This window comes from Puntigrus tetrazona, chromosome 4 (assembly GCF_018831695.1).
Source record: "Puntigrus tetrazona isolate hp1 chromosome 4, ASM1883169v1, whole genome shotgun sequence".
In the NCBI taxonomy this organism is placed as follows: domain Eukaryota; kingdom Metazoa; phylum Chordata; class Actinopteri; order Cypriniformes; family Cyprinidae; genus Puntigrus; species Puntigrus tetrazona.
Window position 1 is genome coordinate 19,619,836 of NC_056702.1, and position 72,089 is coordinate 19,691,924.

Consider the following 72,089-nt stretch of genomic DNA (forward strand, 5'->3'; position numbering starts at 1 on the left):
CCACTCCAGCCAATCCAGCCAATCCAGCCCTCCTCCAGCCAATCCAGCCACTCCAGCCACTCCAGCCCTCCAATGATAGCGTTACGCATGGGCCGGATTCTTGATTTGGGAATCAATCTGCAATCCGGTGAATCATTATTACCTATATTTCTCTGCTTTAAATCCAAATTCAGACTGTAAATCTGGTACTGTAACTTCTTCCTATCTGTTTTCAGGTAGAAGCACCTATCTTTATTGGGAAGTCTTCTAGGACAGGAAGTTGCATGGCAGGTGTGGCAGGTAACCTACCTGTTGGTGACAAAACATGTGTTGGCTGAATTTTATTGGCTTGTATCATCATTTTGCTTCAGATGTGAGATGTGTGTCCACTGTCGAGATCCTTTGGTGTGTTTGGAGAAATTGCTTAATTTTTGCCATTCACAGGTTGCCGTGAAGTACATCCATAGCGTCAGACTGACCATTATCTTCATCTTGTAGTTATGCAAATCCTAAGGATTGAGTGACTGTATAGCAAATACCTGTAGCTAACATAAAGCAGAAATGAAATAGACAACAGAGATTTAAGTGCAAATCTAAGCAGAATGATGTTCATCACGTCAAGTAGTGAACCACTGCTCTCTTGCTCTCTCTCTGGACTGGTCATTCCAAACCCGTGCTTGCAAGTGGCAATGTTGCTCAGGTTGGAAAACCTCCATTATGCTAACGTCATCAAATTATCTTGAATGGACTGAGAAAAGGCGAGCCGTGCTCATTCGCGGAGTTCCCTAAACCTTGCCTTTTATGGACCAGGTACATTGAGTGCTGCGGGCCCATCAATGAGCAGGGCATGCTGGGTTGTCGGTCCAGTTGTCAAGCTTTGAAACGCTCGTCGAGCCGGAAGAGGTCTTCGCGGCGACATCCACACGGGGAACATCCTGGTGACTCCTGCTGAGCTCAAACTGGTTGACTTTGGCTGCGCTCAACTGATCCACCGCGGGGCAATCTCAGCAGTCAATATCAAGGTATGTTTTGTGTTACATTGATCGGTGTTGCCTTTTGATAGCATAATGATTTGATGCTAGCGTTTCTCTTGCAGGGCTGGCTGTACACCCACCGAGGTCATGAAGGATTCCACGTTCCACGCCCGGCCCGTATGTCTGGGCGTGGGCATGATTCTCTTCGAATCCTGCATGGATATCTGCCCTTTAAGCAAAGACAAATACTGCGTAACTACACTCCCCGTGAAACAGACTTTTATCCCTCAGGTAAACTGAACAGAGACCTCTTTACTCTTGGTGCTTGGCAAGTAACATGTGTAGGAGCCGATTATTAATTTGGTACATTTAGAAAGTATGACTAACCTGCACTCTCCTCTGAAAACTTTGCAGAATGCCGTGGCCTGATTTACCAGTGTTTGACCCGCAATCCAGCTGACAGGCCGATGCTACAGCATCTGGGAGCACAGGTGGTTTTACCAGCTGGGCAAGAAAGCGGATCGCAATATGCGTCAGCCGGACAGCGAAGAGAGCATAACACGTGCGTAGGTCTTAAGTTGTCTTTATCTTTAACTTTATCGCAAGAAGTTCATTTGTTAAGCACAGGCGCGCTGTATAAAGGGGTATGGAGATTCATGCGATCAAAAGTATGTGACCCTGGACTTAAGTCTTGTAAATTAAGCTGGCGTATATTTATAGCACTAGCCAAAATCGTCTCAATAATTTTGCCGTCATTTGAATGTTAAGTAAAGATCATCATGAATATTTAGTATATTTCCTGTTGTAAATATATTTAAAACATAGTTTTAGATAATACAGCATTACTAAGAACTGATTGGAAAACTTTCTCAATATTGAGATTTTTACATTTCAGATTTTCAAATGTTTTGTCCTAATACAACATTCAACTTTATGACTGGCTTTGGTCCATGTCACGCCTTAGGAATGAAAGATAATAAAATTCACAAAGATGTTCCTCACAAGCTCAATACGACCCTCTTTCACAATCTCCATCTCCTATTATTGAGCCTAATATTTATAGTTTATATTTTGAAAAATTCTTTAAAAGTGATGAAGGGTTTGGAGGTAGTGAAGGTGCACTAAGTTTCACTCCGAGTATAAGCTCACACCACGATTCTAAGGCAAATCCACCCAGAATTGTGGTGATACAATGTCAATAAGTAAGGATTCCACAATTTTAATGAAAAATTAGGTAGAGAGTGAGAGGACATGGAGGAACAGGTGTTTTTCTCTTACCCTTCGAGGGCGTGACATAGTAAAACGGTATTGTTTCATTATTTATCAATCATTGTTTGTCGTCAATTTCAAATAATTCATGCCTTGGACAATCAGATGTTCAGCTTTTGACTTCTTCAGTTTTCTGAGTCAATCGAAAAGATTAATCTGAATATTTCATTCATACTAAGTCTTTCAAAGTTTAAAACCTAAAATGCATTATTTGTAGTGGTTTGAACTTTATTATCTTATGTCTACTTTTTAGAAGTTTGGACAGAGAGTCTTTACCTCAGTCCAGTGGAGGAAGGTCAGAGACGATTCTAGGAGCCTGATGATGGAGAGACCACAGAGGAAAATATTTATATGATATCAAGTAAAAACATGTTAAATATGACATAATGTTGCCATAACCTTCATTTATTAACTTAATCCCATGCTAGAAACATTTTTTTTTTCATAAAAGGTATACTATAATAATAAAGGTATAATAAAAGGTATATTATTTTTATGGAGACTGTAATAATGGCAGTTTTAAGCATAGAATGGAACTTCTTGAAAAATCTTTCAACACTTTAACAATGAAAATAAATAAACACCCTACAGTTTAGGATATTCAATAATGCAAATATGAGACACACTGTACTTGATATTTATTTATATACAATTCCTTTTAAATTGACAAGCAAATACATTTGTGATCTAAAAACAACTTAAACATCTTTAGTCCACACTTATTTTCTATGTTTTATCTTAAGACTAACATGTTACTTAATATTTAGTTGTATGCAAAACATTCAACATTTAAAAAATAAAATTATTAAATTTTTAAATAATAAAAATATCATTATAAAATAATATTAATATAAAATAACATAAAAACTAAATAAAATATAACAAAAATGATATAAAAATATAAATAATCAGTAATATTTAAAAAAAGTCAGAAGGATTGCTTCAGAATTTATATTTTAAAGAAAACCAGTTTGAAGGGAGCGCTTTTTTTATATCCCACATATGAAATATAATTCAGCAAGAAACTGCAATACCAGGTTTTTAAACATAGATGGCGACAGAAGCAAAACCTTTGAACCGTAGCTTTAACAAGAAATCATGCTGAAGTATGTTGATGCGGAATACAATTATTTCAGTATTTTCCTATTTAGGGTTAAGAGGAAACAAAGCATTTGTAAATATCTGCAGCATATATTGTGAATAAAAAACTGGATCAATAAAACACTTAAATTTAATTTATTTTAAATATAAAAATACATTTTTGCGTAAATAATCGCACATGTATCGGTTTATTTAATATTTAAAGCATTCTGTAAAATAAAAAGCGCTGTAAAAATAACACCGAAAGCTGTATGCGTATATCTACAAATATGAAAATAAGTAGTATTATGAGAGTATGTTATTGTAATACTGTAGGCATCTCTATTTCCTCTGGGTGGCGAGAGATCTTCCTGCCTGCAAAAGAAATACAATAGTATTAATGACCTTTTTAACGTGTAAATAAAGAGATTCGGTGACGTTCAGAACTCACCAGCTCTTTTAACACAGCTGATCTGAAGAAGAACGACAGTAGGAGCAACGAACACTGCGATCTCAACAATAATCACAATGACTGCAGGAAAGATGCGAGAAAAATAGCTAGAGTATGGAGCAACGGACCATATCAAACCCTTGAAAAATTCAGTGATGGTTTCGGGTGCAAGCAAAGCCATTTCGTACCTCTGAATAACGTATCACGTCTTACACGCGCTATCAGCTGCATCTGTGGATCACATTAGATCAGTTCAAACGTGCTGAGATGTGAACAAGCCATGCATAGCTGAAGCCATCTCAGTGGATCCACTGGTATGTTGTACATTGAGATGCAAAAACCATAGTCATGAAGATTATTTTTAAAAAAAAAGAGACTTGAGATGCTGAGTAAGTGTCAGGGATCACGTACCTTGAGCTGCTGGTTTAGTTTGTCTTGGTTTCTTCTCGGAGCTGCTGACTGGAATCGGTTTTGTTGAATCGACTGCAGCTGCAGAAGATGAACGTTTATAATCAACACAATCTGGAGTACAATCTTGAGGAAAAAGTGAATGATTTATATTATATTCTGTAAAAAGCTTTATTGTGTAATCATTTTGAAACGACTAAAGCACATGTGTCAAACTCACGGCCCGCGGGCCACATCCGGCCCGCCTTGCAATCATATCTGGCCCGCAAGATCATTTTACATTATCGTTATTCATGGCCCATCGATATGAAGCGCTGTTAACGCAATACTGCACAGAACTACAGATCCCATAATGCAACGCTTCAGCTGCCTTGCCGCTTACTTCTCGCGTCAATTAAGTCTAGCTATTACAAGATATTACGAAGATAGCCGTTAGCGAAGATACCCCTCACGATGCCGAAGAGAAAAGTTGATTCTGAAAACAGAGCCTTTAATAACCGATGGGACGGGTAAACCCGTGTGTCTCATTTGTGGAGCTAATTCAATATAAGATGGCACTTTGAGACAAAACACAAGGATAACCTGAAAGACCTGGATTCAGAGCAAGTAATGTTGAACCAAGTCAGCACAAATGTGTTCCCCAAAACGAACGAGCACACTACGCGCTGAGTTCGCACAGCGTTTTAGTGACTTTGAAGCACAAAAAAAGAGTTTTGAGTTGCTTCGCAACCATTTGCCGTCGATGTTGAAACTGCACCTGCGCAGATTCAGATGGAACTGATTGAGCTGCAGTGTAATGGGACACTGAAGGCAAAATACGACACTGTTCATTCACTCCATCCCTACATCAATGCCTCAGCTCCGTCTTCATGCGGCTCGAAGCTTGTGCACGTTTGGGAGCACATATCTGTGTGAAGCTCTTCTCAGTGATGAAGGTGAACAAAACAGCACACAGAAGTCGTCTCACTGATGAGCACCTGCTGTCCATCCTGAGAATCTCCACAACACAGGACTTTACACCAAACTTGTTGCCAAAAAAAGATGCCAGGTATCCGGCTGCGGTCAGAGCATATAGCTATCAGATCAGAGTCATAAGAGCAAAGAAAACGGAATGATTTGAATTGGTATTGCTGAAAAGCACACATTTTATGTACATTTCCAGGTTTTGTAGCATGTTCATATTTCTAACTTGTATAATTTCGACAGGAGATATTTTTAAGGAGAGCAAAATCTTTTGGGATATTTAAGTTTATTTTTTTATATATATACATTGACATAGGAGCAAAGGAATTTGAATGTTATATTTAACAAGATGTTTTTATGAAGAGCAAAAAATTAAATAGAAGTAATTTAAGGTTTACGTTTGTTTCAGCATAATAACATTTAGTTTTAGTGTGTTAAATAAATGTTTATCCTGTTTGGCCCGCGACCTAAAGTGTGTTTTGAATTTTGGCCCCTTGTACAACTGAGTTTGACATCCCTGGACTAAAGGGTGTACTATGGTCGTGACTCGTGTATAAACCAGACACTGATGTTGTGAGTCAGTGATGGTGCACCTGGTCGTGTAGTTTGTCTTGGTTTATTCTTGACTGGGAGCGGTTTTGTTGAATCGACTGCAGCTGCAAGAAGATGAGCGTTTATCATCGACACACTGTTAAACATTCATTTTATCATCCTTGATAAACTCACATGAAATATAGTTTGCGTTGAATTATCACGGGATGAGAGTTATTTCTGTACAACATTAAGTTGTTTATGCCTAATTTTTTAAGAGTAAAAAGCTGCAGCATGTATCTCTTTAGTTAGTCCTCAATTAACTACATTATTAATCCTCATGTTGTGTTTGTGAAATCCATTGGGTTTGGTTTTCTTTTTACCTGAATACTTGACAGTATACGTGACCGAGGTCTTCGGTTGATTTCTCTGAGTAACCTCACATCTCCACTCTCTGTTGAGATCTTCATTCTGGAGTTTTGTAGTCAGAGAGATGTTACAGTGTTCTGAGGAGAATGAGATCTGATATCTGGAGTCTGTCTGTAGATTCACACCAAACTGATTCACCCAGATCAGCTGAACTTCATCACGGACCAAAGAATCACAAGAGATTAGATCACAATACAACTGACAGGAGAGAGTCACAGAGCTGCCTGGACTGATCTGAGAGGAGGATGAAGTGACTGAAAGACAAAATAAAACAGAAATCATTGACACTGAACGTGTGAGATTAAGCGTAAAGAGAAAGGATTTAATCATACAACTTAAAGAAACACTCACCATGAAGAAAATGCAGATAAACGCGTGAATCATTTCCTTGTTGTTCATTCTTTCCTTGTTTTCCAGTCACAAATTGCCGGCAGATGTAAGATCCATGATCTTCTTTCGTGACTTTAGTGATGTTCAGAGAGCAGTCAGAGCCCAGACTCAGTCTCTCAGATCTCTCTATGTCTTTCTTCTTTTTCCTCCATAAATCAGTTCAACTGTCCCTGATTGTTTGCTATACATCCATGCAGTTGATGTACAGCCAAAAAGAGCATTATTACAGGGCAGACTGACATTTTCACCAGAACTGCAGAACACATGAGTATCACGCGCTCCACGGTACCTAAATGATGATAATAATTATTAAAGCTTGAATAAACATTCGGCAAAAGTTGTCTTGAGAAAGCAGTGGTTTAAAATGCTTGTAGTTTGAATGTGTTGATGTGAAGAAGTTTGAAAGTAGAATAAACAATAGACGGATAAATAGTCGCTATGTGATAGACCGGGGTGGTTGCTAGGGTGTTGCCATGTGTTTCTAGGGTACTCAGGGTGCTTGCTAGGGTATTCTGGGAGGTTGCTATGTGATAGATAGATAGCTGGATAGATTTCAGACATTTTCTTGATGAATAATCTGTAAATACAATCTTTTTGTCTCATGTTTTCAGTTCAGGGTAGTTGCAGAAAGAAACGAAGAAATCAGGGTTAACAAAAAATTGATTAAATGAAAAAAAAAAAACACCCTGTGCTTGCAAAGATGAGTAATTTATGATGATTTTTATTTTCAAAAATCCTTATGAATGCAGATCGAGTGAGAACCATATATATATCTATAAATATATATAAAATTTACTGGGACCACATTATATTACAGAACAGATGCACTGATGTATTTGTAGCACACTTGAAACTGTCTTTCATACAATAGTGCACTCAAGTGGTAACTAATTACGTTTTTAAAAACAAAGTATGTTAAAAGTGCATTTTAGTTCATGTTCATGGTGCAGAGTTGAGTACACTTAGATGATCTTAAGTTCATCTTAAGAAGTACTAAACTTTTTTTTTTTTTGCATGTCATATAATCTGCTTTCTGGTATACTTCATAGTTTAGGAGACTTTAGAGAGTTTCAAATGTACAATTCTAAACAAGCAATAAATAATAAAACGGTATTTACATCACTTGAATTTCATCAAAATTTCATTGTGCCGAGTTAAGCTTCAGAAATCAAACTAAATTGTTTAAATAGACCGTTGTTCAAATCGTGCATCTTTTATGGTAAAGATAATAAAGAGATTTCTTCACCTGTGAGAAGTGCAGAGAGAACGAGTCCCAGCAGACACATCTGACTCTTATCAGCCATTTTCTCTTACTGTCCAAATAATTGCATCTCTTCCTTTAAACGTCGCCAGCTCCTCCTCCAGACTTTAAGATCCTATTTAAGATCGCCCACACTATACCGATGAATTACTTTTCTGCTCATCAGTTAATCTGAGGCGGTTAACACTTATTGTAGTTTGAATTTAATTGTAGAATTGAGACTTTGAAGAGCTATTTGTTTGCTTCATTGCGAGGTTTTCAGTCAGCCAAATGCTGCCTTTAGATAGCGTACGTACATCTAGGAGACGTCTATGTGACATCAGCAAGACGTATTATTTAGGTAGTTTGCTCATCTGCAATACGTCTATTGAGCGTCTCCTTTTAGATGTCTAATAGACGTCGATTAGATGTCTTTGAGATGTTATGCTTTCGAATGCATGCACAACTGACGTCTGCTAGATGTTTGTAGCCAGCAGATGCTTTCCAGATCAAGAGATCTTTAACAGACATCTTGCAGACGCGTACGTGTGCTATCACAGTAGACACATCTACATCAACATCTACATTTCAAAGAATGAGCTTGAATCATTGCCTCAATTGTTGTGTAACTAAAACTTTTTTCTCTTCCCGTTACTAATGGCTGTATTTTTGGTGTGTTGTTCTCGTTGTTGTTGAGGTGTGTTAGCGTGTGAATACAGCACGTGAGAACTATGTAGGTTTCACCGCACTGCGACCAGCTCTGAACACAGTTTAGACTGAAAATCTCACACATTCTGATGAAGTTCCTCTTTAAGTGATTTTTGCTGTATAGTTGCTGCAGACCATTTACAAATTACTGCCAGTTTCGAAAAAAAAATCGGCAGCCGTCAGCAGGAAGTGGCTGACACTAAAACCAGATGTCGACTGTCGCTAAAAAACGGAAATGGAAGGCGGCGGCAAGACAGATAATTATATAAATGTAGAATAGTTTTCAATGCATATTTAAATTAGTTTTTAATTTGATTTTATATAATTCATATTTTTTTAAAAAGGTTTATTTATGAGATGCACTTATGTTGTATATTTATTATAAAAGCTACACACACAAAGACCTGCCTAGAAGACAAAAGAGAGAGCGTCTCAATGAACTTTATTTAAAGTCATTTCGCTGGGTTACGTATTTCGTACATTTGACTTTCTGACGATACGTACAATTGACATTTGACAAAAATGACTGCAATTTCCAAACATCATGGCCCAGCCTCCCTTAAAACAGGTAGTTCATCCTATGGATTAGATTAAACCAGGACTAGGTCTTTGACATTAACAGTTACAGTTTCTAGAATAGTGTCTTGGCGAAAAACATCACCTGTGAGCGTTTTAAGACCAAACAATGGAAGTAATGCATTTTAAGTTACATCAGTGCAAGTTTTTCTAGAAAGACAAGAGATAAAGATTAAACATGTGAAATGCATGTGTGGTTTGTACAATGTTCACCTGTGGCATTATCCTCAAAATATATGGCATGCTTCGTCTGAAAGTGTTCGGGATCTGAAAATGCCTGAGAATCGAGCGTTTAATCTCGTCGTTATACATTACTGACACTCTATTCTCCAATTTGATACCGAAATGATACCATTTCAGAAGTTGAATAGCATTTACGCGTGGATATGGTTTTGCATGTTCTGAACAAATTCACTTTTTGGAAATGTAATGCTTCATTTTCTTGTAATAACCGATATCCAGGTACACACAAGGTGAAGACAGAAATAAGGGAAAGAAGGGAGAATGTATAGAAAGAAGTAGTTAAGTAACGAAACTGTTTGGTCAATTGTTACAGTAGGTTAACGGATATCGGACAGTCTTCTGAAAAGTTCAACACACAAAACGATTATGGATAGTGTTGCGTGTGTAACTTCTATAATTGAACCATTGAACTAAAGTAGGCAAAGTTACACTATCGATAACAACTAAAATCAAACTTACGACGCCACAATTACTTTGATCACTAATTTCCAAACTTATCTCTAGAAAAATCGCCGCCATTTTTGAAGTAATTGTTAGGTGATTGGTTGCGTCCACGTTAGTAGATACTGATTGGCTGCTACCGAGTGGAAGGCGGAAGCCGACTGCGATTCCATTTGCAGATGTTTATTAGAAACACACACACAGATGAGAATGGTCAAAGACAAGCAAGGGTTGGCAACAGTAATTTCAGTCGGAAGGCAAACATACACAAAGGGATATCCGTGGGCAAAGTCGAAGGAAGGCAAAGGTCAATAACAAAGTTCAATAGAGATCGGTTATCGTAACAAATAAGGAAGATCCGTGAAGCCGTGAGTCGATAAAGCAAGCAATGGTCATACACAATGATAGTCAGTAGCACAATGGGTAAACGCTCGGTAAGGCAGACAGGCTGGCAATACTTCGCGTAGAGCTAAATAGCACCAAACAGGAAGTGGTGATAGAGGAGCGGCTCGAGTCAGTAATCAGGAGAGGGCTCCCTCTGCTGGCTGGATGTTACAGAACCCCACACTAGGAGGCGACTCCTGGAGCTTTTTCGTGGACGTCCTTGTGGGCGTCCTCGTGGGCGTGGTTGGTCCTGGGCAGAATCTTGTGATTGATTTCGTGGGCGTCCACGTGGTCGTGGTTGGTCCTGGGCAGTATCTCGTGATTGGTTTCGTGGTTGTTCTCGTGGCCATGGTTGATCCTGGGATGGATCTCGTTGTGGGTTACGTGGTCTTCCCCTAGGCGAGGTGCTGGACGATCGGGTCTGGCTCTGTGGAACTCCTCTATAAGGGATGGGTCCAAAATGTCCTGAGCGGCTACCCAGGATCTCTCCTCTGGTCCATAACCCTCCCAGTCCACCAAGTACTGGAGCCGACCCCCCAGTCTCCGCGAGTCCAGTAGTCCACTCACTTGATATGCGGGGTTCCGTCAATCTCAAGTGGCGGCGGTGGTTCTGGGGCTTCAGGGCCAGGGTCAGCTCCCGGGTGGACCGGTTTGAGGAGGATACGTGAAAGGATGGAGATATACGATAATTAGTAGGTAGTTCAAGTTGGTATGTGACATCATTCACTTGTTTTATTATCTTGAATGGTCCAACATACCTTGGGCTTAGCTTCTTACTGGGCAGCCGCATCTTGATGTCCTCGTCGAGAGCCAGACCCTTTGTCCAGGTTGATATGGGGATGTGGGCGTCTTTGGCGGTTACCTTGAATCTCCTGATACCTGATCGCTCTTTGAAGTCGTACATGAGCACTATCCCACACCCTCTCAGAATCCAATCATCAACGGCTGGGACATTGGATGGTTCTCCTGACCACGGGAACATGGGCGGCTGATACCCGAGGACACACTGGAATGGGGTCATACCTGTAGCTAGCTTGACTAGTGAATTCTGAGCATACTCAGCCCATGGTAAAAACTCTGACCACCTGTGTTGTTCTCTGTGGCAATAGGTTCGAAGGTACCTCCGATCTCCTGATTAAGTCTCTCGACCTGTCCATTAGCCTGTGGGTGGTAACCTGAGGTAAGGCTCACATTAATGTCGAGGTGTTTACAGAAAGCCCTCCATACTTGGCTTTAGTAAACCGGCAGGTAATTCTCTGGGGGTCTTGCATTGTGCACATACCTGGCAGGCCTTGACATAGTTCGTCACATCCCGGGATATTGACGGCCACCAAAAAGCGTTCTGCGCCAACTGTAATGTCCTGTTGATGCCTGGATGACCTGAACTCAGTGAAGTATGCACCCATTGTAGGATGCGTTGGCATATCGTAGATGGTACATAATGGTGGGACATTGAGGGGTGCTGGTTCGTGCTGCAATTCCCTCTGCTGCTCCTCCATGATATCCCAGGACACTGGTGCCAGGATTACCGTGGGTGGCAGAATATTATCCGGGACTCCCTCCTTCAGTGGTGCGTCATATCTTCGGGACAGTGCGTCAGCCTTACTGTTCTTGGAACCTGGACGATGGGTGACAGTGAATTAAAAATGCATAAAGAACAGTGCCCATCTTGCCTGTCTGGGGTTCAGCCTTTTAGCTCCCTTGATGTATTCAAGGTTTTTGTGATCCGTGATGACTTGGAACGGGTGCACTGCTCCTTCTAGCCAGTGTCTCCACTCCTCAATGGCGCTTTCATGGATAACAGCTCCTTGTTTCCCACATCATAATTTCTCTCTGCTGCTGTTAGTTTTCTGGAAAAGAAAGCACAAGGGTAAAGTTTCCCTGGTTGACCGTGACGCTGTGAGAGAACAGCTCCAACTCGCAGATCCGATGCATCCACTTCTATGATAAACGGTAGTTCAGGATCAGGATGTTTGAGAATTGGGGCTGTGGTGAAACGTTCCTTGAGGTTGGAAAATGCCTTAATTGCTCCCTCATTCCATCTCAGCTTGGACGGCTTTCCCTTTAGAGAGAGGTTAGTGGTGCAGCAACAGTACTATAGTTTCGGATAAAGCGTCTGTAGAAATTTGCAAACCCTAGAAACCGTTGTAGCTCCTTGACAGTAGTGGGTTGATGCCAGTCCGTAACTGCCTTAACCTTGTCCTTGTCCATCCTCACTCCCTGGTGACTGATTTGGTAACCTAGAAACGAAGTTTGAGACACATGAAACTCACATTTCTCCTCCTTGACAAACAACTGGTGTTTTAGTAACCTGGAAAGAACCTCTTTGACATGTCCAATGTGATCGGCTTCATTCTTTGAGTAGATGAGGATGTCATCAATATAAGCCACCACGTATGTGTTCAGGATGTCCTTGAAGATCTCGTTGATAAAAGACTGGAATACAGCTGGAGCATTAGCTAGCCCATACGGCATAACGAGATACTCATAGTGCCCTCTAGTCGTCATGAAAGCAGTCTTCCACTCGTCTCCCTCCTTGATCCTTATCAGGTTATAGGCACTACGGAGGTCTAACTTAGCATACACCTTTGCCTCACGTAGTTGTTCTAGAGCTGATGGAACTAAAGGTAGGGGATATCGGAACTTGACTGTGACGTTATTTAGGCCTCGATAATCGATGCATGGGCGCAGCCTCCATCCTTCTTACCCACAAAGAAGAATCCAGCTGCTGCAGGTGAAGTGGAAGGTCTAATGAACCCAAAGCTAAGAGCCTCATTAATATATTCCTCCATAGCCTGGCTTTCAGTGAGTGACAACGGGTATACCTTGCTTTTGGGTGGCATGGCGTTAGGTAGGAGGTCAATCGCACAGTCCCATGGTCGGTGAGGTGGTAATTCTGTTGCCCTTGATTTGCTAAACACTTCTGAAAGTTGACTGTAGCATACTGGTATCTTGACTCTCCTTTGATCATCTGGACTCTCTATACTGGTGGTGAGGCAGTTCTTTGGTGATACAGCGAAGCATCTGTTAATACAAGTGTGAGACCATTGCGTTAACTCACCTCTACCCCAGGATATAGTTGGGTCGTGTACAGAGAGCCAGGGGAATCCGAGGATTACTTCATACTTGGATGAATCAACAATATAGAGCGTAATGGCTTCCTTGTGGAACATGCCAACCTGGAGAGTAAAGTCCTGGTTCTATGAGAAACGCCCCTTCCTATGTCATCGTCATTAATGGTCTTAATCCTTAAAACAGATTCACAGGGTTGAGAAGGAATGTGATACTTTTCGATTACCTCACGACTGATGATGTTCAAGGCTGCGCCGAGTCAACCATTGCTGTCAACATAACATTTACATTGTTTATTCTAAGCATGATAGGTAACATGAGAGCCTTGTTGCTGAGCATGTAAAAATGATCCATATTTACCCGGTTGGCGGTAGTGGGTCTGTGAGGACAGTCAGCCTGATAATGTTTTCCTTCTCCACAGTAAAAGCATAGTTGAAGACGACGCGCGGTGCTCGCATTCTTCAATAGACACACGTTGGGAGTCTACTTGCATGGGTTCGGTCTCCCCATTAACTTGTGTCATACTTGATCCTTTTCCTGGCTCGTGATCTTAAACGGCGCCTTACGTTGTGGTGCCTGGCGCTTAAGATTGTCAATACGGATAGTTAAGTTGACGAGATCAGAAAAGGATAAGTCCTCACCTTTACACGCCAATTCCGTCTGTAATTCTCCGCTTGAAAGTCGCCTTGAGTGCGATATCATTCCAGCCACTTTGAGCAGCGGCGTCCGAACTCAATAGCATGATCAGCAGCAGTGCGTTTACCCTGGGACAGATCCATCAGCTGTGTTGAGATATCCTTGCCCCCTGCAGGATATTCAAACACCTCTCGTAGCATCTGTAAAAAATAATTAGCAGATGTCTTGATGTGGGGATCTGTATCCCAAACTGCAGTCGCCCAGTCAATCGCTCTTCCAGTCAGTAGCGTCAAGATAAATGCACACTTGGTTTCTTCATTGTTGAATCTACCATGTTGAAACTCCAAATACAGCCTGACCTGGCGAATGAAACCTTTGCATCGTTCAGCAGAACCGTCAAACTTTTCGTGTAAGGCAAGGTTTACCATAGAAGGCGTAGTAGGTGGTAGATTCCGAATGTACTGGGTGAGGTGTTCGTTCACCAACTGCAGTTGATTCAATTGGGACTGGTAACCTTTCAATAGCTCCTCCTGGTATGCCATCAATCGTTGCATGTGTGTTACATCCGCTGGAGTCTGGTCTGGCGAAGTATTCTGTAAGGAGGAGGCGGAAACCGACTGCGATTCCATTTGCAGATGTTTATTAGAAACACACACACAGATGAGAATGGTCAAAGACAAGCAAGGGTTGGCAACAGTAATATCAGTCCGGAAGGCAAACATACACTAAAGGATATCCGTGGGCAAAGTTGAAGGAAGGCAAAGGTCAATAACAAAGTTCAATAGAGATCGGTTACCGTAACAAATAAGGAAGATCCGTGAAGCCGTGAGTCGATAAAGCAAGCAATGGTCATACACAATGATAGTCAGTAGCACATTGGGTAAGCGCTCGGTAAGGCAGACAGGCTGGCAATACTGCGTAGAGCACATGGTGCTCTACGGTTAAATAGCACCAAACAGTAAGCGGTGATAGAGGAGCGGCTCGAGTCAGTAATCGGGAGAGGGCTCCCTCTGCTGGCTGAATGTTACACTGATGATTTTTTATCTTAACCCCTGCTGATATCTATTTATTGACAGTATTTCCATGAATTTGCAAATACATTCGTAATCATGGAAAATATTTTCCAGTGTAAATGAAGGCCACTTACTCTACTTCTGATGACATATATTTATTTTTGACCAATGAATAGCAATAGAGAAAGCAGCTACTTGAGAGAACGAACATTATATGAATGGTAAAGGAAATTTTTGAACACCCGTTTTCTTAATTACAAATAATAGATAATTCATCTGCAGTATCATTTAAAAAAATAAAATTTAAAAGATGAATTAATAGGAATCTAAGCATGAAAGCATAGGTGCTGAATTAATAAAAAGACAAAAAAAAACATTATTTACAATGACACTCACTGGAAATTTAAGCGTTTTAACTTTTACATTTTACGTTAACTTTTACATTTTTTTTTTTGGTCCAGTTGTTGCTCATCTGATCGAAGAATAAGTCACTTTATCGTCATCAACAGTATCATGAACCTAAATGAGCAGATGGGAAAGAAATAAGTTTCAGCCCAGTGCATGCTGTAAATGCTCAATTCAGGATATAATTAAACAGATTTAAGTTATGTTTAGGTTATGAGGTGAATGACGGCATCCATTTTACTCACCCCAAACCTTTTAGCTTGAATTTTGCTGAAATTGACTCACAGAGTCAATGTTGCAAGATACGATTCGGCAAAAACTATTTTATTATTGTATTCTTATACAGAGAGCAGCTGAAAATAGACTGCTATAGATCAACTCAAACCTGGTCTAAAGTCTAAAGTATTTTTTTGTTGTTTAAAGAGCTTTGTTACTTACCACAGAGTCATTCGTCCCTTTGTTATCTGAAAAATAATATAGCCTTATGAAACGGAATATTAGCGACTACGTACAGAACAAAACAGAGATGACTCATTTTGGTTTCTATATCGTGTGCACAAATTCAAGCATTGGTGAGGACCCTGGCTCACTGCACTTTGGGACACTTGTTTCAGTAGCAACAGGCAGGACAGATACTTTTTACTCTTATTTAGTTTTTATGCGGTTTGAAAAACATTATGAAAAGACTTTGTCACATACTTTGCTACATTTCAAAATTCTAGTTTGTGTTCATGATTTGTCTTGTACCCACACTGTAAAAATGACAGTGATTTTAACTGTCATGAACCGCTCCTCTGTGGCTCTCTCTGACGGCCACCGGAGGGAACCCTCCCCAGAATATTAGCCCTCAGAACTCCATTTCCCATCATGCCATTTCTCAGCCTTGATTACCTGCCCAGGTGTACCTCATTAGACTGCTACCTGCTTGTACTCATTGCGAAGTCTTATCCTTGCCCCGGCTGGTAATTCTGAGCGTTTGTTCTATCGTTGTCGTCCTGTGTTTGACCTTGCTCTGTTTTTTCGTTTCTCCGATTGTTTGCTGCCTACCCATTGACCTATTGCCTGTACCTCGTCTCTGATTCTGTCTGCCTGCCTTGACCATTGCCTGACTCTGTTTTCGACTCTGCCTGCTCTGTGTTATTTTTGCCATTGTTACCGAACCTTGCCTGTTTGACTATTTTATTAAAGAGCACACGAATGGATCCGAACGCTTCTGACTCCTCATTACATTAACAGTAAAAAAAATTTAAATGCTACGGTAAAAACTTTAGACAGTTTAAACAGTTAATGGTAAACTCCAGTAAAATTTACAGGGAAAAAACGTAAAATGGAACAATTTCTGCATTGCATTTCAAATTTAGCTTGAATTAGTTTTTTCTTTCTAAAAAAATGTTTATTATGGTTGTATGTTTTATGTAATGAATGTTTTTTTTGTGCCCGCGCCCGTGCGCTCCCTCCAGTGCCCGCGCCCCGTGCGCTCCCTCCAGTGCCCGCGCCCCGTGTGCTCCCTCCAGTGCCCGCGCCCCGTGCGCTCCCTCCAGTGCCCGCGCCCCGTGCGCTCCCTCCAGTGCCCGCGCCCTGTGCGCTCCCTCCAGTGCCCAGCAGCCCCTGCGCTCATCCTCAGCTCACCATCTGGAGCTCGCCACGGGTCTGCCGGTCTCCAGCGCTGTCGAGGTTAGAGGATCCCTCGCCTCACCGTCCCGCCTTCGAGTCCCGGACTCCTCCTCGGCTCGTAGACCCGTCGGCTCCCCCTGGGCTCCTAGCTCCCTCCTCTACACCGTGGTCCGTCAGTCCACCAGCTCCACCAGGCTCCATCGTCCCTCCGCCTCCGCCTTGTCTGTCGTCGACCATCCGTCGCCTCGGGATTCCTCTCCTCCGGCTTCACCTCGTCCCTCCATCCCACCGGCTCTGTCAGGCTCCTCCTTCCCTCCAGCTTCACCTCAGTCCTCAGTCGCTCTGGCTCCGCCGCATCCTTCCCGTCCCCCATCTCCGTGTCAGTCGCCGTAGCCTGCGGCGTCGCCTTGGACCTCCAGCGCCGACGTCACACCCTGGCTCTTCGGCTCTCCATCTCCGCCTCAGTCTCCTCCACCACCTGCTCCGCGCGCCGTCGGTCGGCCCCATGGAGTCGATGGCTGCTCCTCCCCCATGGCTCCTCCCTCCGTCGGCTCCACCGTGGACCACCATAGCTGGGCTCTGGATCTCCTCCTGCTCCAGACTCCTCCTGTCTCCTCCCTGGCTCCTCCCTCTGTCTGTTCCTCCCTGGACTCCTGTCTGTCTGACCCGGCTGGGGACGTCCTCCATCGGAACCTCCTCCCAAGATCCTGTAACCCCAGTTCCCAATCGTTTTGTTTTTGTTGTTCCTCTTTAGGTGTGAGGACGCACCTTCCGGGAGGGGAGGGTAATGTCACATCTTTGGACACTCTTTGTTTGTTTTCGTCTCATGCCATGTGCTCCCTGTGCCCTGCCTTCCCTCTGTGTTAATTGTATTATGGTCTGCAGCTGTGTCTCGTCATTTACCCTGTGTATTTAAGTCCGGTGTTTTCAGTTCCGTTTGTCCGATCGTCAAGGTCCATACCCGATGTCCATACCTGTGTTTGTCCTGCCAGCCTGTTCTACCTGCCTACCGTTTGTATCTTTGTTTTGCTATTTTGAGATTAAACCCATTTAAGTTCATTCAAAGCCTTGTGTGCTTTGTCCCGCGAAAGTGCGAACGTGACAACTGTTAACATTAGTGACGCTGAATCACACACCACTCATCTGGATATTTTAAGGTTGCATTCAAATGTGACTGCTATCAACTTGCCTCAACCGTAGACCGTAGTTATTTACTGTAAAATAAAAACGTAAAGAGATTGCTTACTGTAATGTATTTAAGATGATACATTGATACAAATGTAGATGATACACAATTTTAAAACGCATTCTTGCCAAACAGCATTCCATGGCCTCGTCTTTATTAATGGGGTGAAATACCACCGCCGATTACACCTTAAATGTCTCTTTTCAGAACTTTGTGTAGACTCCTAGTCATTCTTGAAACACTTACTTCCTTAAAATAAGATTTTAGGTTATGTCTTTCTGTAATTTCACTACTCTGATATTTACCAACCGCCACATTAAGCAAACAGATAAAACACCTGTTTTGAGTTGTTTTGTTAACTCACAGGTTTCTCTTTACTTAGGACTTCTCTCAAAACATTTATCTTATAATCACGCGCTTTGGACTTTATTGTCTGTTGCTACAAAATGGGAGAAATCCTAAAAACTCACCGGCTCTTTTTACGAATCACCCAGAGAATAAGAGCAGTAATGAGAACAGCTAATGTAGCAGCAATAATAATCCCAATCACCAAGGGAAGGACTATAGAGAGGGGCACATAAAGCAGAACATTACTGTAAACATATATATATACACACACACACACACATTGAATAATAATTTTGATTAAGTTCATTATTCATGCATCAGACAAAAGACTAAAGGGTGTACTTTGGTCGTGTATAAACCAGACACTGATGTTGTGAGTCAGTGATGGTGCACCTGGTCGTGTAGGCTCTGACCTGAACAAAGAGGTGAGTCTTTTAACGCAGAGATGATTCCTGAGCGGTGTGTCCGCCAGACCTGGTGTCGAGTCCAGTGGTGTAACTACAGATGGTGCAACTGCACTGGGGCCCATGCTGCAGCACTGGTTTCACTCCGGTATCGCTCACACCACGATTCTAAGGCAAATCCATCCAGAATTGTGGTGATACAATGTCACTAAGTAAGGATTCACATTTAATCGAAAAAGTCGTGGAAAGTGAGAGGACATGGAGGAACAGGTGTTTTCTCTTACCCTTTGAGACGTGACATAGTAAAACGGTATTGTTTCATTATTTACCAATCATTGTTATTCGTCAATTTCAAATAATTCATACACTTGGACAATCAGCTGTTCAGCTTTTGACTTCTTCGGTTTTCTGAGTCAGCGTCGAAAAGATTAATCTGAATATTTAATTTATACTAAGTCTTTCAAAGTTTTAAAAACCTAAATGCACATTATTTGTAATTGTTTTTGAACTTTTTTATTATCTATGTAAGTCTACTTTTAGGATTTGGACAGAAGTCTTCACCTCAGTCCAGTGGAGGAAGGTCAAGACGATTCTAGGAGCCTGATGATGGATGGGGGTCCCTGAGGGGGAAAATATTTATATGATATCAAATAAAATCATGTTAAATATGACATAATGTTGCCATAACCTTCATTTATTAACTTAATCCCATGCTAGAAACATTTTTTCATAAAAGGTATACTATAATAATAAAGGTATAATAAAAGGTATATTATTTTTATGGAGACTGTAATAATGGCAGTTTTAAGCATAGAGTGGAACTTCTCTCAACAGAAGGCATGAAAAAAAGCATCTTTCAACACATTAACAATGAAAAAAAATAATGCAAATATGAGACACACTGTACTTGATATATATTTATATACAATTCCTTTTAAATTGACAAGGAAATACATTTGCGAGCTAAAAACAACTTAAACATCTTTAGTATTAAACACATTAATATTTTGTTGTTTGCAACAAAAGCAAAACATGCAACATTTAAGAAGCTGAAAATTGTAAATAACCAAATATATAAACTGGGTGGTAAATGTTTAGAATAATTAAGTATTTTTAATTTTTGGAATATTTTTGTTCACCATTTATTTGATCAAAATAATTATTACAGTTTAAAATACTAAAAAAGGTAATAATATTACATTCATTAATGTTCTTTCTTCACATGTGTATAATTTTTGAAGGACTTAACATTTTTTTATTTATATTATTATTTATTTATATATTTCTTTACATAGATTTTTATCCAGAAAAAATAGCTTTTTATGTAAAATTCACTTTATAAAAGTCCCGTTTCTAACTTTCCTTCATGAGGATAACGTGGATCATCTGACATGGTGTTAAACAATTAACATTGTTTAAGGTCCGCTGTTCCCGTAGAATACCTCTAGGCGAATTCTCGATCTCATAGGGTGTTACAGCTGGGGAGCAAGAAGACACACAGACGTATATTTTCTTACTCCAAAGTTTATTCCAGGATACAATGATTTATATAGGCATTTTCAGAGGGGGGTTTTACCCCTCTAGCCAATGAAACAAAAGATGACATATGTTGTATCCATGCCAAAAGATCTGCACTTATATAAGATAAGGAAATTATGAACATATACAAAATACTTTTGGACACAGAAAAACACTTCTTCTTGTCAAGTATCAAAAGTGTAGAGCAAACTCATTCAGTTTTATGACACCCTCTTCAGCTCTGCTCTTCCTGCTTCCCCTCCTTCTGCCCAATAGACTTGGCTTAAAGTTCATTAGGAATAAGGCATTATATGTCATGTGTCTTGTGAACCTATTGTTCTTCACTTTCATGTTCGGTCTCATTTGAAAGGTCTCAGTGCGATTGGTAAATTGTTCTCAATTTCACAGTAATCACTTATATTATGGAGAAGATTAAGAACTTGGTAGAACTGTGTTCTGTTGAGAAGGAGCTGTGTCCTCCTTTTGGGTCTCTGAATGTGTCCCAGCCAGGTGTGACACTGGAGCATGGGAACCTAAACACCAAAAGGTTTTTACAACTACATTTGAGATCTCTTTGTCTGGTCTGAGACCAGGTATACTGACCTTTTAAGTTTGTTTCATTTTGTTTTGTGTTATTTTTGTACTGCTGATCAGTTGTGCAAATGTTTATGAATTATACCACGTTTTTGAGATCTAGACTTCTGGCCACCAAACTGGCTTAGCATGCTATTACTTAGGGGACGCATAAAAAAATTACTCTTTTTGAGTCTATTGAGGAAATGGCTGCATTAAGGTAAGTGATGATCTAGGGGTAGCCTGGCCTAGCCTAGATGTATCGTGAGTCTGTTCTGGCCAAACAAGTTCTCTAAGCGACCCAGACTCCTAATGAACAATGAGTCGAAACTAGGAAGTATTATAGTTAATTAATGATGCAAATTTAATTACAACTAGAGGATCAGCAGTTACATTTAAATAAATATATCTAAATCATGAAAGATTGGAGTCAGATAAAATTGTGTAAAGGGTTAGAATTAAAATTGCAAAAGCAAAAGATTAATAAATATGAGTGATTTTTAAAGAGACGCAAGGAAACGACGAACGCAGCGATTAACCTTCGACCGGGGTCTCTGAATTCCGTTCTTCAGAAAAAGGGGGAGCCTTACAGCAATGACAGTCTCAGGTCCAAGGTACCTTGGTTTACCCAGCTTCAGAGGTTTCAGACACCTTATTAACACCTGTTGGCCATGAGCAAAAGAGTGAGTTGGTCCTTCTGCAGGAAGAGGGAGAGAGAGAGAAACGTCACCGTTTATGCCATTTAACGTTTTCACTAGGGAATCCACGTAATCTGCGATGATCACCTCCATGTCTCCTCTGGAAAAAGTACCAGTACGGCCTTTAACCCAAGGGGTTGGGAAAGGTCGGCCTATGATTATTTCAAATGTAGACAGTTTTGTTGTTGCTGAGGGGGACATTCGTATTTCTGCTAAAACAGCAGGCAATACATCAACCCAGTTTCGACCATTATCCATACAAGCCTTCGTAACATGATTTTTAATAGTCTGATTCATCCGTTCCACATTTGACGCCGAATGTGGATTGTAGAGAATGTGGAAGTGCCAATCGATATTAAGCTCTTTAGCCAATAACTGTGTGACTTTAGAGGCAAATGGTGTGCCATTGTCACTCTCAATAGCTGATGGTATAACGAAACGCGGTATAATTTCTTTAGCCAAAACTTTTACTACTGTCTGTGCATTTTCTTTTCCACACGGAAAGCCTCTGGCCATTTTGAAAAACGATCCACTATCACAAGTAGATATTTGTGATTCCCACACGGAGTCATCCGAGTCTATTTGCAAATGTTGAAGCGGCAATTCCGGTTGTGGAAGAGAATCATGTTTGCTGGCTTTGTGTATGTTTGTTTTAGCACATACCAAACAAGCATCTAGTAATAACAGGGTATTTTTGCTGACATTTTCTATGCAATACGATCGATTCAAATTTTGAATTACTCTTTCTTTTGAAACGTGTGAAATGCCATGATAATGTCTACATAGCATGACGACAGCAGATGCAAAATACCTCTCAAAATATCTAGGTGTGGTCCGGTTTCACCTCATTTGCTGCCCAATGAGTCAAATCAGCTTGTGTAGGGTTAGCCTGTTACAGCTAACAGTGGCCACTCTCAGGATTTTGTCATACATGGAACAATTTGGCACCCAGGCTCTGCAATAGTTCACTAGGCCCAAGAAGCTTTGCATTTGCTTCTTCGTAGAAGGATGTTTGTATATAGCAATGGCCTTGATGCTCTCTTCAGACAGTTTTATTGTGCCTTGCGACAGTTCATGTCCAAGATAATTGACCCTCCTTTGAACCCACTGTATTTTGTCTTTGGATGCCTTAAAACCGGCCTCTGCTAGAATATTGCACACAATGGTGGAGGCAGTAGCACATGAGTCCTCAGAGGCTCCGGTAACTAGCAGGTCATCCACATACTGCAGCAAACAGGTGCATGGAGGTAGTTGTGCATCCTTGAGCGTCTAGTGCACTACCGCAGAGAGAACCAGGAAGGCGCATCGGTCAGACCCATGGGAAGTCGCTGGAATGTATATTAGGTGTGGTCAAAGGTGAATGCAAACAGTGGCTGCATTTCAGGATCTACAGGAACAGACAAAAATGCAGAGCAGAGATCAACAACTGTAAAATAAGCATTTGAGTGAGGAATAGAATTAAGTATTGTATGCACATCAGGTACAATAGGAGCTAATGGCTTAATCAATTCATTAATTTTTCTTAAATCCTGTGTTAATCGCCAAGAACCATTAGCCTTTTAATTGGATTAACTGGCGTATTGCAGGGTGAATGAGTGCGGATCAGAATGCCTTGAGCCAGTAACTGTTCAATAACAGGCCGAATTCCATCTTCTTTTTCCTTGGAGAGAGGGTATTGTTTACAATAAACTGGTGTGCATTTGAGCAGAGTAGCCTTGTATGGGCAGCCGTTAAAAGGCCTGCTTCATCCTTACGCGCCTATAGACGAGGGTTAACAGCAGTCAGTTCCAAAGGAGCACATCCTGCATTGACAGTGAGAGAATACACGGCAGGAAACATGAGTTGCAGAGAATTATTGTCAAATGTAATATGAGCACCAAGTTTACGCAGCAAACCTCGTCCCAAAAGTCAAGACGGAGCAAAAAACTCAATTTCATCAATCAGTTCCTGTTCTGTAATTTCTGGAGGCGACGTTTTCGCATCCACCAATGCGAATTAGGATTACTTGTGAGATATCGTTCAGGAGTGTATTTTCTTTTCTTTCAGGTTCTCCCTTTTAGCATGTCTAATCATTTGAATGCATACAAACAAATTAATTCGAATGTATTCTTTAAACAGCCTTGTCAAATGTTTGTTTTTCCTCAGAGATTGTTACAGTAATGAATGCGTGACGGTCAGCTTGACATCAGATGTGGGCGAAGAATATGGACGCCTACCTTGCTTCTTTGCTTAGCTTAAATGAGGACGCTTCATCTGACAGAGGAGGCTCACCGAAGATCTGCGGATCAATGACCCGTTACGCAACAAAAGTATGGGTGAATTCAGATTGATTGGGACATTTTTTTCCAAGTCATTTCAATGACAGAAAATCTGAATTCAACCTACGTTTTATTCCATGCTACATTTCCCATCTGCTTGTCATGTCCACTTGTTTTTCCCTCTTTCAGAATATAGAACTTCTGTAAAGTTCTTTAAGAACTCTGTTATGTTCATTTCCAGGGTGACGTCCATCTTTAGTTTATTTCTGGTTTTATGTCACAAATTGTCAATGGGCTCCATGTTTGTGGTCCAGTACAAACACATTGCCACCAGTCTTCACAGGTCCAGTACGAGTTGCAAGTGATATATGAAGGTCCTGTACAGAGAAAAAATGTCCACTAAGAAGCATTTACCTCATCATTCTACCTACAAATACATTTATCCATACCTCCATGCATCACTGCATTGCTCACGTGGTCCTCCAAGTGAACTGTAACAAGTCATTTTCTTCACTGGTGAAGAAAATCCTGCAGAACTGCTCCGCATCAGGCTAGAACTAAAAGTGCACCAAAAACTGTCCTTGATCCCGTGACAGCCACAAAATACAGATACACTGGTTTCATTCAAATTAAAGTATAAATACACGTTTCCTAGAATTGCAGATGACACAGAAGAGTGTATGTACACAGCAAAAATTGGAGAGTTGAAATTTCGGTGTTAAACATCTTAAGTTAATTTCAACACAGAAAGAGTAATTTTAACACATTTAGAGTAAAATGGCGTTTGGTGTTGGAGTTATTTCACAGAGTTGATTATCAGTGTTAAAACAACTCTGTAAAGATGTAATTAGACTCTGCCCACGCAGTTCAAATCGCCGCCCAAAAACATTCGTTTTACAAACTTAAAGTGATAAAATATAGAATAGAGCGCATTTAAAACATTCACCTGATGCGTTTATGTAGTCTTTAAGACTTTTATATGCAATAGGCACGTTGTAGACATGACAGTACATTGCACAGTACTTTTTTCCATTGTCGATTAAATATTTTATTTTTCTTAAAATAAATAATCGGCACTGTAGATAAAATACGTCTGTACATTGTGATATTACTGCGTAAACGATGTTGTGCCTCCATCCATCCATACAGTCCTTTTTCATTTACACCTATTTACAATGTCAAAGTCTTTTGCATGTTCCAGGTAAAACGTTGGTCGAGATAAAGTAGAACAAACAGCAGAAGTACATGAAGCTGGATTGCATTGAAGGGTGGTTTGACTTCATGCAATTTCATCTGAAAGGTTGTTTTTTTTTTACTTGAGAGTGTTTCTCTTTTAGTGTTATTTTAAAAGTGTTAATTTAACACCAGAGAGTGTGGAGCTATATAAACTCAGAAAAAGTGTTGAAATCAACTCTGTGGGAGTTAATTTAACCCTGGATTTTTTGCTGTGTAGTTTGCATTCTACGAATACTCTCCAAAATGGTGCTCCAGTGCCGAATTTTTGAAAAAAGCTGTTATTTTTCTCTGCATAAAAAAAGTTACCGGAGTTTAGGGTTGTTCTGGATACACTGGTGCCAGACGTGTGAGTATTTGGCACCGGTGCTCTCTAGCCAGTGGAAAACGCATCTTTTGAAGCTCGCCAGTCGAACTAATTTCAATCAAGCAAAAGCACCGGCTCTGAACTAGCACCCGGTTCATGCTGGGGGTATTAGAAACCTGAATCATCAAAGACACCTGAAAGAACCTGAGAGGTGCGACTTTAACCACAGGCGTGCATTGTTCCTGAGATGCCCATCTTTATGAGGGTGCACAGGAGGATCTGGTGGTCAACTGTGTCAAAAGCAAAATAATGTCACATGGTAATTCAAGTTTAATTTATTCTATTAGGTTTAGAGTTACCTTTAGAGACATGACATATTGTGTCTTATTCAGCAATCGTTATTATACATCAATTTAAAATAATTAATGTACAGGCCACATATCCTTTCAGTTATCGGGTGCTCCTGTGAGGTTTCTCAACAATTTGGTTCTCCTTCGAGTGAAAACGTTCTGCACTGTTGCCTCCTACTTCACTTTTGCAGTTGCCAATTCTGCACATTTGTCAAGATGCTTGTGAAGTTTTTGGATGTCTTCTACTTCAAATCACTCATGGGTACTCAGAGCACAGTGTGAAATATACTACTAATAGACCATTTTGTTTGATAACGTTGCTGGGATGCTGATGACGATTTAATGAGGTTCTCATCTCCAGCCTTGAGAACATGACGACGTAAAATGTAATTTACTTTTAACAGCTTTTCAAAGCAAGTTCTTATTTTAGTTAAATCATGCTGTCTCCTTTACCGTCTCAATGACCTTCATAAAGTATAAGAATAGGTTAGGCAGGTTATTTGCTGTATATACTCATGCTTTGATGCATCATGTTTGCTATGAAGAGACTGGAAACAGGCAAAAGTCATTGTGAACAACATCTGAAACCTTAATGTCGTGCATATGAAACATTTTAAGCATGCCATCTTCAGTTCTAGAGCCTGCAGATGTTACCAGTGCTGCAAGGTCAAGAACTGACTTCCTGCCATGGTGTTGATTGGTTTAGATGAGCATCTCTTCATATGTCTCCACAACTCCACAAAAACATCCACTTGCAGTGGACACAGTGCTCATAACCTTTATAGCCACATTTAGCTTTTGGCTTGACTTTGAATGAAACCGATCCATTCTTTTGGACTATTATTGTTGCGCAAGAAGATTCCCGTGTTGGGAAACTTTTGAAATGTCACTTGTCCTCCTTTATAAAGTGTCTCGCTATTTTAAAAAGGTTCCAGATTCCAGTAGGAATCGTGGAAGGCGGATGAGTTCTTGGAGACTGGAGAAACCATGGAAGCATCTTCTCTAGTCCAATTTTTGACTTTGGAAGTTGTTCCTTTCCTCTATAAAACTGCATAACTGCATCCTCTATAAGGCTGCAGCTGAGCTATAGGCACAAAACAACAGTCATTCTACACACAAACTGAGCTCTGAGCATTATTTTAGCACTAGTACTATGCTAACATTTACCTCTTCACATAGAAGAGCATGTATCCGTTCATGGCCATGTTACTTGATGCTTTTGATTCAATTCAATTAAATTCAAGTTTATTTGTATAGCGCTTTTTACAATGGCTATTGTTCCAAAGCAGCTTCACAAAAGCAAATCATTACACAACAAAAGCAAATCATTCCACAGACAAAAGCAAATCACTACACAGCAGGTTGAATTACAATACAAGAAAATTGAAGATAGAATTAGTCCAGACGGAAGGTTAAGTTTTCCTCGAGCGTCATCTTGGGAAGGTCATCTCCTCACTGGGTCCACTGAGAGGCTCGGTACCTAGATGCCTCGGGATGTGCATCCCGAGGTGGAGACAAAAGGATAATTAGCGTAGCGGCCATTCATACTATTGGGAATCACAATGTACTGTAGCATAGGTTTATGTGAATCTTTATGAGTATGCTTTGCTAAAAAGATATGTCTTTAGCCTAGACTTAAACTGAGAGAGAGTGTCTGATCCCCGAACATTTGCAGGAAGGTTATTCCAGAGTTTGGGTGCCAAATGTGAAAAGCAGCTCGACCACCTTTAGTAGACTTTGCTATACGAGGAACTACCAGGAGCCCTGAGTTTTGAGATCTTAAAGAGCGTGGCGGGTTGTAGCGAGACAGAAGGCTGGTCAGATAAATGGGCGCTAAACCATTTAGAGCCTTGTAGGTCAGTAACAGTACTTTATAATCAATTCTGAAATTAACAGGCAGCCAGTGCAGGAGGATAAAACTGGGGTTATATGATCATATTTCCTTGTCCTGGTAAGAACTCGAGCGGCTGCGTTCTGCACTAACTGAAGCTTGTTTATTGAAGATGCTGGACAACCAGCGAGCAGCGCATTACAGTAATCCAGTCTAGATGTCATGAACGCATGAACTAGCTTTTCTGCATCTGAGAGAGAGAGCATGTGTCTGAGTTTAGCAATATTTCTAAGATGATAGTAGGCAGATTTTGTAACATGAGTGATATGGTGTTCGAAGGACAGGTTGCTGTCAATATCACACCCAAGTCTTTAACTGTCGGAGTAACGTTTATATCACATCCATCTAATTGTAGTTTGAGCTCAGAAATTTGCTGTAAACATGAATTTGGTCCGATAAGAAGCACCTCTGTTTTATTAGAGTTTAATAGAAGAAAATTTTTGTTTTATGTCTTTAACACACTCTGTTAATTTAGACATTTCTGATAACTCATCAGGCTTAGATGAAATGTATAGCTGTGTGTCATCTGCATAACAGTGGAAATTAACCCTGTGCTTTCTAATAATGTTCCCCAGGGGCAGCATGTATATCGAGAACAGTAAGGGGCCTAAAACTGATCCTTGAGGCACACCACACTTCACAGGCATTATACTAGAACGGTCTCCGTTTATATCTACAAATTGATAACGGTCTGATAGGTATGATTTAAACCACTTTAAAGCCTGTCCCTGTACACCAGTGGTGTTTAAACGCTCCAGGAGAATATTATGATCTAAAGTGTCAAATGCAGCAGTGAGATCCAATAAAACTAGTAGCGAGACGCAGCCTCGGTCAGAGGCTAAGAGCAGGTCATTAGTGATTTTAACTAATGCGGTTTCTGTGCTATGGTGCGGTCTAAAACCTGACTGAAACTCCTCATAGACGTCATTCATCTTTAAGAAGGAGCATAACTGCGCTGACACAACTTTTTCTAATATTTTTGATATAAATGGGAGATTTGATATCGGTCTGTAGTTAGATAGTCCATTAGGATCAAGTTGTGATTTTTTGATCAGAGGCTTAATAATTGCTAATTTGAATGGGTTGGGAACGTGACCTAATGATAGGGAGGAGTTAATAATATTTAGAAGAGGTTCACCGGCAGCTGGTAATATATCTTTCAGAAATTTAGTTGGAATAGGATCTAATACACATGTGGCAGACTTAGACTTAGTGATTAGTTTATTAAACTCTTCCTGTCCTATGGTTGCAAAACACTGTAACTGAATTTGCTGGGTACTGAGTAGGGCTGGACTATAGGACAAAGTTAAGGGTTGATTTTGACCATCTGGTTCTTTTGATACTGGTGTCACTGCATTCCAGGAGAGACCAACTTTAGTCTGATGCTGAATGAGTGACTAAGTCAATAAAACAACGGGAAGAATCTCTTACCACAATACTAACTGCTGCCCAGATGAGACACTCACTGCAGGAGCATTCAAATGAAGATGCCTAGAGAAAACAAACACAGATGTCAGCCAATCAGAAGTTGCATACTCCTTCTGATGTGATTTAATTAACATCACTCACTTTGAAGTATTGCCGCAGGTTGTCAGTGAGGATTCTTTGAGGACTGATCAGTGAGAGGTAGTTGGAGTCCTCTCTGAAGCTCCTCTGACAAGCCACAGCTTAATCGGCAGAAGAACATCAGCAACGCATGTAATGTTTGAGTCTGAATGCAGGTGTGGGACGCGTGATGCTACCTGTCACAAATGTGGAGTCGGCGAAGCTGGAACTCGCCCTCATCTTTCAGATGGGACAGGCAAACCATCAGGAACCAGAAATAAGAGATGATAAGAATAAAAGTCTGAAAGTAATACATTTGAGCATGAATACCCAGTCATCATCTCCCTCACTTGCTGATGGTCTCCCAAGACATCAGGATTGAGAGATTCAATGCAGGTCTTCAAGGTAGACAAGAGCTTAGCATTCAGATTCTTGCTGTAGCCTGTCAGCCTGACCATGTGCAGGTTAGTAAGTGCCCTAGAAAGTAAAACATTAGTTTTTTTGCTTTGAAACGGTAATCTTAAATATAATGTTGCATAAATTAAGTGTTGGTACCTGAGCATTGTGCTTCCCTCATTCCACCGCTCCTGATGGGAATACATCTTACATGAAAGGAGCACATGTAGTATAAATCCCTAAATTGGGAAAACCGTGATGGGATGTCTTCAGTTAAAGGCTGTCTGTGAAAAGCATGTATGTAAGTGAGTGTGTATGATCAATCAAACAAATGAATTATACTCCTTGTTTAAAACATTTTAAGTGTTTAAGTAAACTTCTCTAACCTTCGAGAACTGTCGCGGCCTGAAGTTCAGCCAGCAGATCGATCATCTCCTCTCTTCAGATGTTGAAGCCCACGTTTCGCTGGTAGAGGTCAAACCTCCGCTGGTCTCCAAATCTGATTCTTTCCTTTCTGGAGGTACAATCAACGCTGGGAGAATTCAAACCTTCACTGGTTTCCAGATCCTATAATTTGCAAAAGCTGACACAAACTCACTAACGTCTGATAACTTACATTTCCATAGTTTTTACCCTCTTGGTGAACACCTTGGCGTTTAATGGTGAGTTTTTGGCTCAAGGACTGCATTTAAAGTCACGTTCAAGCTTTTCTTTTTTAACCATAGAGGCCTTGTCATGTTAGAAATGAAAAGGGTCCTGTCCAAACTGTTGCTATAAAATTATAAGCACACAATATTCCGTAGAATATCATTATATGTTTTAATATTAAAATAGTCTCTTTTCCTCTATCCCAGTTCAATATTCCTCTTTTGATAAAGCAAAGTCGTTATCTTGCACAGCTTAAAATTGAGTAGCGTGATTAGTAGTGATTTTAATTTTGGATAAACCGTTCCAATAAGATTAACAATAAAAGTTACAGTACAACACAAAACCTACCTCCACATTCAATTTCTTGAAGGAGGTCCTGAAAGTAGTTTTCTCCCTCATTTCAGGAGCAACATTGATGAGAATATAGTCTGCATCTGGCTGGAAAAACAGTGTTTTGTGAGAACAGCAACAAATTGGTTAAAAGAAAGTGGTTGAACTAGGTATTGCAGTACAAATTCAAAATATTGGAGATGTCTTACTTTAGACTTGATGCACATGCAGGTTGCCAGATTCCCGCTCTGTCCCCTTTCCTTTGCCAGCTTCCATGACAGAAATAAAATACGCTGTTTTCCGCCAAACTGGCAACCCAGGGTTCTGAAGCAGTTCTGAAGGTTAACCGGTTCAATTTAATTTGACTGAATGTCTTCAGAATTCTTTCTTTTATCACACAGTCTACGATTTTCAGATAAAATCAACCGTGACACGTGGGAGGACTCATGAAGTTCTGATCTTCAGAATCGCCCGTGCACGTCTGCTTTAAGAGTAAAAAGCAGTTTGCTGAAAAACTACAAGTTACTATATCGCCCATGTACTGTAATGTTTCTTTCATGTGTGAGAAAATCCCTTACATGGACAAATGCATCAAATATAACTATAGCTGAACAGCATGCAGATAGCGATGCTTGAATTCATGAATAATAAAACTGCAACGGTGTTATACAGTGATTTTGGAGCAAAGCGGTATGGATATGAATAAAACGCACTGCACGCGTGGTCGCACTGTCCTTCGAATATCGAGAATAATATTCTCACACATCTAAAGTGCGCGCACAGAAAAAGCGGTTGATCTATAAGCCAGATGCATGTAACAATACGTCTTATTACAATGTTGTTTTTAGTGCTGAACTTATTTTAGCGTCATACATTTGGTTTAACTGCGCTGTTAAAGGAGGTGATTTTTACCATTCATCTGAACTGTGTGAAAGTGTTTTAGATGCTTACATTGTTCTCGCTCCATCCATGCAAAAACTGCGTCCTATCAGCCAAGTTTCTATTTCCTGCTGTGTAACAACAACAGTATTAGAAAAAGAATTGCCTATTAATTCTGCAGTAACACCTTATTAGTAATGCATTAAGTAAAATATAAGTGTTACCAAATATATGTGTTTTCTTCCTCTCTCTGATTACATTAGGTAGATCTTCAAGTGTGTAACGCAACCTTTAGGCAAATCTAAAGTGTGCTGTAAAGCAGCTCTAGCTCAAAATAAAATAATATTTTGAGATTTCCGATACGGCAAGGATTGTTGTACAGCGATGAGCTCGACTTACCAAGAATTTGGCCATTTCTTTATCGGTCAGGTCATCACATCTTCTTGAGTCGACCAGAGAAGATCATCTTCAGGCACCTGCAGGAATGATGCATCTGAGAAAAACAGGGGACACGTACAAAAAATAAATACGATCCTTATAACATAGAAAGGTTGAATTTAAATAAAGTGACCTCTAATTAAGTACAAATACAAATTATAGACCAAGGAAACAATGCTATAATAAACATTGTAGGGAATAAGCGAAAAAATACAAATATTTAGGTACAGTAAATAAATTAGACGCACCAAAAATTACTAGAATGTATATTCAATATTTATTATTAATGAGTGACAAAATGCTTAAAGTATCAAATAATAAGTCAAACTTTCAAATGGCTTCTGGACATCAAAATCTCCAATTTAATTTAGCGTTAGCAAAACAATTTCCGTTAATCATCACGATATAAACCTAACAAACCCCTCAGATTTGTCGCGGAAAAATTATTATTTTGAAAATTATGAACTGCTCTTCGTTAAATCGTTATAAAACTGTGATATTATTCGAAATATTAACGTTATACACTATAAGACATTACCGTGTCCCAGGAAGTTCACGCGCCCGATACCCGTTTAGGCACGGACGTTACGTTCGATGCGTGCAGCGTGTTTAAGTCACAATATACTTTTATACTAATATATTTAATATATGAATGGAGCCGGCTGTGAAATTCAAGCACGCGCCTGTTTAGAACGGTTCAAAACAAAACAAGAAGCGCTGCTGCGGCGGTCTCGTGACATCGAGGTATGACGTCACAAACCACGCGTTCGAATTCGAACTTTTTGAATCGCATTTCTTGCGCGAAAGTGTAGAGTATCGACGGATGGTTGTTCTCACCGAATGCTTCAGTCGATAAACATTGTACTGACACGAACTCCTTTTGGTTTATAATATAATCAAACAGTGTTTTATGGAGTTTAGTGAAGTTGAGAGAGAAAGAGTGGAGATGATCGGTCTTACTTCAGACGTGATGTCTGACTCTGTCAGCATTAAAGAGACAGCTGACAAAAAGCCTGTCAAGGCAACAACAACAAGAGATTCAGGGAGCGTTGGCTCAGATAATGCAGGACCCGTGAAGTTTTGTCCTTCAAACGATGTGGAGAACAGCCCAACAGGTGAGCTGGTTATTGTAGGTGCATTTATTAACATCACTTTCTTTCCCAGAACTCGAATCTGTAGTCAGAGATCTGTAGGTTACCCTCGATTTTTCTTTATTTTAGAAAAACCTGCAAAAGGAAAGAAGATGAAAGGAGCCCGTGCTGTCTTTCGGAGAGTATGGAAGGCTGTAAAGCGTCCTTTCCTTTGCTGTGATCCAAACCGAGTGGTGAATATTACACCACAGCCGGATCAAGATGATTCAGAGCTGACGCCTGTCCCGAGTCCTCCCAGAATCGCACCGACGGCCAACACAGATCCTGAGCCGGTGTGTCTGCCAGGCCAGGTCAGTGAAGATGTCTGTGAAGAGTCGTCGTGTGTGCCAGGTCCCTCCAGGAGCGAGCAAATACCTGACGTAGAAATGGCGATCCCGAGTCATCACCTGTGGCAGATCCCTCCTGTTCTGATCTGGGTGATGGTGAGTCTTAGTTACTTTAGGTTTCTGTTATTTCTACCATCTGTTGTCTATTACCACGCACTGCTGTAATTCACTGCATGTAACTTTTGTTGTATTATTTATCTCCATTTTAGAAAAGCCTAAAAAGCAGAGAAAGGGGAAAGCGGTCCGTGCGTTCATCAGGAGATTCCGTGAGGCAGTAAAGCACCTCCTCCTCTGTCGTGACTCGAAGATTGTCCAGGGTTCGACGCCACAGGTGGATCCAGACAGTGATGAGGACTTAGCAGATTGTCCCCTTTCTTTTGAGTTTGAGCCAAGCTGTCAGACCAGTTCTGACCAGGGCTATGAAGCTCTCCAGTCCCCCCCCCCACCTGTGCAAGAGGCCAGTGCAAATCCAGCCACTCCAGCCACTCCAGCCAAGCCAGCCACTCCAGCCAATCCAGCCACTCCAGCCAATCCAGCCAATCCAGCCAATCCAGCCAATCCAGCCAATCCAGCCACTCCAGCCAATCCAGCCACTCCAGCCACTCCAGCCACTCCAGCCAATCCAGCCACTCCAGCCAGTCCACCCAATCCAGCCACTCCAGCCAATCCAGCCACTCCAGCCAATCCAGCCAATCCAGCGTTGCCGCATGAGCCGGATTCTTGATTTGGGAATCAATCTGCAATCCGGTGAATCATTATTACCTATATTTCTCTGCTTTAAATCAGAATTCAGACTGTAAATCTGGTACTGTAACTTCTTCCTATCTGTTTTTCAGGTAGAGCACCTGTCTTTTTATTGGGAGATCTTCTAGGACACGGAAGTTATGGCAAGGTGTATGAGGCAACCTACCTATTTGGTGACAAAACGACGGTAAAGCAATTTTATTGACTTGTATCATCATTTTGCTTCAGATGTAGAGATGTGTGTCCACTGTCGAGATCCTTTGGTGTGTTTGGAGAAATTAACTTAATTTTTGCCATTCACAGGTTGCCGTGAAGTACATCCGCAAGCGTCAGACTGACCATTATCTTCATCTTGTAAGTTGACAAATCTAAGGATTGAGTGACTATTGCTGTAAATACCTGTAGCTAACATAAAGCAGAAATGAAATAGACAACAGAGATTTAAGTGCAAATCTAAGCAGAATGATGTTCATCGTCCAAGTAGTGAACCGTTTTTTTCTCTCTTGCTCTCTCTCTCTAGGCTGGTCATTCCAAACCCGTGCTTGCAGAAGTGGCAATGTTGCTCAGGTTGGGAAAACCTCCATTATGCCCCAACGTCATCAAATTGTACGAATGGACTGAGAAAAGACGAGCTTCGTGCTCATCATGGAGTTCCCTAAACCTTGCTGTACCTTGAATGAGTACATCGAGTGCTCGGAGCCCATCAATGAACGGGAAGCATGCTGGTTAATCGGTCAGTTAATCCAAGCTTTGAAACACTGCGTCGACCGAAGGGTCTTCCACGGCGACATCCACACGGGAACATCCTAGTGACTCCCACTACTTTGGAGCTCAAGCTAATTGACTTTGGCTGCGCTCAACTGATCCACCGCGGGGCAATCTCAGCAGTCAATATCAAGGTGTGTTTTGTGTTACATTGATCACGGTGTTGCCTTTTTGATAACGCAATAGTTCGATGCTAAAAAACGTTTCTCTTGCAGGAGCACAGCTGTACACCCCACCCGAGGTCATGAAGGATTCCACGTTCCACGCCGGCCCGGCGTATGTCTGGAGCTGTGGGCATGATTCTCTTCCGAATCCTGCATGGATATCTGCCCTTTAAAAGCAAAGACAAAATACTGCGTAACTACACTCCCGTGAAACAGACTTTATCCTCAGGTAAACTGAACAGAGACCTCTTTACTCTTGGTGTAGCAAGTAACATGTGTAAAGACCCGATTATTTAATTTGGTACATTTGAAAAGTATGACTAACCTGCGCTCTCCTCTGAAAACTTTACAGAATGCCGTGGCCTGATTTACCAGTGTTTGACCCGCAATCCAGCTGACAGACCGATGCTACAGCATCTAGAAGAGCACAGGTGGTTTTACCAACTAGACAGCGGATCCTGTGCGTCAACCGGACAACGAAAGGAAGCGTAACACATTAAGTAGGTCTTAAGTTGTCTTTATCTTTAACTTTATCTGCAAAGTTCATTGTTAAACACAGGCACGCTGTATAAGGGGGTATGGAGATTCATGCGATCAAAAGTATGTGACCCTGGACTTAAGTCTTAAGTCGCTAGGGTATATTTATAGCACTAGCCAAAAATACGTCTCAATAATTTTTGCCGTCATTTGGACGTTAAGTAAAGATCACGCTCCGTGAAGATATTTAGTATATTTCCTATTGTAAATATATTAAAACATAGTTTTTGAGTAATACGCATTGCTAAGAACTTCAGTTGGAAAACTTTCTCAATATTGAGATTTTTTACATTTCAGATTTTCAAATGTTTTGTCCTATCCCAACATTCAACTTTATGACTGGCTTTGTGGTCCATGGTCACGCATAGGAATGAAAAGAGAATAATAAAATTCACAAAAGATGTTCCTCACAAGCTCAATGAAACCCTCTTTCACAATCTCCATCTCCTATTATTGAGCCTATTATTTATGGTTTATATTTTAGAAAAGTCTTCAAAAGTGATGAAGGGGTTTGGAGAGTGGTGAAGGTTGCACTGGTTTCACTCGGTATCGCTCACACCACGATTCTAAGGCAAATCCACCCAGAATTGTGGTGATACAATGTCAGTAAGTAAGGATTCACATTTAATCGAAAAAGTCGTGGAAAGTGAGAGGACATGGAGGAACAGGTGTTTTCTCTTACCCTTCGAGACGTGACATAGTAAAACGGTATTGTTTCATTATTTATCAATCATTGTTGTACGTCAATTTCAAATAATTCATGCACTTGGACAATCAGATGTTCAGCTTTTGACTTCTTCAGTTTTCTGAGTCAGCGTCGAAAAGATTAATCTGAATATTTCATTCATACTAAGTCTTTCAAAGTTTTAAAAACCTAAATGCACATTATTTGTAATTGGTTTTGAACTTTTTATTATCTATGTCTACTTTTAGGATTTGGACAGAAGTCTTCACCTCAGTCCAGTGGAGGAAGGTCAAGACGATTCTAGGAGCCTGATGATGGAGGGTCCCTGAGGCGGAAAATATTTATATGATATCAAATAAAAACATGTTAAATATGACATAATGTTGCCATAACCTTCATTTATTAACTTAATCCCATGCTAGAAACATTTTTTTTCATAAAAGGTATACTATAATAATAAAGGTATAATAAAAGGTATATTATTTTTATGGAGACTGTAATAATGGCAGTTTTAAGCATAGAATGGAACTTCTTGAAAAATCTTTCAACACTTTAACAATGAAAATAAATAAACACCCTACAGTTTAGGATATTCAATAATGCAAATATGAGACACACTGTACTTGATATTTATTTATATACAATTCCTTTTAAATTGACAAGCAAATACATTTGTGATCTAAAAACAACTTAAACATCTTTAGTCCACACTTATTTTCTATGTTTTATCTTAAGACTAACATGTTACTTAATATTTAGTTGTATGCAAAACATTCAACATTTAAAAAATAAAATTATTAAATTTTTAAATAATAAAAATATCATTATAAAATAATATTAATATAAAATAACATAAAAACTAAATAAAATATAACAAAATGATATAAAAATATAAATAATCAGTAATATTTAAAAAAGTCAGAAGGATTGCTTCAGAATTTATATTTTAAAGAAAACCAGTTTGAAGGGGAGCGCTTTTTTATATCCCACATATGAAATATAATTCAGCAAGAAACTGCAATACCAGGTTTTTAAACATAGATGGCGACAGAAGCAAAACCTTTGAACCGTAGCTTTAACAAGAAATCATGCTGAAGTATGTTGATGCGGAATACAATTATTTCAGTATTTTCCTATTTAGGGTTAAGAGGAAACAAAGCATTTGTAAATATCTGCAGCATATATTGTGAATAAAAAACTGGATCAATAAAACACTTAAATTTAATTTATTTTAAATATAAAAATACATTTTTGCGTAAATAATCGCACATGTATCGGTTTATTTAATATTTAAAGCATTCTGTAAAATAAAAAGCGCTGTAAAAATAACACCGAAAGCTGTATGCGTATATCTACAAATATGAAAATAAGTAGTATTATGAGAGTACGTTATTGTAATACTGTAGGCATCTCTATTTCCTCTGGGTGGCGAGAGATCTTCCTGCCTGCAAAAGAAATACAATAGTATTAATGACCTTTTTAACGTGTAAATAAAGAGATTCGGTGACGTTCAGAACTCACCAGCTCTTTTAACACAGCTGATCTGAAGAAGAACGACAGTAGGAGCAACGAACACTGCGATCTCAACAATAATCACAATGACTGCAGGAAAGATGCGAGAAAAATAGCTAGAGTATGGAGCAACGGACCATATCAAACCCTTGAAAAATTCAGTGATGGTTTCGGGTGCAAGCAAAGCCATTTCGTACCTCTGAATAACGTATACGTCTTACACGCGCTATCAGCTGCATCTGTGGATCACATTAGATCAGTTCAAACGTGCTGAGATGTGAACAAGCCATGCATAGCTGAAGCCATCTCAGTGGATCCACTGGTATGTTGTACATTGAGATGCAAAAACCATAGTCATGAAGATTATTTTTAAAAAAAAAGAGACTTGAGATGCTGAGTAAGTGTCAGGGATCACGTACCTTGAGCTGCTGGTTTAGTTTGTCTTGGTTTCTTCTCGGAGCTGCTGACTGGAATCGGTTTTGTTGAATCGACTGCAGCTGCAGAAGATGAACGTTTATAATCAACACAATCTGGAGTACAATCTTGAGGAAAAAGTGAATGATTTATATTATATTCTGTAAAAGCTTTATTGTGTAATCATTTTGAAACGACTAAAGCACATGTGTCAAACTCACGGCCCGCTGGCCACATCCGCCCGCCTTGCAATCATATCTGGCCCGCAAGATCATTTTACATTATCGTTATTCATGGCCCATCGATATGAAGCGCTGTTAACGCAATACTGCACAGAACTACAGATCCCATAATGCAACGCTTCAGCTGCCTTGCCGCTTACTTCTCGCGTCAATTAAGTCTAGCTATTACAAGATATTACGAAGATAGCCGTTAGCGAAGATACCCCTCACGATGCCGAAGAGAAAAGTTGATTCTGAAAACAGAGCCTTTAATAACCGATGGGACGGGTAAACCCGTGTGTCTCATTTGTGGAGCTAATTCAATATAAGATGGCACTTTGAGACAAAACACAAGGATAACCTGAAAGACCTGGATTCAGAGCAAGTAATGTTGAACCAAGTCAGCACAAATGTGTTCCCCAAAACGAACTGAGCACACTACGCGCTGAGTTCGCACAGCGTTTTAGTGACTTTGAAGCACAAAAAGAGTTTTGAGTTGCTTCGCAACCATTTGCCGTCGATGTTGAAACTGCACCTGCGCAGATTCAGATGGAACTGATTGAGCTGCAGTGTAATGGGACACTGAAGGCAAAGTACGACACTGTTCATTCACTCCATCCCTACATCAATGCCTCAGCTCCGTCTTCATGCGGCTCGAACCTTGTGCACGTTTGGGAGCACATATCTGTGAGAAGCTCTTCTCAGTGATGAAGGTGAACAAAACAGCACACAGAAGTCGTCTCACTGATGAGCACCTGCTGTCCATCCTGAGAATCTCCACAACACAGGACTTTACACCAAACTTGTTGCAAAAAAAGATGCCAGGTATCCGGCTGCGGTCAGAGCATATAATCAGATCAGAGTCATAAGAGCAAAGAAAACGGAATGATTTGAATTGGTATTGCTGAAAAGCACACATTTTATGTACATTTCCAGGTTTTGTAGCATGTTCATATTTCTAACTTGTATAATTTCGACAGGAGATATTTTTAAGGAGAGCAAAATCTTTTGGGATATTTAAGTTTATTTTTTATATATATATACATTGACATAGGAGCAAAGGAATTTGAATGTTATATTTAACAAGATGTTTTTATGAAGAGCAAAAATTAAATAGAAGTAATTTAAGGTTTACGTTTGTTTCAGCATAATAACATTTAGTTTTAGTGTGTTAAATAAATGTTTATCCTGTTCGCCCGCGACCTAAAGTGTGTTTTTGAATTTTGGCCCCTTGTACAACTGAGTTTGACATCCCTGGACTAAAGGGTGTACTATGGTCGTGACTCGTGTATAAACCAGACACTGATGTTGTGAGTCAGTGATGGTGCACCTGGTCGTGTAGTTTGTCTTGGTTTATTCTTGACTGGGAGCGGTTTTGTTGAATCGACTGCAGCTGCAAGAAGATGAACGTTTATCATCGACACACTGTTAAACATTCATTTTATCATCCTTGATAAACTCACATGAAATATAGTTTGCGTTGAATTATCACGGGATGAGAGTTATTTCTGTACAACATTAAGTTGTTTATGCCTAATTTTTTAAGAGTAAAAAGCTGCAGCATGTATCTCTTTAGTTAGTCCTCAATTAACTACATTATTAATCCTCATGTTGTGTTTGTGAAATCCATTGGGTTTGGTTTTCTTTTTACCTGAATACTTGACAGTATACGTGACCGAGGTCTTCGGTTGATTTCTCTGAGTAACCTCACATCTCCACTCTCTGTTGAGATCTTCATTCTGGAGTTTTGTAGTCAGAGAGATGTTACAGTGTTCTGAGGAGAATGAGATCTGATATCTGGAGTCTGTCTGTAGATTCACACCGGTCTGATTCACCCAGATCAGCTGAACTTCATCACGGACCAAAGAATCACAAGAGATTAGATCACAATACAACTGACAGGAGAGAGTCACAGAGCTGCCTTGACTGATCTGAGAGGAGGATGAAGTGACTGAAAGACAAAATAAAACAGAAATCATTGACACTGAACGTGTGAGATTAAACGTAAAGAAAGGATTTAATCATACAACTTAAAGAAACACTCACCATGAAGAAAATGCAGATAAACGCGTGAATCATTTCCTTGTTGTTCATTCTTTCCTTGTTTTCCAGTCACAAATTGCCGGCAGATGTAAGATCCATGATCTTCTTTCGTGACTTTAGTGATGTTCAGAGAGCAGTCAGAGCCCAGACTCAGTCTCTCAGATCTCTCTATGTCTTTCTTCTTTTTCCTCCATAAATCAGTTCAACTGTCCCTGATTGTTTGCTATACATCCATGCAGTTGATGTACAGCCAAAAGAGCATTATTACAGGGCAGACTGACATTTTCACCAGAACTGCAGAACACATGAGTATCACGCGCTCCACGGTACCTAAATGATGATAATAATTATTAAAGCTTGAATAAACATTCGGCAAAAGTTGTCTTGAGAAAGCAGTGGTTTAAAATGCTTGTAGTTTGAATGTGTTGATGTGAAGAAGTTTGAAAGTAGAATAAACAATAGACGGATAAATAGTCGCTATGTGATAGACCCGGGTGGTTGCTAGGGTGTTGCCATGTGTTTCTAGGGTACTCAGGGTGCTTGCTAGGGTATTCTGGGAGGTTGCTATGTGATAGATAGATAGCTGGATAGATTTCAGACATTTTCTTGATGAATAATCTGTAAATACAATCTTTTTGTCTCATGTTTTCAGTTCAGGGTAGTTGCAGAAAGAAACGAAGAAATCAGGGTTAACAAAAAATTGATTAAATGAAAAAAAAAACACCCTGTGCTTGCAAAGATGAGTAATTTATGATGATTTTTATTTTCAAAAATCCTTATGAATGCAGATCGAGTGAGAACCATATATATATCTATAAATATATATAAAATTTACTGGGACCACATTATATTACAGAACAGATGCACTGATGTATTTGTAGCACACTTGAAACTGTCTTTCATACAATAGTGCACTCAAGTGGTAACTAATTACGTTTTTAAAAACAAAGTATGTTAAAAGTGCATTTTAGTTCATGTTCATGGTGCAGAGTTGAGTACACTTAGATGATCTTAAGTTCATCTTAAGAAGTACTAAACTGTACTTTTTTTTTTTTGCATGTCATATAATCTGCTTTCTGGTATACTTCATAGTTTAGGAGACTTTAGAGAGTTTCAAATGTACAATTCTAAACAAGCAATAAATAATAAAACGGTATTTACATCACTTGAATTTCATCAAAATTTCATTGTGCCGAGTTAAGTTTCAGAAATCAAACTAAATTGTTTAAATAGACCGTTGTTCAAATCGTGCATCTTTTATGGTAAAGATAATAAAGAGATTTCTTCACCTGTGAGAAGTGCAGAGAGAACGAGTCCCAGCAGACACATCTGACTCTTATCAGCCATTTTCTCTTACTGTCCAAATAATTGCATCTCTTCCTTTAAACGTCGCCAGCTCCTCCTCCAGACTTTAAGATCCTATTTAAGATCGCCCACACTATACCGATGAATTACTTTTCTGCTCATCAGTTAATCTGAGGCGGTTAACACTTATTGTAGTTTGAATTTAATTGTAGAATTGAGACTTTGAAGAGCTATTTGTTTGCTTCATTGCGAGGTTTTCAGTCAGCCAAACGCTGCCGTTAGATAGCGTACGTACATCTAGGAGACGTCTATGTGACATCAGCAAGACGTATTATTTAGGTAGTTTGCTCATCTGCAATACGTCTATTGAGCGTCTCCTTTTAGATGTCTAATAGATGTCTATTAGATGTCTTTGAGATGTTATGCTTTCAAATGCATGCACAACTGACGTCTGCTAGATGTTTGTAGCCAGCAGATGCTTTCCAGATCAAGAGATCTTTAACAGACATCTTGCAGACGTACGTGTGCTATCACAGTAGACACATCTACATCAACATCTACATTTCAAAGAATGAGCTTGAATCATTGCCTCAATTGTTGTGTAACTAAAACTTTTTTCTCTTCCCGTTACTAATGGCTGTATTTTTTGGTGTGTTGTTCTCGTTGTTGTTGAGGTGTGTTAGCGTGTGAATACAGCACGTGAGAACTATGTAGGTTTCACCGCACTGCGACCAGCTCTGAACACAGTTTAGACTGAAAATCTCACACATTCTGATGAAGTTCCTCTTTAAGTGATTTTTGCTGTATAGTTGCTGCAGACCATTTACAAATTACTGCCAGTTTGAAAAAAATCGGCAGCCGTCAGCAGGAAGTGGCTGACACTAAAACCAGATGTCGACTGTCGCTAAAAAAACGGAAATGGAAGGCGGCGGCAAGACAGATAATTATATAAATGTAGAATAGTTTTCAATGCATATTTAAATTAGTTTTTAATTTGATTTTATATAATTCATATTTTTGTTTAAAAGGTTTATTTATGAGATGCACTTATGTTGTATATTTATTATAAAAGCTACACACACAAAGACCTGCCTAGAAGACAAAAAGAGAGCGTCTCAATGAACTTTATTTAAAGTCATTTCGCTGGGTTACGTATTTCGTACATTTGACTTACGACGATACGTACAATTGACATTTGACAAAAATGACTGCAATTTCCAAACATCATGGCCCAGCCTCCTTAAAACAGGTAGTTCATCCTATGGATTAGATTAAACCAGGACTAGGTCTTTGACATTAACAGTTACAGTTTCTAGAATAGTGTCTTGGCGAAAAACATCACCTGTGAGCGTTTTAAGACCAAACAATGGAAGTAATGCATTTTAAGTTACATCAGTGCAAGTTTTTCTAGAAAGACAAGAGATAAAGATTAAACATGTGAAATGCATGTGTGGTTTGTACAATGTTCACCTGTGGCATTATCCTCAAAATATATGGCATGCTTCGTCTGAAAGTGTTCGGGATCTGAAAATGCCTGAGAATCGAGCGTTTAATCTCGTCGTTATACATTACTGACACTCTATTCTCCAATTTGATACCGAAATGATACCATTTCAGAAGTTGAATAGCATTTACGCGTGGATATGGTTTTTGCATGTTCTGAACAAATTCACTTTTTGGAAATGTAATGCTTCATTTTCTTGTAATAACCGATATCCAGGTACACACAAGGTGAAGACAGAAATAAGGAAAGAAGGAGAATGTATAGAAAGAAGTAGTTCGTAACGAAACTGTTTGGTCAATTGTTACAGTAGGTTAACGGATATCGGACAGTCTTCTGAAAAGTTCAACACACAAAACGATTATGGATAGTGTTGCGTGTGTAACTTCTATAATTGAACCATTGAACTAAAGTAGGCAAAGTTACACTATCGATAACAACTAAAATCAAACTTACGACGCCACAATTACTTTGATCACTAATTTCCGAACTTATCTCTAGAAAAATCGCCGCCATTTTTGAAGTAATTGTTAGGTGATTGGTTGCGTCCACGTTAGTAGATACTGATTGGCTGCTACCGAGTGGAAGGCGGAAGCCGACTGCGATTCCATTTGCAGATGTTTATTAGAAACACACACACAGATGAGAATGGTCAAAGACAAGCAAGGGTTGGCAACAGTAATTTCAGTCCGGAAGGCAAACATACACAAAGGGATATCCGTGGGCAAAGTCGAAGGAAGGCAAAGGTCAATAACAAAGTTCAATAGAGATCGGTTACCGTAACAAATAAGGAAGATCCGTGAAGCCGTGAGTCGATAAAGCAAGCAATGGTCATACACAATGATAGTCAGTAGCACAATGGGTAAACGCTCGGTAAGGCAGACAGGCTGGCAATACGCCGCGTGAGCTAAATAGCACCAAACAGGAAGTGGTGATAGAGGGAGCGGCTCGAGTCAGTAATCGGGAGAGGGCTCCCTCTGCTGGCTGGATGTTACAGAACCCCCACCCACTAGGAGCGACTCCTGGAGCTTTTCGTGGACGTCCTCGTGGGCGTCCACGTGGTCGTGGTTGGTCCTGGGCAGAATCTTGTGATTGATTTCGTGGGCGTCCACGTGGTCGTGGTTGGTCCTGGGCAGAATCTCGTGATTGGTTTCGTGGTTGTTCTCGTGGCCATGGTTGATCCTGGGATGGATCTCGTTGTGGGTTACGTGGTCTTCCCCTAGGGCGAGGTGCTGGACGATCGGGTCTGGCTCTGTGGAACTCCTCTATAAGGGATGGGTCCAAAATGTCCTGAGCGGCTACCCAGGATCTCTCCTCTGGTCCATAACCCTCCCAGTCCACCAAGTACTGGAGCCGACCCCCCAGTCTCCGCGAGTCCAGTAGTCCACTCACTTGATATGCGGGGTTCCCGTCAATCTCAAGTGGCGGCGGTGGTTCTGGGGCTTCAGGGCCAGGGTCAGCTCCCGGGTGGACCGGTTTGAGGAGGGATACGTGAAAGGATGGAGATATACGATAATTAGTAGGTAGTTCAAGTTGGTATGTGACATCATTCACTTGTTTTATTATCTTGAATGGTCCAACATACCTTGGGCTTAGCTTCTTACTGGGCAGCCGCATCTTGATGTCCCTCGTCGAGCCAGACCCTTTGTCCAGGTTGATATGGGGGATGTGGGCGTCTTTGGCGGTTACCTTGAATCTCCTGATACCTGATCGCTCTTTGAAGTCGTACATGAGCACTATCCCACACCCTCTCACTCCTACGAATCCAATCATCAACGGCTGGGACATTGGATGGTTCTCCTGACCACTGGAACATGGGCGACTGATACCCGAGGACAAACTGGAATGGGGTCATACCTGTAGCTAGCTTGACTAGTGAATTCTGAGCATACTCAGCCCATGGTAAAAACTCTGACCACCTGTGTTGTTCTCTGTGGCAATAGGTTCGAAGGTACCTCCCGATCTCCTGATTAAGTCTCTCGACCTGTCCATTAGCCTGTGGGTGGTAACCTGAGGTAAGGCTCACATTAATGTCGAGGTGTTTACAGAAAGCCCTCCATACTTGAGACGTAAACTGAGTACCTTGTAACCCGCATTAACTGCCGTTAATATGGATTTAAATAAGGAGTAATCGCCATCGCTGATGAAAAATAGCGATGGTCTCTTTAAGAATTAGTGGCAGCAGTGAGTCAAGCCCCGCCTATCTTTTCTGGGTAGAGCGCGTCAGAGAGAAAATTCTCGATTCTCTTGAGAGTGGGAAGAGGCAGCTACAAGAAGCGATCTCCTAATCCTTCTTTGTAAGTGACCTTAATTAGAAAGAAATGATCAGATAGTGATTTCTGAAGTGATATTCTAATGTGAAGGAGCTGTCATCGGAGAGCTAAGCGGACGAGACGAGATTTAAAGAACTGCAGAGTTAAAAAGTGCCACAAAAGAGCTCCTTGAATATATATATTTATCCCTTGGTGAGTTTTATTTAAATGTCTTGATAAAATTTTATATTTGTATCAGAAAAGTGCCGCTGATTTAATAGTTGATTGTATGATCGGTTTACGAGACCATGTGAGCTGAAACTGATAGCGCATAGGCTAAAGCTAACGCGTGTAAAAAATAAAGTTAACTTAGTATCAAAAGTTATTCAAGTGCTATAGTGTTTAATAAGTTTTGGAGTGTCGAATTAATATCGTATAAAATGCATTCATGTGAATTTAACGCTGAAAGTATTGAAAGTTTATTGTTCTGCCCTGTGTTTTGCAAGGCTGGGTTTTTTACCCCTGTGAAATCCGAGATCCCTGACGATTCTTGATTCCCGATTCATGATGAACGCCGTTTAACACGAGGCGAGCCTTTGGAACTGTTTCTGTGTTGAACTGTTTTGAGTTTATTGTGTTACATAGTATATAATAAGAAATCTGAACACTATTTGATTGTCGTAAAAGTTTTATTTTATTTTATTTTCCTCTTTTATTTTTCTCTTTTTATTTGTGTACTCGATCTGCTGAATCCATGCTTCTGTGAAATCCAAAAGAACAGTTGTTATTATTTACTGTACTTCTACTAATTGTTAACTTTTAATTTTCAAATATTGGAAGTTAAACACAAAAATTGACTTTGTCGATTGTTCACTCACCTGTTGTGCTGTTCTCTTCTCTCCAGTAGCCGTGCCCTTCTTCTGATCTATTGGCCTATTCTAAACGTTACGTGAGTGCAATACACTATATAGTATTCAAGCTACACGATTTTGGCGAGCCAGCCAGGAGAGAAGAGGCAGTAGATAGTGAGGTGAATAATCACTGAAATAATCGTACAGTGAATTAAGCAGAAATGGAGGTCGAGAACGAGAAAACGTTAAAGTTGAAAATGCAGTGATCGTAAGTGGCATAACACAAACTGAACTAGATGAAGCCATAGAAGCATATTTGCAGAAGTTTGGCTCTATTCGACAAATATTATCAATCGATGACCCACATTCAGAGTTCCATCGTAATGCAGTAGTAGAGTTCACGCACAATTCTGCCATGTGCAACCTTGAACCCAAATTGCCCTTAAGTATTGAAAGTCCCACTAATGCAGATACAGTGTTCCATGTACGCACCTTAAGTAGTGTATATACTTCTGCCAGTAGCGCCACAACAGGATACTTAGAGAAATTGCAGGCAATAGCAAGTGCCAGTGGAGAATCCCTTCAAGAAGTTCTCCAACGTGAGTTGAACAAGATGAGTGAAATTAAAATTACAGTTCACTCAACAGCCAGAATGGACACTGAGGTGGAGCAACACCCTTGTTAATCAAATGTGCTGACTCCTGAACATTCAGGGCAAAAATCCCCAACTCTACAGAGAACAGAAGTTGCTGCAGAAATACTGACTCACCCTTGAAGGATAAAGAGCCAAAAACCCAGTCAAGGAAGCAGTGAGTGCGACATCACCGCATCGCTTAACGGACTTTGACGACAGTACTACTGAAAGCGGTATCGCTAAAATTGCCTATGACTGCATTGCACCCTCCAGAAATCCAGAGGATGGTGATGGAGCACATAGTCAGATCAAATGACTCTCTGTCTTCACACAATTCTTCATTTCGCTTAAAACCTTTTTTCTGGAAGGAGCCCCGTCCAAGCAACGAGCCTGATTTTGACACTTGGAGGGCAAATGTTGACCATCTGTTGAATGATCAATCCCTTCCTGAATCATACAAGACACGGAAAATTTTGGACAGCTTGCTACCTCCTGCTTCAGACATTATTAAACATGTAAATCCGAATGCACCATCATCGGAATGTCTTGTACTGCTAGAGTCAGTCTCACGGTTCCGTGGAGGACGGGGATGAATTATTAGCCAAGTTTATAAGCACCTTGCAAAATCCTGGTGAAAAATCATCTGCCTACCTCCACAGATTGCATGTGATCCTGAGCACAACCATCAGGCGTGGAGGTGTTGCCGAGGGTGAACGAAACCGCTGTTTGGTGAGGCAGTTTTGCAGAGGCTGTTGGGACGACGCCCTGATAGCCGACCTGCAGCTTGAGAAAAGAAAGCAGACCCACCTCCTTTTGCAGAACTGACAATATTGATCCGCACAGCTGAGGATAGACAAACATCCAAAGAAGAGAGGATGAGGAAGCATTTGGGCATGAGCAAACACCCATCCGCTCCCACTAAATTACGGACAATGACACACCAGCAGTCTGTTTATCCTTGTGAAACATTGGAAACGGATGTTACAGAGACCCCAACTCCTAATAGTGCAAAGCAGAAAGCGTCCAAGCAGAAGGGCAAGGCCCAGTGCAGTGAAGATGTTTTGGAAGTGGGCATTTTAAGGAAGGAAATAGCTGGTCTTCAAAGCCAAATCGCAGCTATCAAAGCAGCCGCTAAGAAAGAAGAAGAGAGATGTGCTGAGGCAAATGAGCTAAAGGAGCTGAAGACCCAGGTAGCAGAGCTTAAATTTCAAGTTGCTTCCAATGTATACAGGAACCAACCTGAAAGACCCCCTCATCTGGGAAGATTCAATGCCAATGAAGTCAGCAGGAAAGATAGAGAAAGACTGAAGTGTACAGAGAGTGCACCCAACCGTCCCCGGCCGTGGTATTGCTTTCGCTGTGGAGATGATGGTCACCTTGCTATAAACTGCGAGAACGCACCAAATCCACCCAAAGTTGAGGAGAAGAGGCGGAAGTTGAGAGAGAGACAAGCTGAGTGGGATCTTCAAAATGGAGTTGCAACGGTGCCTTTAAATTAAAATCAGTCTCTGTCGCAGGGCGGATAGGGACTGAGAGGAAGAAACAAAGCCCTAAGCAGCAACAAGTACTTAATAAGCATGTCGGTGTCAGGAATCCTGTGAAATGTACCAGACGGGTACCAGATGGATTAATAGGAATGAGATGCACTGCTCAAGTTGAAGTTGAAGGGAAGGAAGTAAACTGTCTGTTAGACACAGGATCTCAAGTGACAACGGTTCCCCTGTCCTTTTACAAGAGTAATCTGTCGCACCACCCTATGGAGCCTTTGAATCACCTGTTGGAAGTTGAAGGGGCAAATGGCCAGGCTGTTCCCTACTTGGGATATGTTGAATTAGTTCTGAAATTCCCTCAGGAGTTTCTAGGAACAGAAACTGAAGTTCCAACATTGGCCCTAGTAGTGCCAGACTTAACACATGTGCCCCAAATTCTCATTGGCACCAATACCCTGGATGTCTTGTATATCAATTGCACGCAAGAAGCTACGCTCAAAGCCAAGTCATGCTCTCATGGATATCAAGCTGTGATAAGAGTTCTAGAAGCAAGATGGCAACAAGCTAGTATGAGTGTTGTGGGCCAAATAAGATTGAAGGGAAGCCTGCCTGAAGTAGTAATGGCTGGAAGCACAGTGGTTTTAAATGGATGTGTCAATATCAGAGGGCCACTGTCAGAGACCTGTGTGACTGTAGAGCCATCAGCATCATCTTCTTTACCGGGTGGACTGCTAGTGGCTAGTGGTTTACATTCCTTACCTCAAAAGCGCAACATCCAGATACCGGTGGTGTTGAAGAACGAGAGCCGAGCTGATCTAACAATACCTCCTAGAGCAGTGTTGGCTGAAGTGCACTCTGTCCAAGATGTAATGGAGAGAATAAACCCTGCACATGTTTCTGTGTGTAAAGATAGCCCTGCACAATCTAAGATTGTCCTCGATTTTGGTGACTCTCCTTTGTCAAGTGGATGGAAGGAAAGGATAACTAATCTTGTAAACTCCATGCCAGATGTATTCGCACTGCATGATCTGGATTATGGTCACACGAAAAAGTGAAACACCACATCAACCTCAGTGATAACACACCTTTTAAGCAGAGGCCTAGGCCTATCCATCCCCAGGATGTCGATGCAGTAAGAAGGCATCTCAAAGAACTCCTTGATGCAGGTATTATAAGAGAATCTGAATCCCCTTTGCCTCTCCGATAGTAGTGGTGAAGAAGAAGAACAATGATGTACGTCTTTGCATTGATTTCAGAAAATTGAATTTACAGACCATAAAAGATGCTTATGCTCTGCCAAATTTGGAAGAGGCTTTCTCGGCTCTCTCTGGTTCCAAATGGTTTTCAGTCCTCGACTTGAAGTCAGGTTTTATCAGATTGAGATGGAAGAGGCTGATAAACAGAAAACTGCATTCGTCTGTCCTTTAGGATTCTACGAATTCAACCGGATGCCACAAGGGGTCACAAATGCGCCAAGTTCATTTCAAAGATTAATGGAGCGGTGCATGGGTGATCTTAACAGAAGAGAGGTGTTGGTTTTTATTGATGACCTCATAGTCTTCTCTAAAACCTTAGAGGAGCACGAAGCACGACTCCTGCAAGTTTTGAAGCGTCTGAGAGAGTATGGACTGAAGCTTTCCCCCGCAAAATGCAAGCTCTTCCAGACGTCAGTCCAATATCTTGGCCATATAGTTTCTCAGAACGGAGTCGAAACGGACCCGGCCAAGATTGAAGCCCTCAAGACCTGGCCAAGGCCTAGAAACCTCAAAGAGCTCAAATCTTTCCTTGGATTTGCGGGATATTACAGGAGGTTTGTCCAAGATTTCTCTAAGATCACAAGACCTCTTAACGATCTTACCATCGGATATCCCCCTCTGCAGAAAAACCAGAGAAGAGATCCAAAGAAAAACACACAGTATCGGGATCCTAAAGAGCAGTTTGGGGACCGATGGACTCAGGAATGCCAGCGAGCGTTCGACACAATCATAGAGAAGCTGACTACAGCCCCAGTCCTAGGGTTTGCCGATCCTAGTCTTCCCTATGTGTTAACCACAGACGCAAGCACCACTGGACTTGGGGCTGCTCTTTATCAAGAGCAGGAGGGCCGAATGAGAGTAGTTGCCTTTGCGAGCAGGGGACTGACCAAAAGCGAAACGAAGTACCCTGCGCACAAATTAGAGTTCCTCGCACTCAAGTGGGCGGTTACAGCCAAGTTTAGTGACTATCTTTATGGAGGAGAGTTCACTGTAATAACGGACAGCAACCCGCTCACCTATATTTTAACATCTGCAAAGCTCGACGCGACAAGCTATAGGTGGCTGTCCAGCTTGTCAACATTTAATTTCAAAATTCAATATTGTGCAGGGAAGCGAAACATAGACGCGGATGGTCTCTCAAGACGTCCTCATGATAGGCCTGTGGATGATTTTGTCTCTTTTGCAATTCTCTTCACCATTTCACAAAGAGCAGCGATGAAAGCTCTTTGTGAAAAGCACCAAGTATATCAATTCACTTTCACCAGATGATAGCTGAATCAGAACTTCCAACCTACTGTGCTTGAGTCTTTGTCTCTCAGTGTTAGTGCAATACCTCAAGAGTTCCAGCAGGAGGAAGACACGGTCTTCCAGTTTTTCCCCAGATGTCTGAAGAAGAGTTGAGAGAATGTCAGACAGCTGATCCAGATTAAAAGAAGTCATTAAGTACTTGGAATCTGGGAGGAAACCTGACTGAAAAGTGGAGCCTGTTGAAGTAGCCCTATGGCTCTGGAACAGACTGGAGTTCAAGAATGGAGTGTTATTTAGAAGGAGACAAGATCGAGGAGGTGTGCTATATCAACTAGCATTGGAGCGGAGCTCAGAGGAACTGTAGAAAGTCTGCAATGACATGGGACAGATAAGGACCCTGACCTGGCTAGGTCCCGTTTTACTGGCCAAAGATGGCATTGACTGTGGAGCAGAAGATAAAGACCTGTGAGAGCGTTAGGCGAAAGACCCCCTCCAGCGAGCTGCACCACTGGTGAATATAGTGACTAGTAGGCCCCTCGAGCTAGTTTGCATGGACTACCTGTCGCTGGAGCCTGATCGGAGCAATATTAAAGATATTCTAGTGATCACTGACCACTTCACCAGGTACGCTGTGGCCATACCCACTAGAAACCAGAAGGCTCAGACTGTGGCCAAATCACTGTGGGACAACTTTTTCGTCCATTATGGATTTCCCGAGAAGCTCCTCAGTGATCAGGGGCCTGACTTTGAGTCGAAGCTCATCAAAGAATTGTGTAGGATGGCAGGAATCCATAAAGTAAGAACAACACCTTACCACCCGCGGGGAAATCCCGTAGAGCGGTTTAACAGGACGCTGCTCCAAATGTTAGGGACCCTGGATGATAAGGGAAAAACCCGCTGGAAGGATTTTGTGAAGCCATTAGTCCACGCATATAATTGCACTCGTAATGACTCAACAGGATTTTCACCTTATGAACTGATGTTTGGGAGGCAGCCCCGGCTACCAATTGATCTGGCCTTCAATTTACCTGCTGATGAGTCCATCCCTTCTCATTCAAGTTATGTGAGGAATTTGAAGGAGTGTCTGGAAGAAAGTTACCGGGTAGCAAGTGAGAATGCCTCAAAAGTAGCAGGACGCAATAAGAAAAGGTTCGATGAGCGAGTGGTCGCCTCATTCCTTGAAGTCGGAGATCGGGTCCTGGTAAGGAACGTCAAGTTAAGAGGAAAGCATAAGTTGGCAGATAAGTGGGACAAAGAAGTCTACATCGTGGTCAAGAAAGCTGTCGACTTACCAGTCTATACTGTCCAACCCGAGGGCAGGGATGGACCACTTCGCACATTGCATAGAGACTTATTACTACCCTGTGGATTCTTGGGGGAAAATACACCTGAGAAACCAGAAAAAACAGAAACACCTCGCAGGCCTAGAACTCGAGCAAACCCCAGAACAGAGGAATCTGAATGTATGTCGGAGAATTCTGATTCAGAGGAAGACTCTACAAGTTACTACACACCTGTCCATTTACCAAGTGTTGAAAACAGAATACTCTACAATTCTAGACCTCAGAAGCAGTCAAGTGGTGGAGTGTCAATAGAAGTTTGTCCTGTAAAAAAAACTAAGATGAATACAGATCCAGAGCAACCCACTCCAGTAACATCAAAGATGAACTTACCTGACACATCTAATGCTGAAGAGGAAAGTCTTCTGGATGAGCCTGATAGAGAAGATACGGAGATGATTGATCTTGTGAGAACAGATGTATCAAATCACTTACCCGTGGAGAGGACCCAGGATTAGTGGAGCAGAGGAAGGAATTGGATGAACTGGCATCTAAAATGTCCAGCAAAGATGACAGGACTGACATCCTGCCTCAAGATGATGTCATTGATCAGAGAAATGCTCGAAGTGCCCAGACAGAGGTTGATCAAATTGAAGGTGGTGTCCCGAGGCGTTCGCAGAGAGGTGCCATGAGCCACCAAAAAGGTTACAGTACCCTCAGTTAGGCAATCCCCTTTCTTTGGTCATACAGTCCTTAATGCAGGGGCTCAGTACAGCATTTGTCACATCACTGGGAGAGTCTGACTCCCTTGAGAGAACCTCTCTGGATAAGGAAACTGGATGTCCGTCTGCTGTTATTTCACAGCCAGGAAGATGCAGTGGGACCTGCATATCTTCAAGGCAGGAGAATGTAACCCGCATTAACTGCCGTTAATATGGATTTAAATAAGGAGTAATCGCCATCGCTGATGAAAAATAGCGATGGTCTCTTTAAGAATTAGTGGCAGCAGTGAGTCAAACCCCGCCTATCTTTTCTGGGTAGAGCGCGTCAGAGAGAAAATTCTCGATTCTCTTGAGAGTGGGAAGAGGCAGCTACAAGAAGCGATCTCCTAATCCTTCTTTGTAAGTGACCTTAATTAGAAAGAAATGATCAGATAGTGATTTCTGAAGTGATATTCTAATGTGAAGGAGCTGTCATCGGAGAGCTAAGCGGACGAGACGAGATTTAAAGAACTGCAGAGTTAAAAAGTGCCACAAAAGAGCTCCTTGAATATATATATTTATCCCTTGGTGAGTTTTATTTAAATGTCTTGATAAAATTTTATATTTGTATCAGAAAAGTGCCGCTGATTTAATAGTTGATTGTATGATCGGTTTACGTAGACCATGTGAGCTGAAACTGATAGCGCATAGGCTAAAGCTAACGCATGCGTGTAAAAAATAAAGTTAACTTAGTATCAAAAGTTATTCAAGTGCTATAGTGTTTAATAAGTTTTGGAGTGTCGAATTAATATCGTATAAAATGCATTCATGTGAATTTAACGCTGAAAGTATTGAAAGTTTATTGTTCTGCCCTGTGTTTTGCAAGGCTGGGTTTTTTACCCCTGTGAAATCCGAGATCCCTGACGATTCTTGATTCCCGATTCATGATGAACGCCGTTTAACACGAGGCGAGCCTTTGGAACTGTTTCTGTGTTGAACTGTTTTGAGTTTATTGTGTTACATAGTATATAATAAGAAATCTGAACACTATTTGATTGTCGTAAAAGTTTTATTTTATTTTATTTTCCTCTTTTATTTTTCTCTTTTTATTTGTGTACTCGATCTGCTGAATCCATGCATCTGTGAAATCCAAAAAGAACAGTTGTTATTATTTACTGTACTTCTACTAATTGTTAACTTTTAATTTTCAAATATTGGAAGTTAAACACAAAAATTGACTTTGTCGATTGTTCACTCACCTGTTGTGCTGTTCTCTTCTCTCCAGTAGCCGTGCCCTTCTTCTGATCTATTGGCCTATTCTAAACGTTACGTGAGTGCAATACACTATATAGTATTCGCTACAACCTCTTTCACTCACTATGTCCTCGGGTAATCCTTAGATCCTGAAAACGTGCTCAAACAGGGCGAGGGCAGTTTCCATTGCAGTGGGGAGGTTCTTCATGGGAATTAATCGGCATGACTTAGAAAATCTATCGATAATGACTAAGATGACTGTGAAACCGTTAGACAATAGTAAATCTGTGACAAAATCAATGGATAGGTTAGACCATGGTCGTTGAGGAATGGGCAAAGGCTTTAGTAAACCGGCAGGTAATTCTCTGGGGGTCTTGCATTGTGCACATACCTGGCAGGCCTTGACATAGTTCGTCACATCCCGGGATATTGACGGCCACCAAAAAGCGTTCTGCGCCAACTGTAATGTCCTGTTGATGCATGGATGACCTGAACTCAGTGAAGTATGCACCCATTGTAGGATGCGTTGGCGTATCGTAGATGGTACATAATGGTGGGACATTGAGGGGGTGCTGGTTCGTGCTGCAATTCCCTCTGCTGCTCCTCCATGATATCCCAGGACACTGGTGCCAGGATTACCGTGGGTGGCAGAATATTATCCGGGACTCCCTCCTTCAGTGGTGCGTCATATCTTCGGGACAGTGCGTCAGCCTTACTGTTCTTGGAACCTGGACGATGGGTGACAGTGAATTAAAAATGCATAAAGAACAGTGCCCATCTTGCCTGTCTGGGGTTCAGCCTTTTAGCTCCCTTGATGTATTCAAGGTTTTTGTGATCCGTGATGACTTGGAACGGGTGCACTGCTCCTTCTAGCCAGTGTCTCCACTCCTCAATGGCCGCTTTCATGGATAACAGCTCCTTGTTTCCCACATCATAATTTCTCTCTGCTGCTGTTAGTTTTCTGGAAAAGAAAGCACAAGGGTAAAGTTTCCCTGGTTGACCGTGACGCTGTGAGAGAACAGCTCCAACTCCGCAGTCCGATGCATCCACTTCTATGATAAACGGTAGTTCAGGATCAGGATGTTTGAGAATTGGGGCTGTGGTGAAACGTTCCTTGAGGTTGGAAAATGCCTTAATTGCTCCCTCATTCCATCTCAGCTTGGACGGCTTTCCCTTTAAGAGAGAGGTTAGTGGTGCAGCAACGGTACTATAGTTTCGGATAAAGCGTCTGTAGAAATTTGCAAACCCTAGAAACCGTTGTAGCTCCTTGACAGTAGTGGGTTGATGCCACTCCGTAACTGCCTTAACCTTGTCCTTGTCCATCCTCACTCCCTGGTGACTGATTTGGTAACCTAGAAACGAAGTTTGAGACACATGAAACTCACATTTCTCCTCCTTGACAAACAACTGGTGTTTTAGTAACCTGGAAAGAACCTCTTTGACATGTCCAATGTGATCGGCTTCATTCTTTGAGTAGATGAGGATGTCATCAATATAAGCCACCACGTATGTGTTCAGGATGTCCTTGAAGATCTCGTTGATAAAAGACTGGAATACAGCTGGAGCATTAGCTAGCCCATACGGCATAACGAGATACTCATAGTGCCCTCTAGTCGTCATGAACGCAGTCTTCCACTCGTCTCCCTCCTTGATCCTTATCAGGTTATAGGCACTACGGAGGTCTAACTTAGCATACACCTTTGCCTCACGTAGTTGTTCTAGAGCTGATGGAACTAAAGGTAGGGGATATCGGAACTTGACTGTGACGTTATTTAGGCCTCGATAATCGATGCATGGGCGCAAGCCTCCATCCTTCTTACCCACAAAGAAGAATCCAGCTGCTGCAGGTGAAGTGGAAGGTCTAATGAACCCAAAGCTAAGAGCCTCATTAATATATTCCTCCATAGTCTGGCTTTCAGTGAGTGACAACGGGTATACCTTGCTTTTGGGTGGCATGGCGTTAGGTAGGAGGTCAATCGCACAGTCCCATGGTCGGTGAGGTGGTAATTCTGTTGCCCTTGATTTGCTAAACACTTCTGAAAGTTGACTGTAGCATACTGGTATCTTGACTCTCCTTTGATCATCTGGACTCTCTATACTGGTGGTGAGGCAGTTCTTTGGTGATACAGCGAAGCATCTGTTAATACAAGTGTGAGACCATTGCGTTAACTCACCTCTACCCCAGGATATAGTTGGGTCGTGTACAGAGAGCCAGGGGAATCCGAGGATTACTTCATACTTGGATGAATCAACAATATAGAGCGTAATGGCTTCCTTGTGGAACATGCCAACCTGGAGAGTAAGAGTCCTGGTTCTATGAGAAACGCCCCTTCCTATGTCATCGTCATTAATGGTCTTAATCCTTAAAACAGATTCACAGGGTTGAGAAGGAATGTGATATTTCTCGATTACCTCACGACTGATGATGTTCAAGGCTGCGCCCGAGTCAACCATTGCTGTCAACATAACATTTACATTGTTTATTCTAAGCATGATAGGTAACATGAGAGCCTTGTTGCTGAGCATGTAAAAATGATCCATATTTACCCGGTTGGCGGTGGTGGGTCTGTGAGGACAGTCAGCCTGATAATGTTTTCCTTCTCCACAGTAAAAGCATAGTTGAAGACGATGCCGGTGCTCGCATTCTTCAATAGACACACGTTGGGAGTCTACTTGCATGGGTTCCGGTCTCCCCATTAACTTATGTCATACTTGATCCTTTTCCTGGCTCGTGATCTTAAACGGCACTTTACGTTGTGGTGCCTGGCGCTTAAGATTGTCAATACGGATAGTTAAGTTGACGAGATCAGAAAAGGATAAGTCCTCACCTTTACACACCAATTCCGTCTGTAATTCTCCGCTTGAAAGTCGCCTTGAGTGCGATATCATTCCAGCCACTTTGAGCAGCGAGCGTCCGGAACTCAATAGCATGATCAGCAGCAGTGCGTTTACCCTGGGACAGATCCATCAGCTGTGTTGAGATATCCTTGCCCCCTGCAGGATATTCAAACACCTCTCGTAGCATCTGTAAAAAATAATTAGCAGATGTCTTGATGTGGGGATCTGTATCCCAAACTGCAGTCGCCCAGTCAATCGCTCTTCCAGTCAGTAGCATCAAGATAAATGCACACTTGGTTTCTTCATTGTTGAATCTACCATGTTGAAACTCCAAATACAGCCTGACCTGGCGAATGAAACCTTTGCATCGTTCAGCAGAACCGTCAAACATAGAAGACGTAGTAGGTGGTAGATTCCGAATGTACTGGGTGAGGTGTTCGTTCACCAACTGCAGTTGATTCAATTGGGACTGGTAACCTTTCAATAGCTCCTCCTGGTATGCCATCAATCGTTGCATGTGTGTTACATCCGCTGGAGTCTGGTCTGGCAAAGTATTCTGTAAGGAGGAGGCGGAAACCGACTGCGATTCCATTTGCAGATGTTTATTAGAAACACACACACAGATGAGAATGGTCAAAGACAAGCAAGGGTTGGCAACAGTAATATCAGTCCGGAAGGCAAACATACACAAAAAGGATATCCGTGGGCAAAGTTGAAGGAAGGCAAAGGTCAATAACAAAGTTCAATAGAGATCGGTTACCGTAACAAATAAGGAAGATCCGTGAAGCCGTGAGTCGATAAAGCAAGCAATGGTCATACACAATGATAGTCAGTAGCACATTGGGTAAACGCTCGGTAAGGCAGACAGGCTGGCAATACTTTGCGTAGAGCACATGGTGCTCTACGGTTAAATAGCACCAAACAGTAAGCGGTGATAGAGGGAGCGGCTCGAGTCAGTAATCGGGAGAGGGCTCCCTCTGCTGGCTGAATGTTACACTGATGATTTTTTATCTTAACCCCTGCTGATATCTATTTATTGACAGTATTTCCATGAATTTGCAAATACATTCGTAATCATGGAAAATATTTTCCAGTGTAAATGAAGGCCACTTACTCTACTTCTGATGACATATATTTATTTTTGACCAATGAATAGCAATAGAGAAAACAGCTACTTGAGAGAACGAACATTATATGAATGGTAAAGGAAATTTTTTGAACACCCATTTTCTTAATTACCACAAATAATAGATAATTCATCTGCAGTATCATTTTAAAAAATAAAAATTAAAAAGATGAATTAATAGGAATCTAAGCATGAAAGCATAGGTGCTGAATTAATAAAAAGAGAAAAAAAAACATTATTTACAATGACACTCACTGGAAATTTAAGCGTTTTAACTTTTACATTTTACGTTAACTTTTACATTTTTTTTTTTTTGGTCCAGTTGTTGCTCATCTGATCGAAGAATAAGTCACTTTATCGTCATCAACAGTATCATGAACCTAAATGAGCAGATGGGAAAGAAATAAGTTTCAGCCCAGTGCATGCTGTAAATGCTCAATTCAGGATATAATTAAACAGATTTAAGTTATGTTTAGGTTATGAGGTGAATGACGGCATCCATTTTACTCACCCCAAACCTTTTAGCTTGAATTTTGCTGAAATTGACTCACAGAGTCAATGTTGCAAGATACGATTCGGCAAAAACTATTTTATTATTGTATTCTTATACAGAGAGCAGCTGAAAATAGACTGCTATAGATCAACTCAAACCTGGTCTAAAGTCTAAAGTATTTTTTTGTTGTTTAAAGAGCTTTGTTACTTACCACAGAGTCATTCGTCCCTTTGTTATCTGAAAAATAATATAGCCTTATGAAACGGAATATTAGCGACTACATACAGAACAAAACAGAGATGACTCATTTCGGTTTCTATATCGTGTGCACAAATTCAAGCATTGGTGAGGACCCTGGCTCACTGCACTTTGGGACACTTGTTTCAGTAGCAACAGGCAGGACAGATACTTTTTTACTCTTATTTAGTTTTTATGCGGTTTGAAAAACATTATGAAAAAGACTTTGTCACATACTTTGCTACATTTCAAAATTCTAGTTTGTGTTCATGATTTGTCTTGTACCCACACTGTAAAAATGACAGTGATTTTAACTGTCATGAACCGCTCCTCTGTGGCTCTCTCTGACGGCCACCGGAGGGAACCCTCCCCAGAATATTAGCCCTCAGAACTCCATTTCCCATCATGCCATTTCTCAGCCTTGATTACCTGCCCAGGTGTACCTCATTAGACTGCTACCTGCTTGTACTCATTGCGAAGTCTTATCCTTGCCCGGCTGGTAATTCTGAGCGTTTGTTCTATCGTTGTCGTCCTGTGTTTGACCTTGCTCTCTGTTTTTCGTTTCTCCGATTGTTTGCTGCCTACCCATTGACCTATTGCCTGTACCTCGTCTCTGATTCTGTCTGCCTGCCTTGACCATTGCCTGACTCTGTTTTCGACTCTGCCTGCTCTGTGTTATTTTTGCCATTGTTACCGAACCTTGCCTGTTTGACTATTTTATTAAAGAGCACACGAATGGATCCGAACGCTTCTGACTCCTCATTACATTAACAGTAAAAAAATTTAAATGCTACGGTAAAAACTTTAGACAGTTTAAACAGTTAATGGTAAACTCAGTAAAATTTACAGGAAAAAACGTAAAATGGAACAATTTCTGCATTGCATTTCAAATTTAGCTTGAATTTGTTTTTTCTTTCTAAAAAATGTTTATTATGGTTGTATGTTTTATGTAATGAATGTTTTTTTTTGTGCCCGCGCCCGTGCGCTCCTCCAGTGCCCGCGCCCCGTGCGCTCCCTCCAGTGCCCGCGCCCGTGCGCTCCTCCAGTGCCCGCGCCCGTGCGCTCCCTCCAGTGCCCGCGCCCGTGCGCTCCTCCAGTGCCCGCGCCCGTGCGCTCCTCCAGTGCCCAGCAGCCCCTGTGCTCATCCTCAGCTCACCATCTGGAGCTCGCCACGGGTCTGCCGGTCTCCAGCGCTGTCGAGGTTAGAGGATCCCTCGCCTCACCGTCCCGCCTTCGAGTCCCGGACTCCTCCTCGGCTCGTAGACCCGTCGGCTCCCCCTGGGCTCCTAGCTCCCTCCTCTACACCGTGGTCCGTCAGTCCACCAGCTCCACCAGGCTCCATCGTCCCTCCGCCTCCGCCTTGTCTGTCGTCGACCATCCGTCGCCTCGGGATTCCTCTCCTCCGGCTTCACCTCGTCCCTCCATCCCACCGGCTCTGTCAGGCTCCTCCTTCCCTCCAGCTTCACCTCAGTCCTCAGTCGCTCTGGCTCCGCGCATCCTTCCCGTCCCCCATCTCCGTGTCAGTCGCCGTAGCCTGCGGCGTCGCCTTGGACCTCCAGCGCCGACGCGTCACCCTGGCTCTTCGGCTCTCCATCTCCGCCTCAGTCTCCTCCACCACCTGCTCCGCCGCCGTCGGTCGGCCCCATGGAGTCGATGGCTGCTCCTCCCCCATGGCTCCTCCCTCCGTCGGCTCCACCGTGGACCACCATAGCTGGGCTCTGGATCTCCTCCTGCTCCAGACTCCTCCTGTCTCCTCCCTCTGTCTGTTCCTCCCTGGACTCCTGTCTGTCTGACCCGGCGGCTGGGGACGTCCTCCATCGGAACCTCCTCCCAAGATCCTGTAACCCCAGTTCCCAATCGTTTTGTTTTTGTTGTTCCTCTTTAGGTGCGGACGCACCTTCCGGGGGGGAGGGTAATGTCACATCTTTGGACACTCTTTGTTTGTTTTCGTCTCATGCCATGTGCTCCCTGTGCCCTGCCTTCCCTCTGTGTTAATTGTATTATGGTCTGCAGCTGTGTCTCGTCATTTACCCTGTGTATTTAAGTCCGGTGTTTTCAGTTCCGTTTGTCCGATCGTCAAGGTCCATACCCGATGTCCATACCTGTGTTTGTCCTGCCAGCCTGTTCTACCTGCCTACCGTTTGTATCTTTGTTTTGCTATTTTGAGATTAAACCCATTTAAGTTCATTCAAAGCCTTGTGTGCTTTGTCCAAAGCCTTGAACGTGACAACTGTTAACATTAGTAGTGACGCTGAATCACACACCACTCATCTGGATATTTTAAGGTTGCATTCAAATGTGACTGCTATCAACTTGCCTCAACCGTAGACCGTAGTTATTTACTGTAAAATAAAAACGTAAAGAGATTGCTTACTGTAATGTATTTAAGATGATACATTGATACAAATGTAGATGATACACAATTTTAAAACGCATTCTTGCCAAACAGCATTCCATGGCCTCGTCTTTATTAATGGGGTGAAATACCACCGCCGATTACACCTTAAATGTCTCTTTTCAGAACTTTGTGTAGACTCCTAGTCATTCTTGAAACACTTACTTCCTTAAAATAAGATTTTAGGTTATGTCTTTCTGTAATTTCACTACTCTGATATTTACCAACCGCCACATTAAGCAAACAGATAAAACACCTGTTTTGAGTTGTTTTGTTAACTCACAGGTTTCTCTTTACTTAGGACTTCTCTCAAAACATTTATCTTATAATCACGCGCTTTGGACTTTATTGTCTGTTGCTACAAAATGGGAGAAATCCTAAAAACTCACCGGCTCTTTTTTTACGAATCACCCAGAGAATAAGAGCAGTAATGAGAACAGCTAATGTAGCAGCAATAATAATCCCAATCACCAAGGGAAGGACTATAGAGAGGGGCACATAAAGCAGAACATTACTGTAAACATATATATATACACACACACACACACATTGAATAATAATTTTGATTAAGTTCATTATTCATGCATCAGACAAAAGACTAAAGGGTGTACTTTGGTCGTGTATAAACCAGACACTGATGTTGTGAGTCAGTGATGGTGCACCTGGTCGTGTAGGCTCTGACCTGAACAAAGAGGTGAGTCTTTTAACGCAGAGATGATTCCTGAGCCGGTGTGTCCGCCAGACCTGGTGTCGAGTCCAGTGGTGTAACTACAGATGGTGCAACTGCACTGGGGCCCATGCTGCAGCACTGGTTTCACTCCGGTATCGCTCACACCACGATTCTAAGGCAAATCCATCCAGAATTGTGGTGATACAATGTCACTAAGTAAGGATTCACATTTAATCGAAAAAGTCGTGGAAAGTGAGAGGACATGGAGGAACAGGTGTTTTCTCTTACCCTTTGAGACGTGACATAGTAAAACGGTATTGTTTCATTATTTACCAATCATTGTTATTCGTCAATTTCAAATAATTCATACACTTGGACAATCAGCTGTTCAGCTTTTGACTTCTTCGGTTTTCTGAGTCAGCGTCGAAAAGATTAATCTGAATATTTAATTTATACTAAGTCTTTCAAAGTTTTAAAACCTAAATGCACATTATTTGTAATTGTTTTTGAACTTTTTATTATCTATGTAAGTCTACTTTTAGGATTTGGACAGAAGTCTTCACCTCAGTCCAGTGGAGGAAGGTCAAGACGATTCTAGGAGCCTGATGATGGAGGGGGTCCCTGAGGGGGAAAATATTTATATGATATCAAATAAAATCATGTTAAATATGACATAATGTTGCCATAACCTTCATTTATTAACTTAATCCCATTTTTGCTAAAAGGTAAACTATTTTTTCATAAAAGGTATACTATAATAATAAAGGTATAATAAAAGGTATATTAGGGAAGGCATGAAAAAAAGCATCTTTCAACACATTAACAATGAAAAAAAATAATGCAAATATGAGACACACTGTACTTGATATATATTTATATACAATTCCTTTTAAATTGACAAGGAAATACATTTATGAGCTAAAAACAACTTAAACATCTTTAGTATTAAACACATTAATATTTTGTTGTTTGCAACAAAAGCAAAACATGCAACATTTAAGAAGCTGAAAATTGTAAATAACCAAATATATAAACTGGGTGGTAAATGTTTAGAATAATTAAGTATTTTTAATTTTTGGAATATTTTTGTTCACCATTTATTTGATCAAAATAATTATTACAGTTTAAAATACTAAAAAAGGTAATAATATTACATTCATTAATGTTCTTTCTTCACATGTGTATAATTTTTGAAGGACTTAACATTTTTTTATTTATATTATTATTTATTTATATATTTCTTTACATAGATTTTTATCCAGAAAAAATAGCTTTTATGTAAAATTCACTTTATAAAAGTCCCGTTTCTAACTTTCCTTCATGAGGATAACGTGGATCATCTGACATGGTGTTAAACAATTAACATTGTTTAAGGTCCCGCTGTTCCCGTAGAATACCTCTAGACGAATTCTCGATCTCATAGGGTGTTACAGCTGGGGAGCAAGAAGACACACAGACGTATATTTTCTTACTCCAAAGTTTATTCCAGGATACAATGATTTATATAGGCATTTTCAGAGGGGGGTTTTACCCCTCTAGCCAATGAAACAAAAGATGACATATGTTGTATCCATGCCAAAAGATCTGCACTTATATAAGATAAGGAAATTATGAACATATACAAAATACTTTTGGACACAGAAAAACACTTCTTCTTGTCAAGTATCAAAAGTGTAGAGCAAACTCATTCAGTTTTATGACACCCTCTTCAGCTCTGCTCTTCCTGCTTCCCCTCCTTCTGCCCAATAGACTTGGCTTAAAGTTCATTAGGAATAAGGCATTATATGTCATGTGTCTTGTGAACCTATTGTTCTTCACTTTCATGTTCGGTCTCATTTGAAAGGTCTCAGTGCGATTGGTAAATTGTTCTCAATTTCACAGTAATCACTTATATTATGGAGAAGATTAAGAACTTGGTAGAACTGTGTTCTGTTGAGAAGGAGCTGTGTCCTCCTTTTGGGTCTCTGAATGTGTCCCAGCCAGGTGTGACACTGGAGCATGGGAACCTAAACACCAAAAGGTTTTTACAACTACATTTGAGATCTCTTTGTCTGGTCTGAGACCAGGTATACTGACCTTTTAAGTTTGTTTCATTTTGTTTTGTGTTATTTTTGTACTGCTGATCAGTTGTGCAAATGTTTATGAATTATACCACGTTTTTGAGATCTAGACTTCTGGCCACCAAACTGGCTTAGCATGCTATTACTTAGGGGACGCATAAAAAAATTACTCTTTTTGAGTCTATTGAGGAAATGGCTGCATTAAGGTAAGTGATCTACGGGGTAGCCTGGCCTAGCCTAGATGTATCGTGAGTCTGTTCTGGCCAAACAAGTTCTCTAAGCGACCCAGACTCCTAACGAACAATGAGTCGAAACTAGGAAGTATTATAGTTAATTAATGATGCAAATTTAATTACAACTAGAGGATCAGCAGTTACATTTAAATAAATATATCTAAATCATGAAAGATTGAGTCAGATAAAATTGTGTAAAGGGTTAGAATTAAAATTGCAAAAGCAAAAGATTAATAAATATGAGTGATTTTTAAAGAGACGCAAGGAAACGACCGAACAGCGCATTAACCTTCGACCGGGTCTCTGAATTCCGTTCTTCAGAAAAGGGGGAGCCTTACAGCAATGACAGTCTCAGGTCCAAGGTACCTTGGTTTACCCAGCTTCAGAGGTTTCAGACACCTTATTAACACCTGTTGGCCATGAGCAAAAGAGTGAGTTGGTCCTTCTGCAGGAAGAGGAGAGAGAGAAACGTCACCGTTTATGCCATTTAACGTTTTCACTAGGGAATCCACGTAATCTGCGATGATCACCTCCATGTCTCCTCTGGAAAAAGTACCAGTACGGCCTTTAACCCAAGGGGTTGGGTGTTAGGGTTATGTATTGACATTTTGCAACTTTGATCCTTCAGTTACAGCTTCCATCGGGTGCCAGGCTTTGTCAGCCTGATGAGAACGGAATGTTGGAGTTAAATGTTGACAGTTATGCACCTGTGGCCTTTTAGTTTCAGTTTGATTCTTGGTCATAACATGGCCTCCGTAGTAGAATACTGATAGGGCCACCGGAAGAATCTGAAGGAGTGAAGATTCTGACGCACAAGAAATGTGGCCAATTGTTTTCATTTACTGTATCTTGTCTTTTCCTCTATAAATAAAGTGACTTGCAAGCTGAGCTTCGGAGGAGGCAAAGCGGAGGAGGCAAAGCGGGAGGAGGCAAAGCAGGGAAGGAGGCAGAAGGCGGGGGCCTGCCCGGCCCCCGGCCTCAGGCGGACTGAGATCCGTCTGGAGGCAAAAGGGATGTTAAGGAGAAACCTGCTTCTCTCCCGCTTGCAATCGACAGCACAATCTTTGCAAGCCTTAAAATCCATAAAAACCTGTCTTGTGTTTTATTTCGCCTTGAGTTGATCCTTCCTGGTAAAGAGCCGTTTGAGTGAAATAGTCTCAACATTTACTTGGTCCTTCGAGCCGGATCCCAACACGACAGAGCGGAGGAGGAGAGGACGAAGAGGAGCCGAGAGACAGTCTCTGATCAGAGCCAGGCAATAGCTGCCTGCAAAAATCCACCCGCGTGAATTCGAGGGGGGTCGGTGATTCTTCGTCTGGAAAAATCAACTTCTCCGGGCTGTCTGACGGGAGCCGTTGGAAGGACAACTCAACGCACTGATCAGGTGATATACCGGTATTGTTTTTTTATGGGTGAAGTATGTGGATGAGACTGCAGTATAATAGGTACCGGCTCGAGTTCGTAGCCAGTGATTTGCCTGTTAAGGTGAAGGATCTGTATCGACAGTGAAGCCAAGATTACTAGCTGCTTTGGAAGCACAGTAATCTCGACAGACGAATTCTGTCGACCAATAGTCTGGGACATTGGTTTGCTTTGGAAGCACAGTAATCTCGACAGACGAATTCTGTCGACCAATAGTCTGGGACATTGGTTTGTCGACAAAAAATTGTTCTAAGCGCGCAGGGTATGAATGGTATGAATGTGTTGTATGAACGTCATTGTGAATCACTAGGATTTGTGTGAATAAGGTGGTTGTTGTGGTTTAGGAATAACACAAACTGATATTTTTCCCCACTAGAAGGGGAGTTGTGTTGTTCAAACATAAAATTTATATTGGGTTTGAGTCAAAATTGAAAAGTTGGTTTGTTCAGACGGCTGTATCCGCAGACAAATTAGTGTCTGTAGAAGCTTGGTGCAGTGGACGATCTGATCAGGCGTGTGACTAATCGTTGACTCTTACCAAAAAGCAAACATGGGCGCAGGAAATAGTAAATTGACAGGAGATCCAAAGTTTATGCATACATATTCGGCAGACAGTGTGCGATATCTCAATGAGTGGAATAAAAGGTATGATTTCAGTGGTAAATTAGTCAAAAGGGACTGCGCTCTCTTGATAGACAAAATAAAGGTTGATTTATCCTTAGCCAAGGGAAAAAAGGGTGATCTGTTGAAACTTCAATTGATTGAAGAGACGAGATGGCAAGAGCAGGTAGATAGAAGGTAGGTGGAAGTCGAAGAGAAACAAAGACAGAAACTAGAAAGATTGGTTGCAGTGCAAAAAGAAGAGGATCCAGCAGATTATGTTGGGAGACCAGAGGCATTGTATAGGCAAGAAAAGTTAAGAGTAGAGAGAGAAGCTAGAGGCCAAAAGACGGCTGCAGCAGCTCAGCAAGAGGAGCCGAGAGAGCAGGCAGCACAAAGTGAAGTGCGAGTAAAAGGGAAAGAGACAGAAAAACATGACCAATCCAAGATAACTGAATTCAGTCCCCCTCGTACTAGACGAAATACACCCTATGCTGAAGCAGTTGCCCCGATAGAGAGAATTAGGGAAGAAAAAGAGCATAACAAAGACCCCTTGAACCCCTCACACCTTTCATCAGAATCAGGTTCCGTTTTTCCAGCCATCCAAGTGGCAAATCCACATTACGGTGTAGAGGACGATCGCAATAGATACCTTAATGCGTATCGCCTATGGTCAGACCAAGAACTTAAAGAGGCAGTAAATGCACTTGGTCCACTTAGAAATTTTACTGCATGGTTAGAGAATTTTCACCAACTGATACGTACGCATCGTTTAAATGGCCAAGAGACTGATAGAGTTGTGAGATTGGCTTTTAAATACGAATATGGCCAGGATAGGGGTAACTTCATGGGTCTAGACAGGAATGATGATCCGTTAGCTCATGATGGAGCGGCATTGCGAGACGCAGTAGAACATGGACAGGGATTGTTGAAAAATAAAAAAGGAAAAGCAGACAGGGCCCATACTTTCGCTGCACTCACTGCCCTCTCCCAAAGCATGACCTTGCTTGGTGCAGACACAATACAGACTTGAAGGCAAACTGTGCCTTCCACGAAGTTTGTACAAAACAGCAGCAAGTTTGACACAAGGGAAACATGTGTCAACAGGAGGGATGGTGCATAGGGTTTTATGCACCAGGTGTTATGCACCAGGGTTTAATAACTACTAAAAAAAAATTTTGTGAATCTTGTTTGATCTGCTGTAAACATAACTGCAGACCTAAGAGAGGTCAATTTCCAAAGCCAGACTACCTTTTCAGTTTATCCACATGGATTTTATTGAACTGACACCTTGCCAACAGTACAAATACTGAAAGACCGTTCAGTTTACCGCTGTGTGATGATGTGTGTGAGAAACCACAAGAGCAGCATACACTAGCAGAATGGATGAACAAAATGTTGAAATTTAAAGATGTTGTGAGAGCAAATGATCTGCCAGATATACCTCTGTCCCCACAGGTCTCAAGAGTGAAACCAGGCGACAGCATCCTGATTAAAGCAACGTGGTGCTGACTACCCCAACTGCCTTGAAGACCGCTGAGAGGTCTACGTGGATTCATCAGAGCCACTGTACAAAGGTCACAGAGTTTCCTGCCTAAAACGACGAAAGTACGGGTGTGAAGTCTGGTTACAAAGGGTGGTGAAGGCAATAGGCCTCGCTGGTCTCAACCCGGTGAAGAAACCAACAGAGCCCTACTCATTTTTAGCATGGCGTGGAAAGAAATCACCTTTGTGGCAGTAGCAGTCCTGCTGTGGATGGATGCGGAGGAGAGAGAGACGATTAAAGGGAACTGAAACTAATTGAATTTTGACTGGTTCATAGAACAACATGAACTAAAGACTCATTTTGATTTGAACATGTTTATGCATGATCTGTGTTTTACCATGTTTAAGGGCAATGATTACTAAAATGATTAGCCAGACTTTTCCAGTTTTACCATACTTCTCCACCAAGAGAGAAATGGAGAGCTTTTAATATCATGTGTGAAGTCTCAGTTAAAACTACAGCTGTGATATGGCTGAGTGCTGATGTTATGATACAAAAGGTACACTGATAAGCTACAGTAGCCGTGCTGAGAACAAGAGGCACCGTTTTATTTCATTCTTCCTTTTCAGTTTATTTTCACATTTTCCTCCTATGTTCAAGCTTTAAATTTTGTATTGTATACATTATGATTAAGATGCAAGCCTTACAGGTGATCGCCCAGGTAACATTTTGGGGGTCGGTTGGGAATTTTTCCTCAGATACTGGGGTTTTCGCCCGACCTTGCTGTTTAAAGTAAGCATCGACTATTTAATCAAGTAATCAGTAGAGATGTAGTTCAGTATGCATATGCCTTATTATGTTATTTTTCAGGTGCTAAACGTCAAAGAGGAGGGATATGTTAGGGTTATGTATTGACATTTTGCAACTTTGATCCTTCAGTTACAGCTTCCATCGGGTGCCAGGCTTTGTCAGCCTGATGAGAACGGAATGTTGGAGTTAAATGTTGACAGTTATGCACCTGTGGCCTTTTAGTTTCAGTTTGATTCTTGGTCATAACATGGCCTCCGTAGAATACTGATAGGGCCACCGGAAGAATCTGAAGGAGTGAAGATTCTGACGCACAAGAAATGTGGCCAATTGTTTTCATTTACTGTATCTTGTCTTTTCCTCTATAAATAAAGTGACTTGCAAGCTGAGCTTCGGAGGAGGCAAAGCGGAGGAGGCAAAGCGGGAGGAGGCAAAGCAGGGAAGGAGGCAGAAGGCGGGGGCCTGCCCGGCCCCCGGCCTCAGGCGGACTGAGATCCGTCTGGAGGCAAAAGGGATGTTAAGGAGAAACCTGCTTCTCTCCCGCTTGCAATCGACAGCACAATCTTTGCAAGCCTTAAAATCCATAAAAACCTGTCTTGTGTTTTATTTCGCCTTGAGTTGATCCTTCCTGGTAAAGAGCCGTTTGAGTGAAATAGTCTCAACATTTACTTGGTCCTTCGAGCGGATCCCAACACGACAGAGCGGAGGAGGAGAGGACGAAGAGGAGCCGAGAGACAGTCTCTGATCAGAGCCAGGCAATAGCTGCCTGCAAAAATCCACCGCGTGAATTCGAGGGGGGTCGGTGATTCTTCGTCTGGAAAAATCAACTTCTCCGGGCTGTCTGACGGGAGCCGTTGGAAGGACAACTCAACGCACTGATCAGGTGATATACCGGTATTGTTTTTTTATGGGTGAAGTATGTGGATGAGACTGCAGTATAATAGGTACCGGCTCGAGTTCGTAGCCAGTGATTTGCCTGTTAAGGTGAAGGATCTGTATCGACAGTGAAGCCAAGATTACTAGCTGCTTTGGAAGCACAGTAATCTCGACAGACGAATTCTGTCGACCAATAGTCTGGGACATTGGTTTGCTTTGGAAGCACAGTAATCTCGACAGACGAATTCTGTCGACCAATAGTCTGGGACATTGGTTTGTCGACAAAAAATTGTTCTAAGCGCGCAGGGTATGAATGGTATGAATGTGTTGTATGAACGTCATTGTGAATCACTAGGATTTGCGGTGAATAAGGTGGTTGTTGTGGTTTAGGAATAACACAAACTGATATTTTTCCCCACTAGAAGGGGAGTTGTGTTGTTCAAACATAAAATTTATATTGGGTTTGAGTCAAAATTGAAAAGTTGGTTTGTTCAGACGGCTGTATCCGCAGACAAATTAGTGTCTGTAGAAGCTTGGTGCAGTGGACGATCTGATCAGACGTGTGACTAATCGTTGACTCTTACCAAAAAGCAAACATGGGCGCAGGAAATAGTAAATTGACAGGAGATCCAAAGTTTATGCATACATATTCGGCAGACAGTGTGCGATATCTCAATGAGTGGAATAAAAGGTATGATTTCAGTGGTAAATTAGTCAAAAGGGACTGCGCTCTCTTGATAGACAAAATAAAGGTTGATTTATCCTTAGCCAAGGGAAAAAAGGGTGATCTGTTGAAACTTCAATTGATTGAAGAGACGAGATGGCAAGAGCAGGTAGATAGAAGGTAGGTGGAAGTCGAAGAGAAACAAAGACAGAAACTAGAAAGATTGGTTGCAGTGCAAAAAGAAGAGGATCCAGCAGATTATGTTGGGAGACCAGAGGCATTGTATAGGCAAGAAAAGTTAAGAGTAGAGAGAGAAGCTAGAGGCCAAAAGACGGCTGCAGCAGCTCAGCAAGAGGAGCCGAGAGAGCAGGCAGCACAAAGTGAAGTGCGAGTAAAAGGGAAAGAGACAGAAAAACATGACCAATCCAAGATAACTGAATTCAGTCCCCCTCGTACTAGACGAAATACACCCTATGCTGAAGCAGTTGCCCCGATAGAGAGAATTAGGGAAGAAAAAGAGCATAACAAAGACCCCTTGAACCCCTCACACCTTTCATCAGAATCAGGTTCCGTTTTTCCAGCCATCCAAGTGGCAAATCCACATTACGGTGTAGAGGACGATCGCAATAGATACCTTAATGCGTATCGCCTATGGTCAGACCAAGAACTTAAAGAGGCAGTAAATGCACTTGGTCCACTTAGAAATTTTACTGCATGGTTAGAGAATTTTCACCAACTGATACGTACGCATCGTTTAAATGGCCAAGAGACTGATAGAGTTGTGAGATTGGCTTTTAAATACGAATATGGCCAGGATAGGGGTAACTTCATGGGTCTAGACAGGAATGATGATCCGTTAGCTCATGATGGAGCGGCATTGCGAGACGCAGTAGAACATGGACAGGGATTGTTGAAAAATAAAAGGAAAAGCAGACAGGGCCCATACTTTCGCTGCACTCACTGCCCTCTCCCAAAGCATGACCTTGCTTGGTGCAGACACAATACAGACTTGAAGGCAAACTGTGCCTTCCACGAAGTTTGTACAAAACAGCAGCAAGTTTGACACAAGGGAAACATGTGTCAACAGGAGGGATGGTGCATAGGGTTTTATGCACCAGGTGTTATGCACCAGGGTTTAATAACTACTAAAAAAATTTTGTGAATCTTGTTTGATCTGCTGTAAACATAACTGCAGACCTAAGAGAGGTCAATTTCCAAAGCCAGACTACCTTTTCAGTTTATCCACATGGATTTTATTGAACTGACACCTTGCCAACAGTACAAATACTGAAAGACCGTTCAGTTTACCGCTGTGTGATGATGTGTGTGAGAAACCACAAGAGCAGCATACACTAGCAGAATGGATGAACAAAATGTTGAAATTTAAAGATGTTGTGAGAGCAAATGATCTGCCAGATATACCTCTGTCCCCACAGGTCTCAAGAGTGAAACCAGGCGACAGCATCCTGATTAAAGCAACGTGGTGCTGACTACCCCAACTGCCTTGAAGACCGCTGAGAGGTCTACGTGGATTCATCAGAGCCACTGTACAAAGGTCACAGAGTTTCCTGCCTAAAACGACGAGTACGGGTGTGAAGTCTGGTTACAAAGGGTGGTGAAGGCAATAGGCCTCGCTGGTCTCAACCCGGTGAAGAAACCAACAGAGCCCTACTCATTTTTAGCATGGCGTGGAAAGAAATCACCTTTGTGGCAGTAGCAGTCCTGCTGTGGATGGATGCGGAGGAGAGAGAGACGATTAAAGGGGAACTGAAACTAATTGAATTTTGACTGGTTCATAGAACAACATGAACTAAAGACTCATTTTGATTTGAACATGTTTATGCATGATCTGTGTTTTACCATGTTTAAGGGCAATGATTACTAAAATGATTAGCCAGACTTTTCCAGTTTTACCATACTTCTCCACCAAGAGAGAAATGGAGAGCTTTTAATATCATGTGTGAAGTCTCAGTTAAAACTACAGCTGTGATATGGCTGAGTGCTGATGTTATGATACAAAAGGTACACTGATAAGCTACA

General features: G+C 41.4%; 1 protein-coding gene and 3 pseudogenes across 1 annotated transcript; 1 reads left to right on the top strand and 3 right to left on the bottom strand.

Annotated features, from left to right (window-relative positions):
• Nucleotides 1-3,149: 3,149 nt before the first annotated feature.
• LOC122342250 lies at nucleotides 3,150-7,778 on the bottom strand (annotated as a pseudogene).
• Nucleotides 7,779-32,754: 24,976 nt separating this feature from the next.
• LOC122342251 lies at nucleotides 32,755-35,450 on the top strand (annotated as a pseudogene).
• A 1,712-nt stretch (nucleotides 35,451-37,162) lies between these two features.
• Nucleotides 37,163-41,717, bottom strand: LOC122343075 (annotated as a pseudogene).
• A 1,345-nt stretch (nucleotides 41,718-43,062) lies between these two features.
• Nucleotides 43,063-57,485, bottom strand: LOC122342252. Its single transcript, XM_043236058.1, is given in 13 exon segments — nucleotides 43,063-43,082; nucleotides 44,187-44,803; nucleotides 44,805-44,933; nucleotides 46,913-47,049; nucleotides 47,565-47,756; nucleotides 50,262-50,277; nucleotides 50,993-51,045; nucleotides 51,310-51,348; nucleotides 52,683-52,773; nucleotides 54,654-56,279; nucleotides 56,382-56,504; nucleotides 56,690-56,787; nucleotides 57,327-57,485. Coding segments are annotated over 13 exon segments (3,300 nt in total).
• Between the last annotated feature and the right edge of the window lie 14,604 nt (nucleotides 57,486-72,089).